Source organism: Nuphar pumila, chromosome 14 (genome assembly GCF_984573655.1).
Source record: "Nuphar pumila chromosome 14, dmNupPumi1.hap1.1, whole genome shotgun sequence".
Taxonomy (NCBI): domain Eukaryota; kingdom Viridiplantae; phylum Streptophyta; class Magnoliopsida; order Nymphaeales; family Nymphaeaceae; genus Nuphar; species Nuphar pumila.
Window position 1 is genome coordinate 20,090,423 of NC_143262.1, and position 72,089 is coordinate 20,162,511.

The 72,089-nt window shown below is 37.3% G+C and overlaps 2 protein-coding genes across 2 annotated transcripts; both read left to right on the forward strand.

Annotated features, from left to right (window-relative positions):
• The first annotated feature begins 4,850 nt into the window (after window positions 1-4,850).
• On the forward strand, window positions 4,851-23,330 carry LOC149816577 (uncharacterized). Its single transcript, XM_089987419.1, has 3 exons — window positions 4,851-5,919; window positions 6,023-6,102; window positions 22,988-23,330. Exons 1-3 carry the CDS (start codon window positions 5,059-5,061, stop codon window positions 23,079-23,081), a joined length of 1,035 nt encoding a protein of 344 aa, XP_089843545.1. The 5' UTR covers window positions 4,851-5,058; the 3' UTR covers window positions 23,082-23,330.
• Window positions 23,331-30,806: 7,476 nt separating this feature from the next.
• LOC149816578 (formate--tetrahydrofolate ligase-like) lies at window positions 30,807-38,664 on the forward strand. The gene is made up of 5 exons (XM_089987861.1): window positions 30,807-31,038; window positions 31,116-31,265; window positions 35,742-36,917; window positions 37,817-37,963; window positions 38,172-38,664. Exons 1-5 carry the CDS (start codon window positions 30,877-30,879, stop codon window positions 38,445-38,447), a joined length of 1,911 nt encoding a protein of 636 aa, XP_089843987.1. The 5' UTR covers window positions 30,807-30,876; the 3' UTR covers window positions 38,448-38,664.
• The last annotated feature ends 33,425 nt before the right edge of the window (window positions 38,665-72,089 follow it).

Consider the following 72,089-nt stretch of genomic DNA (forward strand, 5'->3'; position numbering starts at 1 on the left):
AATCTTGCAGGGACACCTAATCCGACCTGTGGGATCTACCGTACTGACACTCGCCGTTGCAAATTCAATAAAACTATCGACACCATCCATATATTCATGCGATAACTCATTGTCCACTATCCTACGGTACATCCATTCACGGTTTGCAGTCATTCTGTCGTATGATGTTACGAATAGTATCCTAACGAATTAAGAAAAAAACAATCAGAATGCTACGATGAAGAAAATATCAAATTTATCATGCAATATACTATGTCAAACAATAACAAGAATTTTGATGCATGCATTGATAACTTAATATTTTCATGTGCAAACTATTAATGACACGATACAATCATTTGAAGCATGCTTTTATTATAAAATTTCACATGAAAGTCAAAATCAAATTGAAAGTAACTACATGCAAGCATGGATACAATTACATCAAACATTGCAATACATCATAATCATTCATATCAAATAAATGACAAACATGTATCTGCAGCAAACACACTTCAATATCTCACTAACTACTACCATGCTTAGCATGGACTCCGTACTCCAAAAATAAGAACACTTCCATATTCCTACATTAAAATCATGCTCAGCATGATCTCCGAACTCCAACAAAGCAGTCCTAGATATCAACAACTAAGTGAGTGTGTGAACAATAAAGTGTTGCATTCAATAAATTAAATAACATGTGATACGTTTGCATCACTTACTCACCACGGGTATTTACCGGATTTGCATTGTTTTTGTCATTTACTTACCACAGGTGGCCGAGCACGAGTTGGTTCCGTTGAAAAATCTGCACAAAAACAAAACAAATTAAGTAACAAACTAACTAATCATGAAACAAGATGAAACACTAACTAAAAAAATTAAAACAAATTAAAACAACTCTAACTAATTGAAAGAAGAGAAAAGAAAAATAGTATATATGTTAAGCCAAATCTAACTAGAAGATGCTAATTTAACAAACCAGCTATAACATGTTGAACCAATCGACTAACATAAAGTCATAGACAATTTCTAATCTGAACTACTTAGCAAAGGAATAGTAAATCAATCAATTAGTTTACTAGAAAAGATGTGAACTCCATTTAACCACCACTATCATAAAGAATTCAAATAGCCCTAATCTAACTAACTGATTGTGAGAACATTAAATACCAATCTATCTAAGAAAAATATAATTATAAAAGACTAATAGATTGAAATACTCTAACTAACCAGATTTCAAGAAAACAAATTGAAGTAAAACTAACTACCAGTAGACATTAACAAACTAACAAATTGATAAAAATTTATGAACTACTCTAACTAGATGCCGGAACTGCCTTTCCGGCAGGGAAGGGGGTTAAACCCCCTGCCGGAAAGGCAGTTCCGGCATGGGGGGTCGACCCCCTGCGTTTCCGGCAGAGGGTCGACCCCCTGCCGGAAAGGCAGGGGGTCGACCCCCCCTGCCGGAAACGCAGGGGGTCGACCCCCCTGCCGGAAAGCACGGCAGGGGGTTAAACCCCCTGCCGGAAAGGCAGTTCCGGCATGGGGGGTTGACCCCCTGCCGTGCCTTTACGGCAGGGGGGGTCGACCCCCTGCGTTTCCGGCAGGGGATCGACCCCCCATGCCTTTCCGGCAGGGGGTCGACCCCCCCTGCCGGAAATGCAGGGGGTTAAACCCCCTGCGTTTCCGGCAGGGAAGGGGCGTACAACGTGAAGAAGAAGAAGAAGAAGAAGAAGAAGAAGAAGAAGATTACCTGCGCGTCGCCGGACGGTGGCGGGAGGTTGACGGGGAGCGGCAGCTGGCGAGCGCCGGCTGGCGAGCGGTGGACGGGGAGCGGCGGTGGCCGGACGGTGGCGAGAGCCGGCGGGCGGCGGGAGGGAGCAATACAGCGAAACAGGGAAAAGAGAAAGAGGGATGGGATTAGGGATTTACGCGACATTTAGCGACGACTTAGCGACGACTTAGCGACGGAATGTTTCCGTCGCTAAGCCGTCGCTAAACCAAAATACCAAAAAAGCGACGGAATATATTCTGTCGCTACGCCGTCGCTAATTAGCGACGGATTAACGACGACAGAGTTCCCTCTCTAAATCCATCGCTAAAATGGTGTTCTTGTAATAAAAAGCAGCGACAAAAACATGCAATCGCGAATCCGTCGCTAAGTAGCAACAGATTAGCGATAAAAGTCGTTTCCTCGCTAATCCGTCGCGAATTAGCGACAGATTCTATCTCTAGCTAATCTGTCGCTAAGTAGCGACGGAAAAAATCCGTCGCTAATTTCCGTCGCTAATTAACAATTTTCTTGTAGTGAGAGTTCAACCAGAAGTTGTTTGACCCAAGCCAACTCTGTAGTCATGTTGGTAAGGGCACGATACTCAGCTTCCATGCTAGAGCGAGCAACTGCCTGTTGCTTATGGGAGTTCCAGGAGATCACAGTTATGAGATTTGGTCGAGTGGAAATTGAGGTATTAAATGCAAAATATTCACTTGGCAGTTCTCTAAGTAAATACATAACTATCTCTTTGTTGGGAAGAGGCCACAGTTAGCTGATGAGCAATCAGTTTTGCTCACTAAAAAAAATCATCTACACTGTTATTTTCCTTCTTAAGATCTAGCAACTATCATTTGAGTTGCATAATTTTGGTTTGAGACTGAGCTACATGCGATTTTTTCAAGGATTGTCATACCTAGAATGAGGTCCTTAAACCAACCACTTGACAATGGACCGATTCAGTTAAGGAAGAAATCAACCAACTCAAAAGAAGTTGATATTGCTTGAGCCATTTAACATTTTCATGTTTCAAAATTGTATTTGACTTATATTTGAATCTAACGGGTATGAGTTTAGAACCATCCACATATCCCATGAGACCATACGTGTTGAGAAGGATAATAAATTGAGATTCCCACAAGTAGTTGTCATTTTGACAACTTAGTTGATAAAAAATATTGAAGATTAGACGCAGATGAAATCAAAGAGGACAACAAACACACCCCTTCACTTTTTATCATATCTCTGAGCTTCCTCCATTACAAATTGGACATGGCTCCAACTTGAGATGAACTAGCAAACGAATCACACACTCAACAAGATGACCACAGCCTAATACAACGACAACAAGGAAACCAACAACTGCAGGCAGCGAAGAACGCTGGCACGATGAGAGACCAAACTTGGAGTTGCACGAATATGCTGCAGAGCTGCAGGGTGGTAAAGAACACCACTACTCGATAGGCACGTCCTGATTGAGGGCTATCTGGACGTTGAACACACACAACGATGGTGAAGAACACCACATTGTGTGAAGATAAGCGATGCCTCATTGAAACTCATGCTCTCTAATGTTGGCTATGAAACCCCTCCGCCTATGCCAATTGTTTTACACAAATAGAATCCATTTCTCACAAGAGGATTTCTTGATGATCACAAAGTCTTCTCTTTTGAGAAACTTGTTAGTCTCTTTGTTTCCAAGTTGGTCACCTCTCTTCCTTTCTCTTATCTTTATCAGTTTCATTCTGAGAGGTGTCCTCTTCAAAGTGTGGACCCAATCCATCACGACGTGGATTGGATCTGATCCTCTAACATCCATTGTGGGAATTTTACTCAGCCCTCAACTCAGTGAGAAACCAAAACCTTGTAGAAGAAATATTCAGATCTAATATCTGAATTTAATCAGGATGAATGGGGTTTTGACTTAAACATGCTCAGATTTGGGCCTTTTGAGGATCTCAAATAAGAGGATTTTGGGTGAATTCTGCCTCAAGTCCATAGTCTAAATTTCACCTTCCCTTAGGGAATGGTTTCTATCAAAAAATGTACTTTTTAGAAAAACTCTTTCTCGAGAAAAATTTTCTCTCGTTTGGAAGTGTAGAAAAAAAACCTGTACAGATTTTATACTTGTATCACTTTTCCTACATCTTTCCTACTTTCAAAAGTAGGTCTCTTTGGATTCTCTATTGTTACTTTCCACGTAGGAAACATCTCAGTTTATATTGCCCTTTACTGACCCATCCGACCTAGATTCTCTTCCACGTCATTCACAACTTGCAACCCTGTTTGCTAATGATTCAGTGGACAACTTTACCCTGTATTTTAAATTCTCAAGTAGTTCACTTGAAGCGAAAACATTCCTTTCCGTTCTAGTTGTTCAACAACCCGGGAAAAATGTATCAAATATACTAACAGTTTGACTTCACTAGTTGACTTCAGGTTGGATCTTGTCAGATCCAAATTTGAATCTGAATTCAAATAACAGGTCTGTGCCTAGATCCATATATGAATCACATCTGACGAAGAAAGGTTGAATTCTATCCTGAAATACATGTGGTAATGCTAGATCCGAAAAATTTGGAACAAAAACAAGCTACTTACATGTAAAAGTTTCAACACTACAGGTTAGGATTTTGATTCGGATTGATTCTAGATCCGATTTAAAATACTGATCTCCAAAGTAAATTGAATGAACAGATCCGAATCCGATCTGAACCCACATTCTCATTTGACTTAAGGGACCCAAACCCTAAAAATAACGGGGAGGAGGGGCTTTAGGGCAAGTTGCTTTAATGGTTTTATATCTCTTTTGCGGGTTTCAGTACTTGGGTAGGCTTAGAGAAAATCCCTGGGTCTGGGTTGCTCTTCCAGTTCAAGCGAGAGATCAGAGTTGGCGTACTTCCGGTTCCTGGAGCTTGGTCTAATTCAGGTAGGTTCGTGAGGAAGAAGTTAAAACTGTTCTACGGTGCCATTCGGATCGGATATCCTACCACATCCGATCCGTTTTCGGCCTCAGTCTGTCATATGCCATTTTTCTCAGCGTCAGACAATATTTTCGTAAAACGCGGATCATCAGGCCTCACCTTCTGGAGTCTTCGTGGGCGGAAGGGAAGGGATCCAGAAGAAACGCTTTCCGTCGTATTTTATTCTCTCACCTGTTCGGCCGCTCTTCTTCGCGAACTTTCATTCTCAGCCCAGCCTTTTTCCTTTTCTTCGTAAGCCCTAAATCCCTGCAATCCATTCTCGTTTCTGCTCGTCTGTCTCTCTTTCTCACCCGAGACGCTTCCGTCGGACGACAAAAAATGGCCAAGTACGGTGAGGGGGACAAGAGGTGGATCGTGGAGGAGCGCGCCGACGGCCAGAACGTCCACAACTGGCACTGGGCGGAGAAGGACTGCATGGACTGGTCCAGGAGCCTCCTCTCGATGCTTCTCGAAGGCATCCCCATCCTCACCGGCGGGGGCAATCTCTGGATCCGGACCAAGAAGGTCGAGAAGGTGGAAGGCGAGGCCTACGTTAACATCCGCAAGGGAAAGATCATTCCGGGCTACGAGATCTCCGTCCAGCTCTCCTGGGAGGGCGAGGCCAAGGACTCCGATGGCAACACCCTGCTCAAGGTCGACGGCCTCGTCGATTTCCCCTACATCGCCGACGAGAACGCCGACGAGGATCCGGAGGTCAAGATCAGCATAAAGGACGAGGGCCAGATCGGTATGCGGATCAAGGAGGCGTTCGTCGCCGCCGGCAAGCCCATCTTGCTGGAAAAGGTGAGGCAGTATGTGAACGGGATGAGCGCTGGCGGGCCGGCGAAGGATGAGCTCGAGCTGAAGTCGATGGCGGTGAAGTCCAGGGTACCGACCGCAGCAGCGAAGCCGGCGGAGGAAACCGGAGAGAAGAAGCAGGCATCTAAGAAGGAAGGGTTCGGGACGATTAGCTTGAGCGAGAGCTTCAACTGCAGAGCGAAGGCTGTGTACGAGATACTGATGGACGAGAACAGATGGAAGGGGTTCACGCAGAGCAACGCGAGGATCAGTAGGGAGGTGGGAGGCGAATTCTCGTTGTTCGACGGCTCGATCACGGGAGTTAACGTGGAGTTGCAGGAGGGGAAAAGCATTGTTCAGAAATGGAGGTTTGGTAGTTGGGCCGATGGTCTGTACTCTACGGTACGAAGGCTTGGCGTTGCTCGACATTCATTCGTCGTTATGCTTTTCCATTGCTTTTTTTTTGAATTCTGATGGTTTTGTTTTCTTTCTTTGCGTGTTTTAGGTGAGATTGACATTTGAAGAGCCACAGCCTGGTTTAACGACCATTAAGCTTGTCCAGACTGACGTCCCCGAGGAAGACAGGTCACCCATTTTTTCTTTTATCGTTTCTGCTTCTTCCTCTTGATATTATTTTATTTGGCTTGAAAAGCGATCTCACGTCACACACACACACACACACACACACACACACACACACACACACACACTCACACACGATGGGCAAGGTTAACGTGGTTCTATCCAGGAAGGATCTACGTCCACGGTGAAATGTATTGTCTTTCTCTATCTTTCTACATGTCTACTTGAGATAAGATAGGTTCCTTTAATAGAGTGTCAAATGTTACAGAGTTTGGAGATTTTCAATGTCCTTAATCTTAGGATTTGCACATCTGCTCTTCTTATCATCATTCACATTAGATAAAGTTTGTTATCTATAAGAGTCTTCCTGCAGTTGGCGTCCCATCTCTCTGGAACATTCATTCCATTTGCCTTATCAACGAGAGTTATCTCCTTCGGTGTGTAATCAGTTGAAGGACTGTTCAGTTTGGCTTCTTCCTTAACTTCAAGAGACCTAGATAGCGTGGTCTCTATTTGCAGACTTGAGTATGGATCGGGATCCACAGAGTGGGTCTGGTCTGGATCCACATTTTTCTTAACAGCCCCTTTCAAGCTCAACTGCCTAGGGAGGGTGTTGAGCTTGTCTGGAAGTAGAGAAAATCTGGACGAGGAGAGTGGCTTAGTCATAACATTGGCTAGTTGATCAGCAGAGGAGATCTACTTCACAAGAAGATGGCGCTTGGCCACATGATGAACATTAATATCAATGTGTTTGGTACGATTGTGAAATACTGGATTGGCAGATAAATATGATGCACCGATGTTGTCACACCATAGTGTCAGAGGATTTAAGCTGGCTCTGTGAAGGTATTTTAGCCAAAGGACCTCAGCAGTATTGGAGAGGGACCGATATTCTACTTCTGTGCTAGACTGGGTGACGATGCACTGTTTCCTGGACGACCAAGATATGAGTGAACGTCCTAGAAAGACTGCTAAACCCCTTGTGGACTTATGATTATCAACACTACTTGCCCAGTTTGCATCGGAGAAAGCAGAAATCTGGAAATCGGGGCACTTAGGGAGGAGAATACCATAGTGTAGCGTATGCTTGATGTATCGCAGGATCCTCTTTACAGCAGCCCAATGTACAATAGTCGGCTGGTGAATGAACTGACAAACCTTGTTGACCACAAAGGCTCAGTTAGATCTGGTCAGGGTGAGGTACTGCAAGGCACCCACAACTTGACGATATTGGGTAGGATCAGCCTGTTGATCCTCATCATGAATAAATAGTTTGGTAGAGGCCATTAGGTGTTGTGACTGGTTTGGCGCCAGTCATGTTGGTGGAGATATAACAGTAGATTCAATACCCAAAAAATAATGTAGGGGACCCAAATCTTTGAGAGCAAACCCGTCCTCCAATCTCGCTATGATATGAGTTAAGTAACTTGTAGAGCTGCTAGTGATAATAATATAATCCACATAAATGAGAATATAAACAAAACAATCTTTGTGTAGAACAAACAAAGAGGTATCAACCCGAGAGGTCATAAAACCAATACTGAAAAGGAAAGAATTTAGCCCTTGGTACCAAGCTCGGGGAGCCTGTTTAAGGCCATAAAGAGCCTTATGTAATTGGCACACATGATGAGGATAACGAGTTTCAAAAAAGCCCTGTGGTTGGGTCATGTAGACTTCTTCTGAGAGAATTTCATGAAAAAGGCATTATGAACATCAAATTGCCGTATGGACCATCCAAGAGAAGAGGCAATAGCAAGGATAGACCTAACTGTTGGAGGTTTAACCACCGGATTGAAGGTCTCAAAATAGGCAATGCCTTATTCTTGATTATAGCCTTTGGCCACTAAACAGGCCTTATAGCGTTCCAGGGTGCCATCAACACAACATTTAATCTTAAAAATCCATTTGCACCCTATTGCATCTATGTCCCGTTTTGTAATAAAGCAGTGAACTCGTCTGCCATAACTTGATGCCGGTGACTAACTTCCTAGGCTTGGGAAAAACATGTGGGTTCACCTTCCTGGGTAAGCTCAGTGAGGAAAAGAGTGGATATAGGGTATTGGGTGGCCAAGTAAGTCTTAGGTTTCAAGGAGTCAGTCTGGGATCTAGTGACCATAGGGTGCGAGTGAAGAGCGGGCAAGGCTGGGGGTGGTGAAGGGGAAGGAGAGGAGGCCAGAGTGTTATCTTGGGGCAAGGAGGTGGCTGAGTTTATCATAGGACCGATTGAGAGTGGGGGATTGACCAAGGCGGGTCGGGTCGGGTGGGGTGGGTTCAACCAGAGGCAGGTCGGGTGGTGCAGATTCAACCATGGGCGGGGCAAGTGAGCAAGCTATGGTAGGGAGGTTGATAAGGTGATAAATATAGGTCGGGTGGGGCAGGTGAAGGAGAAGAGGACACAGGCAAACCCAAAAAAGTTTTATAGGAAAAACTTGTCCATCAAACTTCATATTCCTATTGATAATGATTTTCTCAGTCATGGGGTTAAGACAAACATATCCTTTGTGTTGGCTGCTATAGCCTAGAAAAACACATTTTGAAATTGCAATTTATGACGATTACAGGGATGAAGACTTGGATAATAGGCACATCCAAAATTTTGGAAAACTTATAATCAAGGATGATATGAAACAAAATATGAAAGGGAGACTTTTTGTGTACACTGGATGCGAGTCTATTGATAAGGTATATTGCAGTAAGCTTACTTGTCAAAGGCGGCACCTAGGCGGCCTAGGCACAACCTCAACCTTCTGGGTGATACAGTTTGGGCGGTGGGGCCCTATTTTTCTGCCTAGGCACTGCCTAGGTCTTTTGTTTAAGCCATTGACCGTCAACGACTATAAAAGGGGTCCCTTTTCTCTCTTTTATTTGCGCTCTCCTCTCTCTCGTTAGGGCACAAAGAAGAAGAAGAAGAAGAAGAAGAAGAAGAAGAAGAAGAAGAAGAAGAAGAAGAAGAAGAAGAAGAAGAAGAAGAAGGTACCCCTCTCTCTCTCGGACTCTGTGTCTCTCTCTCTCTTTCTCTTTCTTGTTCGGGCTCGGTCTCTCTCTCTCTCTCTCGGTCTCGGGCTCGAGCTCTCTCCACTCTCGGGCTTGGGCTCGGTCTCTCTCGTGAGCTCGAGCTCGGTATCAGTTCAAATTTGATAATTCGAACACATTGTTTGTTATAGTTGTCCTGATGTTTTAATAAATGAATTATCCAATAGTCGATTTGTTGGACGACATATTTTCACTGGTTTTCAATAATTCAGAATTTCTCATGAATGTTTTCATTTATATTTTATTTTATGATTATTTCACTTAAGATTGCATTGACAAAAACCCAAAAATAACAAGAACAACCAAAATCAATGACACATATTGCAATAGAACTTGATGATAAAAATTCAAATTTGTATTTAAATAAGTTCAATCCAAATCATGTTTTTTTAGTAACTAGGCTCTGATAAACACATCTACAAGTGTACATTAAGCAAAAAAAGCTGCAACTACTATCTTTTTGAAGTGGTGAGGGCTATTAGAAGGATAAACTAGTTGGGACCCACCAATTCCTCATCTTATTCTTTTGAACATAAAATGATATACACTAACCTCAAAGTTTAAGTTTCAAATCAACTATTGGATAGTTCATTTATTAAAACATCAGGACAAGAGCTATAACAAACAATTTGTTCGAATTATCGATATTTGTGACTATGGTTGTCATACTATGTAATTCTTGGCTTCTTTTGATTTCTCGTATTGTTGTTCAACTTTTAGTGCATGCATTTAGAACTAATAACGTATGTTGTTCTGAGTTCTTGATATAGTCTTGCAATTCTTCCATGTTTTTTATTATCTTTGCTTGAGTAAGTTAAAAAAAAACAATAATAAATTTATTGATTGACACATCTTCACATTCATCAAGTACTGACCATCTATCTTAAGGATTTTGAGTAAGCTTCTTGCTCTAATGTGTTCTCTTGAAATTTTATATTATCACCTTTAAAGTCATACTATGTTATTCTTAGGCTTTTTGATCTTGGGCTTGGGCTCGAGCTCGGGCTATGAAATTGATGCTTATTTATTTGTTTCTGTAATTTTTTTTATAAAAGCCCAACGACATGTTTAAACTGTTACTTATTATATAATCTATTATATATTTATATATATGTAATATGTGACAATGTCTTTATGTGAAAGGCTGAATTCATATTTTGCGTTTATGTTAATTGTTGCTTATGCTTCTTTTCATTTTGCAAATTTACATGTTCCTTTTTTTTATATTCTTATCATTTTTTAGAACAATGATGGAAGCGACTTCTTTTGCAAGTGCTAGCATGTCCCTTCTAAGTTCAACATTTTCAAATTTGGAAGATATACAGAACTTCAAGCGAGAATCAGGTGATTCAACATGGGAGTAAGCCTATATTAAGGATAAACAAAATCCGAATTCAGTAACGTGCCTTAAATGTAAAATAACTTATAAAGAAGGCATATACAGAATAAAACATCTACTTGGGAATTGAAGAAACATGAAAGTTTGTGAGAAAACAAGTGCATAAATCAAGCAAGTACTTTTTAAATACATGGAAGAATTAAAGAAGAGATATGAAAAAAATAAGAGAGCCAATTAATATATATGAAAGAAGTGAAAGTTTGTTCTCACCTTTCAATTCTGGCGAAGAACATGCTGCAGTTTCGCAGATAGAGGGGCAACCAAGTAGTACATTCAGCTTGAGACCATCACAAGCAAAATGACTTATGAATTTGTACGTCCGAAGTGATCTAGCAGAGAAAGAAAGACAATCAAACAAACCACGTTAGAGAATCACTTCAAAAAGGAAGAAAGGGAAACAATGTGTGAGTAGATTAATAGATGGTTTTATGATGGTAAAATGCCTTTTAATGCAATAAAATTGCCTTTATTTTACAGTATGATTGAAGTTATAGGTCAATTTGGACTAGGGATAACTCCTCCATCGTACCACTAGCTGCGAGAACTGCTTTTGAATAAAGAAATGAAGAAAACAAAGGAGTTCTTGGACCAATACGAAGTGCATTGGTCCAAATATGGATGCAACATAATGTCAGGTGACTGGACTGATACAAAAGGTCTTATTAATTTTTTGGTTAATTGTTCTTTGAGAACAATGTTTTTGAAATCGGTTGATGCATCAAATGAAGTAAAATATGCAAATTTGCTTTCTGCATTGTTGAATGATATTTTGAAGAAGTTGGTGAGGAGAATGTGGTTCAAGTTGTTACCGATAATGCCTCCAACTACGTCAAAGCGGGTAAGTTGTTGTTGGATAAGAGAAGATATTTATTTTTAACTCCTTTTGCTGCACATTGTATAGATTTGATGTCGGAAGATATAGGAAAACTGAAAGAGTTGAATAACATTTTTTAGAAAAGCAAGGAAATTAGTAGTATTCATGTATAAACGTATTCAATTATTGAGTATGACTATGATGAGAACACAAATGGACTTACGTAGGCCTGTAGTGACAAGATTTGCTATTAGATTTTTTACTCTAAAAAGCATATATAATTGCAAAAGGCCTAAGGTTCATATTTATTAGAAATGATTGAGCAAAAAGTAGTTTCTCAAAAATGTGAAGCCATGATTTTGAGTTCAAACTTTTAGAAGGGAGTGAGTCGTGCTCTGAAAACAATAACCCCTTTGATTGATGTGCTTCGATTGGTTGATAACCATGAAAAACTTGCTATGAGTTACATTTACGAGAAAATAGACCATGCAAAGAAACAAATCAAGGTATAAGTTATTTTTTTTAATTCTATTAATTGTAAATTTTGTTTTTAAATTTTAACTTAGCTTTTATAAAGATTATTTTTAATTATTTCACTTAATAGGTAAATTTGTGTAATGATTGAGAAGGATATGACCCTGTTTGGGAGATAATCGATAAAAGATAAATCAATCAATTGCACAAACCTTTGCATGTAACATTTAAATCTGAGTATGAAAATATCGAGTCCAATGAGGAGATAAAGAATGACTTATATGATTGCATCAATCGTCTTGTTCGAAGCGAAGTGGATCGAGATGTACTATTAGACCAACTTATAAGATATAGAACTGCTGGTGGGCCTTTCGGGATAGACTTAGCAAAGAAAAAAAAAAGTACAAAAACCAGGTAAGAAGATTAAATTTTATATACCTTGCTTTACATTATTTTTATAACTTATATATTTTATTTACATCTAATTTGATTTTTTTAGTGGATTGATAGATTTCTTTTGCCATTGGTTGTCCACAGCTCTAGACCTTTGCTGTTCGAGTCTTAGGCCTCACATGCAGTGCGTCTAGTTGCGAACGTAACTGAAGTACTTTTAAAGCGGTAAAATATTACTTACTACTAATTAATAATTACTAAATAATATTTGTCAGTTTGTATATATTTGAACTTTATCTATTTTTTTTTTGCAGATTCATACAAAGAAAATAAATCAAATTTTGCACAAGAAGTTGAATGATTTGGTTTTTGTCCAATATAATTGGAGATTGAAGCGAAGGTATGAGGAACAAATGAACAAATGAGATCTCAACCCCATCGTCTTAAGAGAAGTCGATGATAATGATTTGTGACCAAGTGAAGATGAAGCAATCTTCGAAGATAACATGTCACTTACATGAGATTTTGTTGATTAGGCATCCAGACTATGTCACATGGGTGTGACAGGGGCAAAAACGTAAAAAAAATTTATATATATATATATATATAATTTTGAAGTTTTAACAATTAACATTTAACAATTAACATTGTCATAATATCATTCATGCAATATATTAACCTAAATATCAATAAAATAAGTAAAGCAATTACATAAATCAACCTAAATATCAATCAAATAAGTAAAGTAGAAAAAAACTAAATTACATACCAAAGTATATCCTGATGAAGTAATTGATCTTAATAATTTTCTTCTTCATCATCAAATTCATCATTAAAAGGAATACTGGACTCAGCTAAATCCATGTTTGTTATGTTGAAATCATGCTCTCTCTCAAAGTCACACTCTTCTGGGTTTACATCCCAAAATTTGGATGTTCCTTGTCTGCGTTACAAACCCAATTTGAAAATGTTAAATACAATACAAGTATATTTAAATGAAAAACTAAGAAATAATCAAATAACTAAGAGAGCAAATTACTACCTGTATTCATCATTGGTTCGCGAAAGTAATCGAAGATTTGAATGAACATATACTAAATCCTCCGCACGCTTGCTGGTGAGTTTGTTTCTCTTCATGTTGTGGATTTGAGAATATGTGCTCCAATTTCTTCACAACAAGATGAACTAGCAAATTGCGATAGCAATCTTAATGCAAGACGTTGGAGAAGAGGTGTTTCTGATATAAATGTTGACCACCATGTGATAAGATCTATATTATTCTCTTCTCTCGCGAATAATGCCGGTCCATATAATCTCGAAGATGAAAATTTTCCAAACTTTTGTGTGACTTGATGTAGAAGATATGCTTTCGGAAAAAGTCTTGTGATACACATATTTCTATGTCAGGGGTCTAAATTTGGAGGGACACGACCAATACCACCAGCCCGCCACTTATTTGCATAATATTTTGGATTAAGAGAATGTGTCATGTAATGCAAATGAATGTTGCTCTTATCACTTCTTCTAACTAAAATTGAATGAATATGATTAAAAAATTCTGAATCATCCAATGCAGGATTTTTTCTTCATGCTTGAAAACTATAACTTGTATTTTTTCAATCATATTATCTCACATTTCATAAACTCTGTGAAGCATAGGCTCATCCTTATCAACTTCTCTTAACATTTCCCAAATAGGTTGCGTAAATTGAAGGAAGTATACCACTCTGTCCCAAAACTCACCATCAAGAATGAATTTTTTAATTTCTTGAGCCTTGATATCATCATCAACACGATAGAATGTCTAATTTTCATCAGTCACCATGTTAATCAAAGCATTCTTCACTCTTTTAATCATCTTCACCATCACAATGACGGACACAAAACTTGTTTCAGCGACCTTTAACAATTTCAGGTCAGAATGCCTATTAAATATAGCATTAGCACGATGGTGGTTAACAATAAAATTTCTAATGCTTTTGACATTTCTTTTTAAATCTTCAATCCATGAACATAAAGCATATGCTTGTGAATTTTCTTCTTCTTTGGGGTTGCAGATGCTTTTTAGGGCCAGATTTAAGCTGTGTGCTACACAGAGAGTCCAAAAAATACGAGGGTACTCATTCTTCAAACTCAACGCTGTATTTTTACAAACTGGTGCATTGTCTGTAATGATTTGTACCAGATCACCCACTTCTTTTATGACTTCTATAAACAATCCCTTCAAATACTCTGCATTTTTATATTTCCTAGATGCATCAACTGCTTTTAAGAATATTTGGCCACTAAGCGAACAAACAATGAAATTGATCAGTGGACGCCTTTGAATATCTGTCCATCCATCAGACACAATAGAAACTTCATTTTGCTCCCATGAATATTTTTTAACCTCCAGCAACCTCTCCACATTTGCTCTCCCTTCTGCAAGAAGTGAGGCACATAGCCACTCAAATTACAATTTTCCAGTGATGTTACTAAACCCTTCTAATAAGGATTTCTAGCAGCATTAAATGAGAGTAAACTAGAATAAAAATACCTCCCAACTTTTCTATCCAATTCTTCTCTCTCATATGTATTAAATGTTGTTGGTATCGTTCCTCTACTTCCTACATTGACTTTTTTTTTTCCAGCATCTTCTTTGTGGCTTGCAAATGACACACTAACTGCAGAAGAATCGACCATTGCCTTTCTCTTCTCATATTCTTCTTGTATTTTCTTGTATTGTCTTCGCATTGCCTCATCAACTTTTCTGTAAGCTGAAATGCCATGTCCTGGTATCTTCAACAAATGAGCCTTCACTCTTGTGTAAGACCCAACAAAATCTCTTTCGCAGAGCTTGCATCGAAATCTCTTGTTTCCACCACCTCCTTCTCTAGATTTTGCAAGTTTATCTACATGTACCCATAGTGACCCCACATCATCAATCCCACTACAACTATTAGCAAAACTAGCAGTAGAACTCACATGTTGGGATGGGGATGACGCAAGTCTTTTTCTTTTATTCGTCATTTTTATCCTAAAAACATAAAAAAAAATACATTCAAAATTTCAAATCAATTATACAGACATTATCTTGATATAAAATATATATATATAATCAAGAGCAAGGAGGGGGGATCTGCCCCTCCCCTGCCAAAACCAGGGAGGGACTCAACCCTTCCCCTGAAATAAGAGGGAGCAGGGACGGGGGCTCGACCCCCTCCCCTGCCGAAAACAGAGGGAGCAGGGGGGGCTCAACCCCTCCCCTGCCGACCCAACAAGAGAGCGAGAGGGGGGAGGGGCTCCCCTGTCGACCCAACAAGACAGCGATAGGGGGGGGGGCTCGACCCCTCCCCTGCCAAAAATAGTGAGGGGCTCAGCCCCTCTCCTGCCGAAAACAGAGGGAGCAGGGGAGGGGGGCTCGGCCCCTCCCCTGCCGAAAACAGGGAGGGGCGCGACTCTCCCCTGCCGAAAACAGAGGGAGCAGGGGGGGCTCAGCCCCTCCCCTGCCGACCCAACAAGAGAGCGAGAGGGGGGGGGGGGGGCTCGGCCCCTTCCCTGCCGACCCAACAAGAGAGTGACAAGGGAAGGGGGGGGGGGGGGGGGGGGGCTCGACCCCTCCCCTGCCGACACAAGAAGAGAGCGAGAGAGGGTACGTACCTGCGAAAGGAGAGGAGAAGCCTAGGAGGTGGCGTCAGTAGGAGAGAGCTCGAGCTGAACAGGAGAGGAGAGATTAGGGCAAAAAAAAAATCGCCCTAATCCTCCTTTTTATCGTGTATTTTTTTTAACGTTGAAAAGTGGATGAAAATGACCCTGGGTGCGTTGACCACACCCAGGGTCGTGTTGACCGCACCCGGTGCCGCACCCGCCTCGCGTCGACGCGTGTGCGGCACCGGTTTTGCTGAGTTCCTGTGACATAGCATCCAGAGCGTCAAAGCATAAGGCGGGGCAAGAACGCCTGCTACTAAAGACCTAATAAAGTAAATGTCTGACAAAGGAAAAAAGGTGGTGAGCGTGGAAGAATAAGATGAAGAAACTAACTCTGCAGATGAAACTAAAGTAGAAGAGCAATATATCATTGAAAATTATTCAGATGATGATGTTGGACTTTCAAGTTCATCATCTGAGGATTAAATTCAAGTTGTTATTGTAAAATTATTATAAACTTATTAGGGTTCTTTGACTATTTTAGACTTGAATATACTTAAAGTTAGTTATGTTATTTGTGTGTAGATTTGTTGAATATCTGAATGCCTATATTTTTGTTTAGTGATTAATTGGTTATGTTTTAATTTTTTGTGTAGATTATCTGTTGCATGGTTTGTTTGGTCAATTGTTCTTTGTTTCATTTTTTAACATGATTATCAGTTACATTATTTTACATCTTTATAGTAATTAGATTTATTAATTTGTGTTTTAGGAGGTCGATAGAGGGTGGAGGTCTTGGAGGATGCCTTTCAAGGGATCCTTTATTGAAGTATTGTACATTAGTTGACTTGGAGATGCCTCTCAAAGGAATAGTGAAGTGTAAACTTTTGTGATTTTATAATGCATGGAGGATTGTATAGATTTAAATGTCATGTGATGGGGCATATCAACTCAACTGTTAAATTATGTACACATAGCATTTATTCGGATATTCGTGTTGAACTTTTTACTAGTCTTAGAGAAGATGAGAGAAATACACAAGTACATACAACATTTGTGGGACAAAAGTTGCTAGAGGTGGTCTCTGATTCAAAAGATGAAGATGATCTGCCATGATTATTTCAAACTACTAAACGATGCAATAAACGAAAGAAATCGTTAAATTAAAGTTTGCAATTGAAGAATGAAAATGACTTTTATATATAGACATGTTTCTGAACTCTATGTATAATTAAATGTATTGTGTTGTTAATTGTATTATCTTCATTCTTCAGTAGCAAACTTTATTTCAACGGTTTTCTTCGTTTATGAGATAATGATGGCGGGTCATCTTTATCTAATAAATCAGGGACCAACTTGAGCAATTTTTGTCCCACAAATGTTATATGTACTTGTGCCTTTCTCTCATCATTCTCTAAGACTAGTAAGAAGCTGAACACGAATATTCAAATAAATGTTGTATACATAATTTCACAGTGGAATTGATATGCCCCACAACATGACATTTAAATATATACAATCCTCCATGCATTATAAAATCACTAAAGTTACACTTTACTATTCCTTTGAGAGACATCTCTAAGTCAACTGGTGTACAATATTTCAATAAAGGATCCCTTGTGAGGCATCCTTTAAGACTTCCACCCTCCATTGACGTCTTAGAAAATAAATTAATAAATCTAATCACTACAAAGATATAAAGCAATGTATCTGATAACTATGTTAAAAAATAAAACAAAAAACAATTGAATAAACAAACCCTGCAACTGATAACCTATACAAAAAATTAAAACATAACCAATTAATCACCAAATAAAAATATATGCATACAAATATTCAACAAATCTACACACGCAACATAACTAACTTTAAGTGTATTCAAGTCTAAAATAGTCAAAGAACCCCAATAAGTTTATAATAATAACTTGAATTTAATTCTTAGACGATGAATTTGAAAGTCCATCATCATCATCATCATCTGAATAATCTTCAACGATATATTGCTCTTCTTCTTCAGTTTTATCTGCAGAGTTAGTTTCTTCTTCTTTTTCCACGCTCACCACCTTCTTTCCTTTGTTAGACATTTTCTTTCTTAGGTCTTTAGTAGTAGGCGTTCTTGCCCCGACCCTATGCCTTGATGCTTCAAATGTCTTATCAATAAGATCGCATGTAAGTGACATGTTATCTTCGAAGATTGCCTCATCTTCACTTGGTCACAAATCGTTATCATCGATTTCTCTTAAGATGATGGGGTCGAGATCTCCTTTGTTCGTTCGCTCCTCATACCCTCGCTTCAATCTCTAATTATATTGCACAAAAACCAAATCATTCAACTTCTTGTGCAAAAGTTGGTTTATTTTCTTTGTATGAATCTGCAAAGAAAAAAACATATAAAGTTTAAATATATACAAACTCACAAATACTATTTAGTAATTACTAATTAGTAGTAAGTAATAATTTACCACTTTAAAAGTACTCCAGTTATGTTCACTACTAGATGCACTGCATGTGAGGCCTAAGACTCAAACAACAAAGGTCTGGAGCTGGGGACAACCAATGGCAAAAGAAATCTATTAATCTACTAAAAAAACCAAATTAGATGTAAATAAAATATATAAGTTATAAAAATAATGTAAAGCAAGGTATATGAAATTTAATCTTACCTGGTATTTGCACTTTTCTATTTTTCTTTGTCAAGTCCATCTCGAAAGGCCTATTAACAGTTTTATATCTTATGAGTTGGTTTGCTGTGCATCTCGATCCACTTCGCTTCGAACAAGACGGTTGATGCAATCATAAAAGTCGTTCTTTATCTTTTCATTGGACTCGATATTTTCATACTCATAATATATATGACTAGATTCAAATATAAGCCTGCCACATGCAAAAGTTTGTACCATTGATCACTTAATTTTTTATCGATTATCTCTCGAATATGGCCATATCTTTCTCCATCAATGCACAAATTTATCTATTAAGTAAAATAATTAAAAATAATCATTATAAAAGCTAAGTTAATTTAAAAATAAAATTTACAATTGGTAGAATACAAAAAAATTAACTTATACCTTGATTTATTCCTTTGCACGGTCCATTTTCTCGTAGATGTAACTCATAACAAGCTTTTCATCGCTATCAACCAATGAAAGCACATCAATCAAAGGGACCATTGTTTTCGGACATGAGTCACTCCCTTCTAAAATTTTGAACTCAAATTCATGCTTTCACATCTCTTACCGACTGACGTTTTTGAGAAACTACTTTTTGCCCAATCATCTTCAATAAACACGGACCTTAGGCCTTTTTTGTAATTATATCTGCTTTTTAAAGTAAAAAGTTTAGTAGCAAATCTCGTCACTAGAGGCATATGTAAGTCCCTTTGTGTGTGTGCTCTCATCATACTTAACAATTGAATATGTTTATATATATGAATACTACCAATTGCCTTGCTTTTTAAAAAATGTTCTTCAATTCTTTTAGTTCTCTTATATCTTCCAACATCAAATCTATACAATGTGCAACACACGGAGTTAAAAATAAATGCCTTCTCTTATCCATCAACAACTTACTCGCTTTGACTTAGTTGGTGGCATTATTGGTAACAACTTGAACCACATTCTCCTCCTCAACTTCTTTAACAATATCATTCAACAGTGCATATAGCAAATTTGCATCTTTTACTTCATTTGTTGCATCAACCTATTTCAAAAACATTGTTCCCAAAGGACAATTAACCAAAAAATTAATAAGTGTACGCCTTTTTGTATCAATCCAGCCATCTAACATTATGTTGCATCCATATTTGGACCAATGCACTTCATATTGGTCCAATAACTCCTTTGTTTTATTCATTTCTTTATTCAAAAGTGGTTCTCACAACTCGTGATATGATGGAGGCTTCATCCCTAGTTCAAATTGGCCTTTAGCTTCAATTATACTGTAAAATAAAAGCAATTTTGTTGTATTAAAATGTATTCCACCGTCATAAAACCACCTACTAATGTACTCACACATTGTTTTCATTTCTTTTTTTGGAAGCGATTCTCTAACGTGGTTTGTTTGTTTGCTTGCCTTCTTTTCTCTGCTGGGTCACTTCGGAAGTACAAATCTATAGGTCTTTTTGCCTGTAATGGTCTTAAGCCGAATGTACTATTCAGTTGCCCCTCTATCTGCGAAACTGCAACATGTCCTTCGCTTGAATCGAAAGCTGAAAACAAACATTCACTTCTTTCATATATATTTATTGTCTCTCTTATTTTTTTATCTCTCTTCTTTGATTCCTTCATGTACTTAGAAAGTATTTGCTTGATTTCTACAGTTGTTTCATCACAAGCCTTCATGTTTCTTCCAATCCCTAGTAGATGTTGCTTTATTCTGTATATGTCTTGTTTATAAGTTATTCCACATTTAAGGCACGTTACATAATTAAGATCTTGTTTATCCTTAATATAGTCCCACTTTCATGCTTGATCACTTGATTTTCTCTTGAAGTTTTGCATATCTTCCAAATGTGAAAATGTCAAGCTTGGAGTGGACCCGCTAAAGCCACTTTCATCGTTGTTTTAAAAAATGATAAGAATTAAAAAAAAACATGTGAATTCGCTAAATTAAAAGTAATAAGCATAAGCAACAATTAACATAAATGCAAAATATGAATTCAGCCTTTCACAGAAACACACATTGTCACATATTACATATATATATATAAATATATAATATATGCTTTTGGGCTTTTATAAAAAAAATTCAGAAACAAATAAATAAGCATCAATTTCATAGCCCGAGCCCGAGTTTGAAATCAAAAGAAGCCTAAGAATAACATAGTATGACCATAAAGGTGATAATATAAAATTTTAAGAGAGCACATTAGAGCAAGAAGATTACTCAAAATCCTTAAGACAAATGGTCAGTGCTTGATTAATGTGAAGATGCTTCAATAAATAAATTTATTATTATTTTTTTAACTTAAGCAAAGATAATAAAAAACATGAAAGAATTGCAAGACCATATCAGGAATTCAGAACAACATACGTTATTAGCTCTAAATGCATGCACTAAAAGTTAAACAACAAAAAGAGAAATCAAAAGAAGTCAAGAATTACATAGTAGGACACACATTACAACCATATGATTTAAGCCATAGTCACAAATGTCGATAATTCGAACACATTGTTTGTTATAGTTTTTGTCCTAATGTTTTAATAAATGAATTATCCAATAGTTGTTTTGAAACTTAAACTTTGAGGTTAGTGTATATCATTTTATGTTCAAAAGAATAAGATGAAGAGGAATTGGTGGGTCCCAACCAGTTTATCCTTCTAACAACCCTCACCACTTCAAAAAGATAATAGTTGCAAGTTTTTTTTGCTTAATGTAAACTTGTAGACGTGTTTATCAGAGCCTAGTTACTAAAAAACATGATTTGTATTGAATTTATTTAAATGCAAATTTTAATTTTTATCATCAAGTTCTATTGCAATATGTGTCATTGATTTTGGTTGTTTTTGTTATTTTTGGGTTTTTGTCAATGCTATCTTAAGTGAAATAATTATAAAATAAAATACAAATGAAAATGTTAATGAGAAATTATGAATTATTGACTACCAATTATCTGCTGTGAAAGTACACCATCCAACAAATCAACTATTGGATAATTCATTTATTAAAACATCAGGACAAGAACTATAACAAACAATGTGTTCGAATTATCAAATTTGAACTAAGCCAGAGAGAGAGAGAGAGAGAGAGAGAGAGAGTACCTGTACCTTCTTATTTTTCTTCGTGCCCTAACGAGAGAGAGGAGAGCGCAAATAAAATTTCCCCCTTTTATAATCGTTGACGGTCGTTCAAAAGACCTAGGCTATCGCCTAGGTGGAAAGGTAGGGCCCCACCACCCAAACTGTATTGCCCAGCCGGTAGGCCTAGGCACTGCCTTTGACAACTAAGCTGTTATGGATCTTATAACTTGTTAGCTTAGTGTTATTTATTATTTCACAATTTGCATTTCTTTTATGAGATATGCATGCCGTTCATAGCAGCTCATGGAGACTTAAATGCTTCATATGTGATTTTATGATTGTATTTTGTGCAATTCATCATTGTTTCATGTGATGATTTTTTAAGAAGTTTTTTCTGATTTTTCTTGATTTTTTTGGATTTTTAGATTTTTTTATTAAAAATTTACGATACAATACAATATAGCTTTACTTTGGGCCCGACCGATACAGGTAACAATACGATACTTACAACCTTGCTGATACCATAAATGCGATCTCACATCACACACTCACACGATGGGCAAGATTAACGTGGTTCGATCCAGGAAGGATCTGCGTCCACGGTGAAATGTATTTTCCCTCTGTATCTTTCTACACCTCTACTTGAGATAGAGAGGCTCCTTTAATAGAGTTTCAATTGTTACAGAGTTTGGAGATTTTCGATCTCCTTAATCTTAGGATTTGCACATCTGCTCTTCTTATCATCATTCACATTAGATAACAGTTTGTTATCTATAAGAATCTTCCTGCAGTTGGTGTCCCATCTCTCTGGAACATTCATTCCATTTGCCTTATCAACGAGAGTTATCACCTTCGGTGTGTAATCAGCTGAAGGACTCTTGTTCAGTTTGGCTTCTTCCTTAACTTGCAAGAGACCTAGACAGCGTGGTCTCTATTTGCCGACTTGGGTTTGGATCGGGGTCCACAGAGTGGGACTAGTCTGTATCCACATTTTCCTTAACAGGTGAGTTTTCTTGTGCTTCAATCATTAGGTAAATGCTTTTGTTTCTTTTAGTGGCCCATTCGTTTTAGTTCGATTGCGGTGGTTCTAATTTATGTTTTGGTCTTTTATTTTATTTTATTTCTTGTTTGCGTTTCTTATTTTAAGTTGGACAATGGATTTTTCCTTGTATCTCAATCGATACTAATGCTTCACCGTTTATTTTACATCAATCTTTTATGATGGCATTTCAATGGGACTGAGATGAGATGAATCGATAGTAGCTGCAATGGTTTGTACTTTAATCTGGGTTTTTTAAGTTGTCTTTTGCTGATGTGCGGAGTGGAAAAGATTTGGATGGAATTCATGTTTAATTTCATTTGTTTGTCTCAAAGTTCTGATTACTTAATTGTTGCATGCTCATTATGCAGATATGGAAATGCTACAGTTGTTGAGAATACTGAGAGAGGGTGGAGGGATCTTATCTTTCACAAGATACGTGCTCTTTTTGGCTTCGGAATCTGAAAATCAAATTTGTGCGGATTAATGTTATCATATTCAGTATTTTAAAGACTTTGTTCCCCACAATGACCAGAAACACGTAGTGATATGATAATTTTTGCATGAGGTATTGTTTGAATGCTGTTGAACATGAATTGGGTTGGATCATAGTGAGGCTGCTAATTACGCAAATTATCTTCACTGCCCATGTACTTGAATCTTGTGATGCAAAATTTTATAGATCACTTGATCAAGAAAGATTATGGTAGTGTATGCCTTTGTTTTCATGTTAGCTATGCTTTGTTTTACTATGCAGCACAAATGCAATTTCTGACTGTAAGCATCAGTGTCTGCTTAAGATGGAAAAAAAAGCACATGGGCATGTTTTGCCGATTGATGTTGCTGGGGGAAGTTTGTTGGTTTTCATTACCTTGACATTTAACTTTTTGTCATGGCTTATGAAAAGCTTCTCTCTCTCTTTGGTGGTTCATTTTTCAAACACCTGTTTTGCAAGCTGGAAGCTGGGCACAATTTAGTTCCCTCATCATGGAAGACACTACCAAGGATATTAGATTTTCAACGTGAGTTTCTTTTCTAAAAAAACATATGAACTGGCATAGGTGCTAATGCAAGTGCAGGCGATGCTGCACTTCACTTCGAAAAAACTTAGGGTGCGGGGTGTGGGGAGGGTATATATAAAGTTTTAAATGAGTTATCATTACTAATGAAATAAAACTAATTATCATATCATAAAACAATTATTGTATCATAAATTCATTATGCATAAATTTGTGCAATAAATCAATTTAACTACCAAGTACAAGTCAAGCATATTGCGTACCAATAAAAAAAGCAAGGTAGAAAATAAACAAATTATACTAATAAAACAAAACAAACAATGCATAATTATATACTAAAAGTATATCATATATAATGTATATAATGATGAGGTAATGATTTCTTTGTCAATTTCATTGTAAGAAGGAAGAATTGACTCTGCTAAGCCTATGTTTGCATTGTTGAAATCTTGCTTTTCCTCCAAGTCACACTTATTTGGGTTTACATTTCAAAATTTGGATGATTCTTGTTTGCATTACAATTAAAATTTAAAAATGTCAAATATATTTTTATTTAAATGAAAGAACTATTAAATAGTCAAATAACTAAGGGAGATTAAAAAATAATACTTGTATTCCTCATTTGTTCATGAAAGTAATCGAAGATTTGAATGAACAAAGACTAAATCCTTTGCATGATTGTTCACGAGTTTGTTTTTCTTGATGTTGTGGATTTAGGCACCTGTTATAATTTCTTCCACAATATGATAATGTAGCAGACTGAGATATCAATCTCAATCCAAGATGCTAGAGAAGAGGTGTTTATGATCCATATATTGACCACCATGTGATAACATTTATATCCTCTCTCTATTTTGCTAGTATGCTTTGTGCATATAACCTTTTAAAGCAAAAAATTTCAAACTCTTGCTTGACTTGCTTTAAATCCTAAATTGAAATTCAACTCCAAATTAAAATTAAAATTAAAATAAAAACTGAAATTCAAATAAAATTTGAGACATAAATTTCATCTTTATTTATCAAAAAACTATAAAAAATTCTTAAGTGTTATACATACTAGTTAACCTAAAAACCTGCTTCATATGTATATGACAAATTAATCGATAAATTACTTATTCAAAATAGTGATCTTTCATACTTACTTTACACATATATAACATTTTAAAGATTGAATTACAAGAATCAACACACACACACACACATATATATATATATATATATATATATATATATATATATATATATAAACAATTTAGTGAATGATTGAATGTAATAATAAATTGATTGCAAACATATTGCACACAATGACTAATAAAGAAAATACATGTCCACAAGCACCAGTAGAGATGTACAACGAACTGAGCCGGGTCGGGCTTTGCTCGGAGCTCGGCTCGAGCTCTAAATGAGCCAAGCTTGTACACTACGTTGAGGCTTGAACGGGCTAATGAGTCTAGCATGATCAGTCGACCGAGCTCGATAAGGTTCGATAGGCTCGACTCATTTTTATATAATATAAAATATAATATATATTAATTAAAAAAAATATCACGCCCCTCGCCTCAGCCCCCCCGCACTACCTCTGGCCTCTTGCACTGCCTCAGGCCTCCTGCATTGCCTCAAGCCCCACTTACTTCCTCGACCCCCTGCCTCGAGCTCCTTGCTTGTCTCTCTCTCTATATATATATATCTCGTCTCTCCCCTCTTGTTTCTCTCAGCTTCCTTCTCTCTCTCTTGTCTCTCTGAGCTTCCCTCTCTCTACCATCTCTCCCATCTCTCTCTGTGAGTTGTCTCTCTTTGATTCTGGGGAGCATGAAAGTTGAGCGTGGTGGCGATGAAGAGGCTCTTTTTTTTTATTGGCCTGGCTCAATTGGGCATCTGACCATCGCTTGATGGTGAGACATACTGATCTTCCCGTCGGAATCCATGGTTAGGGAGAGGGAGGTGGGGGTTTGAGGGGATTTGTTTATATGGGTAGTCGCCATTCACGTCGAGGACAATGGTTTGTAGTTCGAGGATACACGTTCTCATGAGTATGCTCTATTCCTCTTCTTCCATCGACCCCTCAGGTTTTGCTATCAAACTCTCTCTCTCTCTCTCTCTCTCTCTCTCTCTCTTCGAGTTTGGACAAAGCCTGAATCGATCCCGAGCCTTGGGATGCACTCTCCTTGTAGTGCCTGAATCACTGAACGAGCAGAGCTCGGTCCAATATGAGCTTAATGGATCGAGCCGAGCTCAGCCCAGGCTCGACATGAGCCGAGCCTGAACACCAGTGGTTGAGGCTCTGGCTGAGCTCGAGCAGAGACTGAACGCCATTTTACGTGGGCAAGCCGAGCTTGAACATGCCAAGCTCGACTCATGTGCATCCCTAAGCATTAGACTTTATTCACTGTTGCGACCTATTCCTCAGAGCATGTACTTGCTCCTTCAAGGGTTGATCTTCTACCTTCTCAGACTCATGAGATTCTCCACCACAACCTTCTCCTTTTGTTGAGGTACCTCATCTGCAAAATGACCCTCACTCTTCTCCTTCGGACGACGACTATCAACACTATTCTACACCTTAGCATCTTCACATTTTTGTTCTCCAAAATCTTCTCCACCTCAGCCATCCCCTTCCCACCCTCATAGTGTCTACACTATCCCTTTGCATCTCATCAATGCCACTGCAGGTGGCTATGTCTCCTGCTTCTTGTAGCCGAACATTAATGTTAGCTACAACCTCATACTTAGTCAATGACTTTTTCACCACTGCACACATGAATCTCCCACCTTAGATACTTCTAGGATAACCTTTTCTTTTGTAATACTTTTGGCTATTAAAGGTGTTGCTTGCTTCTTATTTGAGCACAACTTTTTGGGCCTCCTTTTACTCATGTTGTATTTTATCGTGGCATATGTCGATCACCCATACTTATAGTCACGAAGCAGGTTTCTTTTCTATCCACATGTCAAACCCCTTTCATATTGTATAGTAGGATAGATCAACCAGTGGGTAAGCTATCAATTGCTCTCTTCGCCTTTGTTCTATCAGTAGGTATTGGTGTAGGTGGTGTTGCCTCCATGTAGTCTATTTAATTGTTATTTTATTATCAATAAATATTTTTTTTATAAAAATAAAACATACAAAATGATGATTGAAAAATCATTTTCATAACTAGCAAAAGTTGGCATCGTCTCTTTACATTAAAAATAACATCAAATATTGCATATGCCTAATCATATGCATTGCAAGAAGATAAATCAGGCAATAAATATTCATAAAAATAGAGACAAAAGGTTCAATATTATACTTGTCTTTTCAGTTATACTTTTTAAATATAATACATTTATCTAAACATGCTATCAATCTTAATAGCAATATGCATCATCTCATAATCATGAAATGATGGGTATAAAAAACAATTTATACTAAATAAAAAAAATATTAAAAACAATAAAAAACAAAAAAATCATGGCATTTAATTTGTTTGTCTCAACAAATACTAAAAAATTAAATTAACTAAAAATAATAAAAGACAAAAATATCATGACATCTAAAGAAGAGATCAATTTATACTAAGAACTTAACCTTGACTACTAATCTACATCTTACACATCTATCAATATGTTAGATGTGTGAATGATTAACTAACAATTTTGCATATTGACATAGACAATCAAAGATATAAAAACAAAAAATAAAAAAGCCAAAAGGAATAATCTCATAATTAATACAAAAAACATTATTCCAAAATGACATCTTTTGCCTTTGGATATCCTAGTTGACATTGTCAACATCTATAGCATTGAATGTCATCCTCATTCTCACAGAGAAAATAGAAAAAAAGTTTTACAAAATTAAACAAAAATAAAATTTACCCTTAATTTTAAATGCAATGTAACAAAAGAATAATATATTTATTTTGCATAAGATAAATTTGAGGCATAGGATAAAAAGTCATGCCTAAAAATCAAAAAATATATAGAATAAGAACAATGAAGCAATTTTTGGAGTTATACATTTATCTATTTATTTAACAGAAGAAGAGAATGCCAAAATACCTGACAAGTTGCAAGCTTGTTCTTGCAATTTTGAAGGTTGAGACAAACAAATTCATTAAAATAAGTTATCATATTCAACAAATTTAATGATAATAAATCAAATCAATAGACTTATAAAAAACAATAAATTTAATGATCAATGCACTAAATACAAATTTTCTGTGGTGTAAAGCTCATGACCACATCAGATAAACAACAACATGAAAATGAAGATTTACCAAATTATAGAAACACAACGAGAAATGGAGATTCACGGGAAAATGAATTAGACAAATAAAAAACAGAATTGACTATTGAACATGCAAAGATAACTGAAGAATCATGTAATTCTTTAATAAAATAACTGAATGTTTATTTAAAATAATTGATTTATGCCAAAAAATAATTGTTTTAACCATTAAAGATACACTTATCAAAATATATTGCTGCCGATGAAGTATCATAAAAAATAGCTGCCAAAAATAATCACCAAAAAATTTTGTCAAGAAAAAAACACGATGGGGCAAAAGGGGTTGGGGACTACGAACAAGGCCCTAAAATGCAAACCATCATTTTTAAATAAATAAATATCACATTTAATGCTATTACAGACATTTTGCAAAAATATAAAAAGATTTACATTTAAATTTTGAGAAAATTTGCAAATCTCATATCCAGATTTTCAATATTCCAAAAGTCAAAAAATGAGACATAAGATTAGCATATACAAATATTTATGAATGCCACATATTTAGGGAGCTCCTGGAAGATTATTTACTTAAGTGATGCTCACAAGTTATATTCACGAAAGTTGTACTATGTTTGAGAATATCGTACTATATTTATGGAGGTCTCATCAAAATGTGAAAGTTGGAGACATTCACAATAGTTATTTGCGAATGTTACACACATTTGCGATGCTCCTTACAGAATATTTACTTGAGGTTCACAGGTTATATTCAGGAAGGTTGTATTGTATTTTTGAATGCCATACTGTATTTGCAAATACGCATACAAAGTTTGATTGGTCCGTCAGTGGGAGTGGGCGTCCTACAACACATGTCAATCATCCATGGCAAAGCTGCAAGCAAACGAAAAAGGTGGGCCCTACACCAACCCCCCACCTTGAGTGCTGGCGGCAATCTATTCATCATGACATTTTTCAAGAGATTGTTAAAATTTTCATTTTTTATTTTTTTAGTTGAAATTTCAACGATAATAAAACAAACCTAAGGAATAAAAAAATACAAAGAAAAATGAAATAAAAATAGAAAATTTGCAAAGGAAAAAAAAATTTTTTTTCTAAGATATTGCTGGTAAAAATGTATATATCGTAATAAAATCAAGCTTATTTTCATTTTGCCAACAAATAAGCGTATGTCCAAAGTGTCACAATTTTGCTGATTTTATACAAGACATCACCTTTTTTTTTTTTCAAAAGATCCAAATAAGTCGCTCGATAGTTGTCATTATGCCTCACACATATCCAGGCTGAGGCTCAAGTAGAGCTGCTAAAAGAGTTGAACAAACTGAACATAGTGTGTTCAAGCTTGACTCGTTTCTTGTATTCTTGAGCTCATAAAAACCTAAGCTAAATGAGCATAGCACAAGCAAGCTCTTTTATAAAAACATATATTTTTTAAAAATAAAAAACAATAGAATTTGAACCCTAAACCTATTAAGTCTACCTCAAACTAGCACATTTACAAAATAAATTATTGTTTCAAACTTGTAAGCAATAGAATTGAAAGTTTAAACTTATTGCTTGCAAGCCAAACACTTCAACAATCTTCATTCTATAATATAAAATATATTTATTATTAATAAGCGAGCCTGAACAAGACAAACATTGGCAGTTCATGCTCGAGCGGGTCAAGCCTATTTCATGAGTTCAAACAAGCTCTTTACAAGCCGAACATGAGCCAAGCCCTTAGCAGCTCATCTAGTTTCTCAGCCCTAGGCTCAAGTCTAAGAGGGTGATTTACACGATCTGACTCTGTGCACTGACCACCATCCAGAGAAATGCTTGACCAACCCAAATGTTGTTTGTTTGGTACACCGTCATGGCATCATTTCCGTCAGGCTTGAGACAAAAGCTGGGTTGACTAAGCTGCAACGGATGAAGCTGTGTGGTTTAACACGAGTCGGTTTGAGTGAGCCAACTAACTAAGTCAATAAGACTCTTGTTTGTTGATGTAGCATTGAACCTAAATGAATTAATCAAGCAGCTATGCCTCGCCAATCAATAGTCGTTTAGAACTCGATGCCCGAAGACGAATGGGATTCGAGTTGGGGTCTTACATTTTTTTCTTTTCCTTTTCCTTTTGGGCTAGGTCAAGCAAAAACTCTCCATCAATAGTCGCACATTGGCAGGCCTTCGGTTGATGAAGCCATTGAGATTCTCCCATCTATCTGTAGGGATGCAAATGTATCGGATTTGCAATTTTTGGCTGTTTCGGATCCAATTTCGATCGGAACTCCCATGTATTCAGCTGTTCCGAATCTGATTTCAATCGTAATGGCCATGTTTTTAGCTGTTCCAGATCTGAACTATTTGCGTCCTGGACACTCGGCTTTAAGTATGTAGAAAGGGACACCCTCATAAAGCTGTGGTTGTCTCATGTCAGGTGACAATCCACGGCCATGCTTAACCACCCTAACCAGGAAAGCAGAACCCCGACTTGTACCAAACCCTATAGGGTCAGAGTTTGGTGATAAACAAGAAGGTCCAATTAGAATCCAGGTCAGACTCAAAAGGTCTGATTAATATATAGAGCTGAGTATGGTTTGTCAAATTTTATACTAGACCTAAGATCCACAAAATTTCAATGTAATAAAGAAAAAACATATTATTTTACCAGTATGGTCTATGTAATCCTTATAGGATCCAGGTATGGTTTCTTTTATAGTAGGTCTGATTAGACTCGTGTCCGGACCGGGTATCAGCATCTCAAATCAGATCTGGGTTTGGCCCCATCTAAGTCCGAACCAAATCCGATCCGTTGTCACAACCGTTACTTTGTCCAACAGAGCCATGTGCAGTAGTACTGTGCGGTGCAGGGCTTCTCTTTCTTTTCCAAGAGAATCCAAAAGGCCCAGTGGACAATTTTGTTTCAGGATAAGAGTAAACAATTAAACATTAATAACAAACGCAGGGGACTTCCTGTACATAACATACCCCAATTGGCATTTCCCATCAGCCAAAAGTGTAAGAAGAGGAAATGAGTCAATCCAAGACAGTCAGGATGCTGGAGGTTGCATCTCCAGTGCCTGCAGATATCGACATTGCCAATTCTGTGCAGCCTCTCCACATCTCTGAGATTGCAAGCGAGCTCAATCTGAATCCCCGTCACTATGATCTCTATGGCAAGTACAAGGCCAAGGTTGGCTCCCCATTCATTACCCATCTCAGATTTTCTATCACTGTGCACACCAGTGTTGACAGTGGTTCTTTTTATAGGTGCTTTTATCTGTAATTGATGAGCTTGAAGGATCAGGAGATGGGTACTATGTGGTGGTTGGTGGGATCACTCCTACTCCTCTTGGTGAGGGGAAGTCCACCACCACAGTGGGTCTGTGTCAGGCTCTGGGCGCTTTTTTGGATAAAAAGGTGTCTTCATTCTTCTTCTTGTATTTTTTTACAATATCAAATGAAAGATTAATCTGTTACATCAGGAAAACTAAAATTTTCATTTTCTTCTCTCTTGCATCAGATATTGAAGATTTGATTGTTATGCAAATTTGGTTCCTTTCAGCTTTTCTCTTTGTTATTTTTAATTTTGAAGGACATCCTGGTACCTTTTGTATTTTTTGATTGTGTGTTCTCTTGGATTTCTTTCACTATGATGGTTCTAAGGATAAATCTATTCTCGAGCATAAAGATATCGTCGGTTTAGATGAAACTCTTGCATTGTCGGTATAGAATGAGGGCTGGCTTTAGTAGTCTCTTGTTAGAATCTGATGTAGATCAATGGGTGTTAAATTCAATATTTGGAATTTTAGAGCAGACAAGCTATAGAAGAGATGATGAAGCACAGTTCTTAGTAGATTTTCTTAACCATGGAATTTATGTAAGCACATGTAAAATTTTCCTTCTTGTATGCTAAAGGGGACGAAAATGGTTCTAGAATCAACCAAGAAATGAAGGATATGGATGAAGGAAAAAAAAATGTGTGTTGCAATTTTCATTCCCAGACATAATTGGCAGGGAAATACCACAGGGAATATGTTGGGAAGTGTAACTCAGGAAAGACATGGCAGTTTTGGAGAAAAATAACAAACATAAAGAAAAACAAAAGCTTTCGTTCACAGTTCTACTATTCTAAGTTTTGGGACAAGATTTGGATAATTTCATGATTATGTCCTTGTTACTGCTTAAACATATCAAATAAAAAATTCCTGGACCTTTTTAGGGCAACTTATATAATTTGAGGATCTTTTTATGTTGTAAGTGTAGGACCAGACTAGATGCTCAACAGGGCATAGATTAAGGAGTAATAAATGTTTCGGGCTTTATGGCTTCATGCTTGTTGACGTGTAAAATAGAGCCAACGTTTTGCATTTACGGAGAGATTATAAATTAGGATTGTCCTATCCTAAGATGACAATCAGGAAGGGTATCCAACATCGCTGGTCTCTATCGGAGAATGCCTATCCAAAGAAAGGGTAGTGGAAGATGCAAGTATAAGCCTGTAGGCTTGCATAGCAGTTGTAGGCATCATAATAGCTTTTGTGTGGAAAAGGTGCTAACTTAGATGCTGGTTGAATTTGGAAAAGATTTTACTGGATGGCGGGCAAGACAATTTAGATGAATAGTACACGAATGCTTCTTCAAGTGCTTTGATGCTAGTCAAGATGAAACATTACTACTGTAGTTGCACTGGCATGTACTGTTGCATGAGAATTGAGAACTGGGTGATTTTTGAAGAACTCATTGCAGAAAGGATTTGTTATTGAGTATAAAATTACAAAAGCTGGAGCCAGAAAGTGGGAACTTATGGTGGTTTTTAGTGAAAGAGTTCACTGTGGTAAAGGAATATAATCAAGTGAGGAAATTATTGGAAATGGAAACTTCTAGAAGATCCTTAAATTATTGATGCTGCAACATGAGCTGCCTAACCTTGAAATGCCTGGCACTATGGAAAGGAGTCAGGAAGCAATCCTTTAGTTGGATTTAGATAGCTTCTAAGTCACACGGACTCGGCTAAAAGGTCGACACACCCGCGTTGCCCGTACCCGACACGGGTGCGGCTTCGGACACGGGGCGGACACGGTCAACGCACCGGGGCCGAGTCCGTCCACATTTTGGACTCGGACAACTTTGACCGAGTCTATTTTTGTCCATTTATTAAAATTAATTTTGAACCCGGTCAACTTTGACCGAGTCTATTTTTGTCTATTTATGATTGTTATATATATATATATATTTTATTGTTATTATTGTTATATATATATTTTGTCAACTTTGATGGGTCAACTTATTGCTTTAAAATTTACAATCTTATTATTGTTATATATATATATATATATATATATATATATATATATATATATATATATATATATATATATATATATATATATATAGCCGTATCCCCGTGTCCAAAATTTTTGAAATTGCTCCGCACCCGTACCCGTACCCGCACCCATGTGACATAGGATAGCTTACTGAGGAGTTGTATTGCCAGAATTTCTTAAATTGTTCAAAACTTCAAATCCACTGACTTTGCAAAATCTCAAAGTTTGCTGTGTGCGTGCACGCACATGCATGCATGTGTAGACCTGTAAATGCCCACTACTTGAGTGATAAATTGCAACAGTCATTGCTTTTTAGGTTCCCTCCATAATGTTGGCTGCATCCTACAGCTAAGACTCCAGTTGCAAAATGTATCTAGTAATATCTTCATATTTAGTGTGCAGAAGTTCACACTTTTACCAAATCTGCTAACTAAATGGCAGTTCTGTGGTTCATTGGCTTGAGCCTGTAGTGGAGAAATATCAGATTTTCTGGAAATTTTACTGACCAAAAGACACTGGAGAATAAAACATTAACAACTATATTTGCAAGGGATTCATATAACTTTAGGTAGAGAATAGACTTGATTCACTTATTTGTGCTACTTGTCTTTGCCTTATAGAATGTGGATAAGCATGATAGTGCATGTTAATATGAGACTGAAGAGAATTAAGGGCCTGTCATTTGCTAAATCAAGAAAATGAAAATGGACATTGTAAGGAAAACACAATGAAGAAAAACTTTATTTTCTATGACTTGGATTCACCACTATGAAACTTCAGTTAGCACAATCAATGACTTGGATTCACCACAAAGAAACTTCAGTTAGCACCAGAAATTTATAATTCTCTTAATATGGTTTCTTGTCAAATTGATAGTAACCTTCATGTGGTAATTTGGTCTCCAGTCATATAATTCTTTGCAATTCATTAAAGGAATAAATCATTAAAATTCATATGCAAAATCAAATCAGCGCTGACTACATAAGATTCAAGGCCTACTCATTGATAAATCATTTGATTCACTTCAGTCAATTGAAAAGCTTTTTGTTCACATACTTTGTGGTTTAAATCCATTAAAAATATAGAAGCTATCCTGGGTTTTTTTCCTATTGAAGAAAAATCAGAGAAACATTCAGAAAGCTACAAATGTGTTTGCTTCCCCTCTACACTGCACAGTATTAGTGTGGTCATTTCTACTAGAAACCTGATCCATAGCTTGCATCAATACAAATGGAGACATGAATTCATTGTGATTTGGTTGTCGAGTGGCAAGTTTGTCAGCTTCCATGTCAGTTTCTCCTGGAAAGGAATATGTAACTCATTTATTTTTTATTTTCTTTTAAACCATTTTGAGAACCCTTTGCTAAACATTGAAGAGTCACTGCCCTTGAAACTAACCACCTAGTCTAGGGACAGTTGGTTCTTTGTTTAGTTTAACTTTTTAAGTTATGGAGTTAGTGGCTGCTTCTGGAAGATATTTTAACAATATTCCTATCCCTTTTTCATGCTGCCATTTTCTATTAATAGCTAGTATACTATAAGATATAATCTTGACATAATTTACAAGCTGAGTGCCATACATTGATTTGAAAGTACATGAATTTTGTAATAAATTTGGAGAACTTGAATGGTGATTGTTTGGCGTAATGGCAAATTTATGGATTGATGATAGTGCATTGACTTTTAATCAACATTTCTTTGTAACATGCCAATGATTATATAGCTTGTAAGTCAACCAATCTGATTTAGTGAATCTCAAACATACATGGGCATGGTATGATGATGGCTTTTAGGGAATAGGACCTGGAAATAGGGCTGGTAAACAAGCTGAATGAACCGAACTTGAAGTGTTCAAGCTTGGCTCATTATTGTTGTAAGCCAAGCTGAGTTTGAGCTCATAATGAGCCCGAGTTAAACAAGCTGAGTTTGAGCTGTCTTGTTTATAGAAAAATTACATTGGTTTAGAGCTGGAAGAAATAGGATTACAGAAAAATACATGTAAAATATATATTTTAATTCCTAACGAGCTCATACGAGTAGAGCCGAGCCGAGTACCTATCATTCATATTCAGCTTTCCCAACCTATTTTATGACTTTGAACGAGCTCTTTATTATTCTAGCCATGAGTGACTTGGCTTGTTTCCCAGCCCTACCTGGAAGTATATCTATTTCGTTAATTGTAAGTGAATTAATAATGTGGCATGATAATCACTAATGAATGGATGCAGTGCATTACTTTGGAGCCTGCTTAGCACATGATATGAACGTTATGTGACGTACTTCAGAAGATCAAATCCTACTCTTCTTCAGAAACCTACCTTTCTGTTCATCTTTTTCTTATAAGATTGAAGTGTTGCGTAAGATGTGCCCTGTCTCTTTCCTGAACAACAATATGAGCAGATATTATAATTTTATGTCGAATGGACCTTCTCCATAGACATTTACTAAAGCATTGTACTTGCTAGCATGTATGACCAACTCTGACTGTACTCTTGATTTAATACTAGATGTGAAGATACAAAATTTTTTTTAATCTGCATTTTTTTGTTCAATTCAATTTGATGGTTAGGTTGTAACCTGTCTCCGTCAACCAAGCCAAGGGCCTACATTTGGGATCAAAGGAGGTGCTGCAGGGGGAGGCTACAGCCAAGTGATCCCCATGGATGAGTTCAATTTGCACTTAACAGGAGATATTCATGCAATTACTGCTGCAAACAACCTTCTTGCTGCTGCAATTGACACTCGAATTTTCCATGAGGCATCCCAGTCAGACAAGGCTCTATTCAACAGGTTGTGCCCACCAAATAAACAAGGCAAGCGGAGTTTCTCTGATGTGATGTTTAGGCGTTTGAATAAGCTTGGAATAACAAAGACCAACCCTGATGAACTTGCTCCCGAAGAAGTGAGGAAGTTTGCAAGGCTTGACATTGACCCAGATTCTATAACATGGAGGAGAGTCATGGATGTCAATGACCGTTTTCTGAGGAAGATTACAGTGGGCCAAGGTCCTGAAGAGAAAGGGATGGTGAGAGAAACAGGGTTTGACATATCTGTTGCTAGTGAAATAATGGCAGTTCTAGCCCTTACAACGTCCCTTGCAGATATGAGAGAGAGGCTGGGTAAAATGGTTATTGGTAATAGTCGGTCAGGCAAACCCATCACAGCTGATGATCTTGGAGTAGGAGGCGCTCTAACTGTGCTAATGAAAGATGCTATCAATCCAACACTAATGCAGACGCTTGAGGGAACTGCAGTACTTGTCCATGCAGGGCTTTTTGCCAATATTGCTCATGGAAACTCTTCTGTGGTTGCTGATAAGATTGCTTTGAAAATGGTTGGTCCTGGTGGGTTTGTAGTAACAGAGGCAGGCTTTGGGGCTGATATTGGTACGGAGAAATTCATGAACATAAAATGTAGATACAGTGGTTTAGCACCTCAGTGTGCTGTTATTGTTGCGACTATAAGGGCTCTGAAAATGCATGGTGGGGGCCCGGAGGTGGTTGCTGGAAAGCCTCTGGACCATGCCTACTTGGCTGAAAATGTGGCTCTTGTTGAGGCTGGCTGTGCTAACCTTGCAAGGCATATTGCAAATACAATGGCTTATGGTGTGAATGTTGTGGTTGCAATAAATAAGTTCTCCACTGATACTGAGGCTGAGCTGAAAGCAGTACAAAATGCTGCACTTGCTGCAGGTGCTTTTGATGCAGTTGTGTGCACCCATCATGCACATGGAGGAAAGGGCGCGGTTGGTTACTCTCTCTCTCTCTCTCTATATCTATCTATCTATCTATCTATCTATCTATCTATCTATATAATCAATTGTACCTCGTTCTCATAAAAATAAAATCGATTGTACCTGCAATCGAATTAGCAAACACTTTTTTCTTGTTATTTTTTTGTTAAATCAAACCTTATAAATGTGATCTATATGATCTTTTTAGTGGGAACCAGATTTTGGATCACTGGAATCCTACCTGTGTACAGATTTTTCCAACGATGCAAAAGTCGATGCTCGTAAATATACTAATATTTTTTACTAAAAAAACCTTTTTTTGGGTCGAAAAACATTAAGAGTTGGTTTCCACTAAATCAGACTATGATGAACACATCTATGGGGTTAGATCAAGTCAAACAACTTGCATCATGTGATCTCAACTAGATTGTAGGTACAATCAACCTTCACACACACACACACATGTATATTGGCTACCCTCGAGTGCACTGTACCCTCTAGTAGAAACCACCCGTTCTTCAGATTTTCTTGGTTCAGATATGATCTATATGGTTTACTTAGTCAAAAACATGTTTTAAATCGTCCAATCGTGTTGTATAATAAGATTTTCTAAGGCTACAAAATTTAACAATCTACTATGCCTCAAAAGTTTTAATATTAAGAAAATCATATTTTTACTTCGAAACTGCAATCCAAAATGCATTTCCTAGTAAATGGACCATGCTTATTGCATTCCTAGGGTCAAATTGGCCAAATAAAGCTCATACCTATGAGTTTCAGCTAGAGAGTAACGGACTCTAAAGTGTAGCCAATATATATATATATATATAACCCATCTATTTATAATATAGTAAAATTTACAGACACTATTGTGATGCTTAATTGTCATCATATTGCTGAAAAGTACACAGGTGGACCTTGGCATTGCAGTGCAAAGGGCATGTGAGGGTCACAAGCTGCCTCTGAAATTCCTATACCCTTTGGATGCTAGCATCAAAGAGAAAATAGAGGCAATAGCAAGGTCTTATGGAGCTGCAGGCGTTGAATATTTGGAACAGGTAATTCTTGTCTTGTTGTTTGAGTATTAGCCACATGGTCATTCTTTATTCAGATAGATCCGATTCTTCAATCTATGCTTATTTAACGTGCAGTTTATTCCTTGCACTATATTAGTAACATTCTTTCTTTTCTGGATTGTTTTTCTGAGTTCACATCTTGTGAATTAGGGTTGGTTGGTTAACATTGAATTCGTTGTTATTCCTATAGGCTGAGAAACAGATTGAGATGTACAGTAGGCAAGGATTTTCTGGGTTACCCATCTGTATGGCCAAAACCCAGTATTCATTTTCGCACAATGCATCGCTCAAGGGGGCACCTGATGGATTTGTACTGCCAATAAGAGATGTCAGAGCAAGCATAGGCGCTGGGTTTATTTATCCTCTAGTTGGAACGATGAGCACCATGCCTGGTCTTCCAACTCGACCTTGCTTCTTCGACATTGATATCGATACTGCATCCGGTAAGATTCGTGGTCTTTCTTGAAATTTCTTAACAGTTGTGTGGTTGAGGAAGAGATTCATTCAGAATAAAAGATCCTGCTTTTTACAGTGTGGTGCAACTGCATTGCATGCACCAATCATGTTCTGAACAGTTTGAATGGTACAAATAACAGTTTTATTTTGATCAAGATATATGTAGCAGCATGGTCCATATTCAACGATTATCTATTGCATAGTCACCAATCTCATTCTCGGTAAAATTTCGGCTGGTTATTTTTCAATTTTTTATTTTCATCAAGTAGTTTATCTCAGGAAAATCTCTGTTCTTTTAAAAGTAAAAAGAAAGTATAGAAAATTAGAAAAGATAAAGAAGAATAGGTTTTAGCTGTGTTTTTATTTTAAAATATAAAAAACATTTAGAAAAGTTATAAAAAATGAAAGGAAAAATCAGAAAAAATATATGCTTAAAGCAGACAGATAAAACAAGAAAAAATATCACGATATTTTCATAGTATTGGTAACTATGTTCTATTGCTTATGGGCCAATGACCAAGTTACTGTAATTTGCCACCATTTTGATAGACACTAGCCGGCAGTTCAATGCAATTCACATCCTGAAAGATGGAGTTGCTTTAATTTATTTTGATAATCAAGATGGGGATTAAAGCCCTTCCTTTTTGTTAACTTAAAAAGCAGTATTTGTGGCCAAAATTCTCCGTTTGGTAAAATATGACGAGATAGTGGCATGCAAACCCAAACATACCCCAAGGGAAATCCACTTCATGAGTGCAGACTGCAGAGTCAAGGTGGGAATTTGAAAATCATCCAAAATTATATACAAAAAAGACACTTTTCATCAAAAAATCAAATATGGATCCCAGGTTTCAACCACTTTGGATCCTGGATTTGGATATTCTAAATTTTTATACCTTATATTGTTTTTCAATTAAGGAGAAGTCTTATGAATGAAATTAAAACCAAATTAAACCGATATACATAGTTTGCCAATTTTCCAATCTGGATATGAAAAATGTATCACCAGATTGTAGTTCTGGCTCGCTTACATGCCTTCATAACATCGAACATGATAAGGTTGATTACATGGTAGGATTAAACTGAAATAACTTTTCATTTAGTGGAAGTGTGGCCAATCCAAACCACTATTCATCGAGACATTCCTTCGGTCCAACTTAAATATGGAAGTGGGTCATTTTTTAATCTACATTCAGTGATACGATTTCAACTTGGGGTGGATCCGTGAGACACTTGCATGATGAAATTCATTTTGAAAATTTCAAGATTGGCGACTAACATTTCAAGAAATTAATTGGATAATCACTTTTGTTAATTTTCATCCAATTAACTTTAGTAAAGTCTTAACTCTTGCTAGTGAATTGCAAAATGTGATAGGTTTTCCTTTTTCTTTCTTTAGATTATTGAATGCCCAAAACAAGCGTGTCAATCTTTCAACAATGCGAATGAACATCTTGTGTGGATTATGGCAAATTTGGCCACTGAGAATAAAAGCAACTACCTTGCTATGGTACTTAGCTCAATAACTGGATGCCATGTGATAACTTTGGTATCTAGTAATTGGGGTTGAGTACCTTGTAAGGAACTTGACTCAAGCATTGGATCTTCCTAGCCGCACACCTCATGCCACTGCTACTAGTGCTTCTTGCCCTCTAAAGAGGTTGTCATGCATCAATGATTTAGATTTACTTGGGACTCCATAGAAACCAATCTAGGCTTGCTTAACATATGTTTTGCATGGTTAAGAAAACTAAAAAGGAGGTATTTTGAAATACCTCTATCGTGTTTATTTACAACTAATGAGGTTAAGATACATTATTGTTAGTTACATACCGGACTTCGAACCCTCGTCGAGTGCGCGGAAGCATTGCTGCTTTGCCACTCAACCAAGGGAATGCCGGTGAACTAACAATTGCATTCAAAACATTTATGGAGTGTTTTGAACGTGTTGGGCAAAAATAGAAATAGTTTAGGCCATTAAGAATGACACCCATAAACTCAATCCCTAGTTGCTGGTGCAGTCGCGGTCATATATCATGCCTTTAGTAGTAACTTGACTCGAGCATTAGATCTTTCCTCCTGGACTCATGCCACTGCTACGTGCTTCTTTCTCTCCAGTGAGATTGTCATGCATCAATGAATAAGATTTACTTAGGACTCCATAAAAACCAATCTAGGTATGCTTAACATAAGTGTTTCTATGGTTAAGAAAAATAAAAAAGGAGGTATTTTGAAATACCTCTATCGTGAGTGGTTTGTTCCTTTTCATGTTTCTCAATGATCCAGCCACAAAAATATGTATTTTTTGACTCATTGGAAAGCTAAGAAGTAGATCTAACTGTGTTTAGTTTTGGGGCAGAGCCCAATTTTTCTCTTTAGTGTTCTTTTTTCTGACTCAAAATCAGGTACAGTTTCTTTGACAATATGGTGAAACAGTCAGCCAGTTTGCCTTTCCAAAAGCATATCTTTCCAACCGCTCAAGGGATCGCTGTGATTCTAGCGGCATTAGAAATATAGCAAAATTTTCTATTTCTGTCATTTAAACTATTTTTTTCGATTTCTGATACAAGTGCCCAAAAAATATATATTTTTAACCAGAACAGGGCAACTTATGAGGTTAGGATACAATAGTGATAGTTACATACCGGACCTCAAATTCTCGTTGAGTGCATGGAAGCATTGTTGCTCTGCCACTCGACCAAGGGAATACCGTTGAACATAACATTGCATTCAAAGCATTGATGAAGTATTTTGAATGAGTTTGATAAAAATAGAAATAATTCACACCCTTAACCCATAATTAAGCTCAATCTCTAGTTCAGTTGTTGTCATATATCATCTCTTCAATAGTAATATTAAGTAAGGTAAGGGTCTCAAAGAGAGCCTTGAGAGGGATGTCCAGTTTTGGAGTTGGTAATTATAATTTCTACGAGATGGGAGAGATTGACATTGACAAAAATCACATCTTATCTCTTAGGATTTACCATATCTAGCTTCCAGACGGTGGTGGTTATTGGAGATTTTGCGAATCTCCTCCAATGCTTACTAACTACAGGCTCCCAAACAGAGCCTTAATGAAGTTATAGTACATGTGTTATTTGTAAGATACTGAAATTTCAACTATATCAGGTGTGGAACCATTGTTGCTTTGTAAAAGATAAAGGAATCGCTGTCCATTATGTAGGGATTATCTAAGTTACCCTCATTTCATGTTCCTTTTATGTTTTCTTTTTCTTTTTTATGTTACGCAAAAATCAAGGTTGTTAAATGCGATGAGGCGAAGCGAGGCATTGAGCATGTTATGAAGCGAGGCGTAAGCCTCGAGGCGTAAGCCTCGAGGCGTTGAAGCGTAAGCTTCATGATCAGAATAATAAAATATATAATATTAATAAAATAATGGAAATTTTAAATAAGAACTACTAATTTTCTTTTAGTTATTTTAGTACAAAATCATAAGAAAATAAAATAAAGATTCATCACTGATCTCTGTGTCCGCCATTAACTGAACACACCATATCCATATCCAAATTTGACTTTTGTGTACAAGATCCCAACCCAATCCATATCCAAAATTTGATAAAGGTAGAGTTTAATATGGATCCAGCAAGAGGATTTTGCATTGATAACCAAACTAAGTGCACACCATAGTCACAAATACCGGCCATTTTTTTAAATATCATGATTTTATTGTGAGATTTTAAAAAACTGACACAATCTCAAGAAAAATGTGATATTTCAAAATATCGGCAATTTTGAAAATATCACATCTTTTATCACAATATTTTCTTGTTATAATGTGATCTTGGCATTTTTATATTTTTTGCCTATATTTTTCTACATAGTTTATCTGATATATATTAAAATTTTAAATATACCAATATTTTTTAAGATTTTCCTAAGGAAAATAAATTTTACAGATTATCATGACATTTTCCTTTGTCAAGAAAATCGCTAATTAGATTTATGACTATGGAATACACAACATCCAGACGGGTGCATGCTAGCATATCGGTAATCATGTACACTTTGTTCTTTTTATTATATATCAGGTGACGTCACATGGATACTTATACGAACATGGATGTGATATATGGATTCGAGACATGAGTACATTATATGATTTTTATGCAAGGTCAAACACAGTGATGATATATAATTATATATTTCTTAAATTTAATATATAACTTTTGATCTTTTTTATTATGAAAATCTACTAAAATACTATACATAGTGTCTCAGTAGTCCTTGTCATGTCTTCGTCCTTGTGACATAGAATTTTCAAAGTATTAGGAGGTCATAAAAGTATCTTATGAACAAATGAAATATAAAAAGGCTAAAAGAAATATCAACGCTTCAGGTACTGAGTGTGCGCCTCAGTACCTTGAGCGTGCGCCTCGCCTGAGAGGCGTATGCTTCAAGTACTGAGGCTTACGCCTCTCACAACACTGGCAAAAATAGTGTCCCATGTCCTATAGCCATGTTCACCTAACATAATTGTTCAGGTTTATTGCATGTTAGAGTCTTAGACATGAAGTTATTATTATAGGTTAAAATTGAAAATGGGCCATTTTTATTTTGACCAATTACCAATTGGCACATAATCAATCCACACAGCTTGGGCCTCAGTATGATCCTTATTACCAATTTCAAAAGATTTACTTAATCTAAGGTATTGATTGATTGATTGTACATATAGCTTTTAATAGTAATAAAGAATCATATGCTCAAAATCTTAGAAAAGGATATAGGGTGTGTTTGATGCACATGGTAGGTTTCTCCATGTGGAGAAACTTATCACACAGAAAAAGTTGCTGGGTCCCTCCAACAACTTTTTCTCTCTATTTTGTAAGGAAGTTAATCGTCCAAACAGTGAAAAAAGGAAGGATATTGTCATGTGTTTGATGGTGCACATGGGACCCACAAAAACCGAAAGGTTTTTCTTGAGTGAAAAGAAGTCATCACCATCAAACACGCGCAGGTGCTTTTAGTATGGCTACTAGCTGGCAATATAACAAATGTTAAAAAATTGTTAAAGCACAATATGATGTTAGTCTTATAAAATAAAAAGACAATAAGAAGGTATAAATGTACAAGTTGATAAAAAGCAAATACTACATAAGATTAATTTGATTTTGTTTTACAAAATGGGAGGAAATGTCTATTTGTATCCATTAAAAGCTAAAAGAATCACGAAAAATATAGCATTTCCAACTAGATAGCACATACAGTTAATTGTACAAAATGAATGTCTTGTATGTGTATATTTTGTATAGTCAGCTGTACATATTAGAGTTAGATAACCATAGGTGTAAGCTGTATTGTTTCATTTCCACCCATAAGAAAAGATCCCCATGAGAAAGGCATCCCATGCGTGAAAAAAATCATATGTAAATCCATTTGCAAGGGGGTGGTGGGAATGAATTTTCGTGTAAAATGCATGGTCAATGTAAAAAGAAACCTTTGTTGTTGACTGAGGCAAATGAAGTTGGCATGTTTGTTTCACCTGCATACGAAAATGGGGGGTTTCATAAGTAAACCCTTATTTTCATGTGTAAAATGGGTGAAATAATGAGGCCTAAACCTCAACCTATAGATGTGTTTTACTATATTTTTTTGCTAGGAATCTTATCTTGAATCATGTTTCTTTTATATTAAAATATAATTTTTTAATTCATAAAATTTTGAAACATTTTAGGATGTTCATGCAATATATTTTTTAGACATATCGGATTAGCTTGTTGTGAGAGGCATATTAGATTAGCTTGTTGTTGGAGTAAATTAGATAATCCTTACGTAGTGGACAATTATTCCTCCATCTTTAGTGGCAAAACAATAATGCTTCTAGACACTTAATATGGTTGAAGTTTTAGTATCTTGCAAGTGACACGCATGTATCCTAATTTAGTTAAGGCACTATTTGGGAACCTCTAGTTGGTGGGTATTGGAGAGTATTCATAGAATTCCCAATGACCATCACCTTTTGGAAGCTCAGCTATGGTAAAACCTAAGAGCTAAGATGTGGCCATGGTTTGGCAATGCCATTCCCTCCCATTATGTGAATCCAACTACAATCTCACAGAAATATTATAATTCACAACTCCAGCATTATACACCTCTCAATGCTCTTATTAACATTTTCATTGAGAAATATGCTCTACATGGTTGACCTTCTAATTGGTTAGAAAATCAAGTGTAGAAAAATGGTTCGAAAATTTGGATTGTGGCCATCCAAGACTTTTATCTAGGTTTTTTTTATTGAGATTGGAAATGGTACCTCTACACTCTTTTAGCAAGAAACTTGTGTTAGGTGTAAGAAGGGAGGGGGGAGAGAATTCAAATATGAAACGTGGGCTGTTTGGAAAAAGTGGTTTTGATGACGTGGAATAGTCCCATATTGATTGTGTTTGAGCTTGTTGTGGGTTTTATAAGCCACATGTAAACTCTTACATTTGTTCTTGAAAACAAAAGGTTGGGATGACTACCACACACTCGCGTGCCCGCCCGCCCGCCCGCCGTGCCGTGCCGAGCCGGGCCAGTTTGAGTTCGGGTCCTTTAGGGCCATATCCAATCAAGACCAAAGTACCTTTTTGCCCAAAGTTTCTGTGGATATTTGGATTCGTTAACGGGTTATGAGAAATGATAATGGGTCACGACTCCTCGTAGTCTGTGCCCATTATGACTCTTCGGATTTCTTTAACGGATCTCGACTCTTCGATTTTCGTTAATGGAACCTTTCGTGGGTTATAAAAGCGTGGTTAGGGCTGGGGTTACAAAAAATCAGAGATGCTCTAATTTCTGAAGAAAGAAGAGTCTGCGGTTTTCTATTTCCCGGTTGCTTTCTCTCTCTTTTCTGTGTTATCCCGAAAGGGGTTTTTTGCAACTTCAGTTTGTGTAGGTTGTTTTCGAAGAACCATCCGTCGGAGTGCACCAGTCTGATCGTCGAGGCTATTGTATTATGGGGGAAGGACGCCAGACCCTGTTTTGCACTGTATGTGGGGGCGAATCTTCTCTAAGGGGAGTACTTTCGTACGCCTTAGCCGTTTATACAATATTAACATGCTTCTGTTGTTTATATTATGTTTTATGCATATGTTTGTTCATTTGCATATGTCTGGATTTTGGTATATGGTGGGACCCGACATGCCTGATCCCTGTTTATGTTTCGATCTGCTGAAAATCATGATTTGTATTCTGCTGCATATTATGATTTATATCATGATTATGATTGTGAAACTGTGTGATCCAAAAATCGATCCATCAACTTGGTGGTAGCACCGGTGGCTTAGAGGTGTATTTTCATGTCTATATGCAGCCTCTCGAAGAAAGTTTGCTCGGGTAGTGGGCACTTGGTCCCGTCTCAAGCTACTTGAGACTTGACTTCACATAAAAAACCCATTGAAATTGGTTTTTTCTCAATGAAATGCCCTTATCACTCAAATTAATCTGTTGGCTTTTGATAAGGAGGATGCAATCTCATGGGCAATCTCTAATGACAGTACTTTCAACAAAGCTCCTTTTACGTGCTCTTGTTTGGATCGGTTGCGCCTTGGCTTCCTAGGAAGGCTCCATGGAAGAGTGGCCTACCTTTACGGGCCTCTCTTATGACATGGCAGATCCTTCTTGGTACAGTCAGCACCGACTCAAGACTTCAGCTCCACAGGGTTCATCTTGCTAGCATGTGTACTCTCTGCAGTAAGGAAGTGGAATCTATCTCTCACTTATTTTGGAATTGAACATTCTTTAGACATCTACTTTTTCTTGCATGAGAGGACTTAGGTTTATTATACTGGAGCCACTTCGATTTCCCTAGTGATGATGTTGTTGCCTCTCAACTCAATGGTGCATGATATTTCATTTGGAATGAAAGAAATCATAGAATGTTCTGCCAGGTTAATTATCACGGATCCTAGTATCATTCACGATCGGTTGAGATGGGAAGTCTCCTCTAGAGCAAGGTGGAAATGGCCATGGATATCGCTAGAATGGATTGGAAGGAGAAGAGCTATACACTAAGCTTCATGGTTTGTTGTTGCGACTGTTCATCATAAAACTTTTCATTTTTCTTTTTCACAACCTTTGGCATTATTTGCTAACACTATGGGCTTCTCTGCCCATTGCTCTTATGCTACAGCACGTGATTCGTCAGCACTTGTTGTGTTGTACTATTTTCTGCTTTGAATGGTATCATTTCTTTCAAAAAAAAAAAACTTTGCTTTACTAAGTCCTGCTTTAATATGATATATGATAACGACTGCCCTAGGGATTGAGCTTATGGATGTTCATTCATAATGGCATGAATTATTTATATATTAGACGTACGGATTCAAAATACCACAAATGTTTTAAATGCAGTTTAGTTCACTGGCGTTCCCTCGATGGAATGACAAAGCGTCAATGCTTCCATGCAAATCAACGAGGTTTCGAAGTTTGGTATGTAGTTAACATTGATGTATCCTAACCCTGTTAGTTATAAATAAGCACGGTGGAAGTATTTCAAAATTCCACTTTTTTTATTTTTAACCATATAAAATCCATGTCAAGCAAACCTACATTGGTTTTTTATGGAGACCAAAATAAATCTACATACTGCGAAAACAACTTTTGATTTTTCTGTTGGCTTTAGATATGGTGGTGGCAGCAATAATTTTGGTGGTCTAGTAGTCTGCCATTGGGGAGGCTATGATTCAGGCCGAGTTATAGCTGTGGTTATGACAGTAGTGGCGACGGTGGCCATGGTGGAGGATGATGAAACTATGAAGGTATTCAATCATGCATGGCGCTAACACAAGGAAGAAGAAATGTTTTTAACATAGTTCAACCACTTGGGTCTACGTTCATGATAACTTCTCTCTCTATTATCAATCTATTTGAGAGAGGGGTGTTCTTATATAAAGTCAGCAGAGAAAGGAGTTTCCTTTCCTCTCAACATAACAGATTCCATCCCACAGAAACTTTTCTTTTGATTAGGACTCATAGGACTCGACTCTTTAGAATCTTTCTCCTTTGATGGACTCCTTTCTATAATCGTTGGTAGAGTCCTGAGTTGCCTTCTAGCCGACTCTCTAGCGAATTCTTGACTGGGCCAGTCCCACCATTCACGCCTTCTTGATCCTTAACAGGAATAGAACTGGTGGTAGATGGGATCAAGGGAGGATAAGGGAGCCAAAATCATGATGCAGCCTAAGAAGTGTTAAGCAAATAGGAGAATATTGGGGTTAACTTTGACACATATGAGAACATACTAGGTTCTTTTCTCTTGTTGGATAATGGGGAGAAACCACTACTTCAGTATGGATGTCCCATTATGAGATGAGAGGTAGCAGTGGCTCTATTTGGTGTCTGTGGTGTAAAACTCCATGAGTAATTCCCACTGCCCACCTGGAATAGTTTTTTTGTTGGCTTCAGCCTTGTGACAAGGGAAACAAACCCCACGATTAAACGTCTAAACTGACCTACCTAACCAGTTGTAAGGAGCCTTGTAGGCTATATGAACATACCACTTGAAAGCAATGGTGTAAACATAATGAATGTATTTTCTCCTTTGAATGCATTTGCAATATTGAGGTCGGGGATGCAATCAACAAAACTATTAGGAGGTGCATGATGCCAAAACTGGTGCAACATCATGCCCTAAGTTGAAAGGGTTCAACACGATATTTTTGGGATGAAAATAAGAATACAGGAGAAAACTATATATGGCAAATAGGCAGTTGCAAGTCATAAGGTAAATGCCTAATTTTACATTGAACTTAAAGTTTTTTTTTTCTCGGGTTGAGTAACCCAAGCAGTTATACGAGCAATTTCGTAAAACATTAGGTGTAGGGATGTAAACAGTTAGGATTTGGGTAGGATCTAGGCGAGAGGGTGGTGTATGTTCGCCCCCGATGATTCACTGAATCCCACGTCTGTGTTCGGGGGTCTGAATGAGCACCACGTATACAAGCACATGGGGCTCGTATTCCTGTGTATGTTGACATCACTTAGCATTGGAGTCTGGTGTGGTTGCAAAGACTTAAGTACCCTTTCTTGCTATTCTTCTCATAAAGCGATGGTTTGAAAAAATGACAAAAATGCCCTTTATTCAAAAAAGAAAAAACAAACAGTTCAAAAAAAGGACAAACATGTCTTCCATCCAGAAAGTCAAGGATGATGTTGACTCTTCAAAGTCTACCCAGCGAAACGAACCTTAATCGTTTCGTCGATGGTAATCCGGCGAAACGAAGGTGAGCCGACGATCCGATGGTCATTCGACAAAACAAACCTGAGCCATCAAAAATATCCGTTTGAACTTTTCATCGTCATCTTCTTCTTCTTCCTTATCCGTAAAACACTGTAAAACCCTCTCTCTCTAGAGAAGAAATCAAGGGAGGTAAAGAGTTCCCCTTGGAGAAGGCCATGAACATCAACCCTCTCACTCTCTCTCCCTTCTCTCTCTACTTTTGTGCACATCCAACAGACGATCCTACATTGCTCCATCAAACATCGACTGACCTGCACACTGACTGTAGCATCGTTCAACTTGATGAGTTGTGGAGCCTGATTCATAGTTTTTGCCCTTACAGGAGGGGGTTTAGGGGCTCCTCCCAGCGTGGGTAACATCATTCAACTTGATATGTTGTGGAGCCTGATTTAGAGTTTTTGCCCTTACAGAAGGGAGGTTCGGGGGCTCCCCCCGGTGCGGATCCCGCTGTGCGGTCAGCGAGCGGGGGTCCAGGGGGGGGTCGCCCCTGGCGGGGGCTCGGGGGGCAGCGCCCTCCGGACCAAATTTTTTTTGGGCCTTCCAACAATGATTTGTAGTATTATCAGGCTTTCCTACAGCGATTTGTAGTATTTTCGGGTCTCCAACAAAACGCTATAGCGATTTGCGGAAGACACTACAAAACGCTATAGCGATTTGCGGAAGACACTACAAATCGCTATAGCGATTTGCGAAAGAGACTACAAATCGCTATAGCGATTTGTAGTGTTATTCAATAAACAAATCGTTGTAAATCGCTACCCGAATTAGGATCAACTTGTCAGGGCTATATCTCTCTAACCGGAGGTCATATTCCAAATCCGTAAAAAGTGGTGTCTTCGTTATTGAGTCTAGTTTATTTCTGTAAATTTTTAGTGATTTATATTGTCATTTCATTCCCCATTTTAACTAAAAACCAGACACCTATTATTCTGTGTTATTTGAGTTGCACAACACCATTCTCGCTTGATATCCACATCTTGATTCTGGCATGCTCCTTGTTGGATTTTCCATTGATTTTTTCTAACCTTGCTTGGAACAAAAATATGTCTCTCTCACCACGATACCCTATGCATTTTTTGACCATGACACCCGGGACCCGTGCCGGGGGGAGCTCCCGAACCCCCCTCCTGTAAGGGCAAAAACTCTAAATCAGGCTCCACAACGAATCAAGTTGAACGATGCTACCCACGCTGGGAGGAGCCCCCAAACCGAGCACCTATAAGGGCAAAAACTCTAAATTAAGCTCCACAACGAATCAAGTTGAACGATGCTATCCACGCTGGGAGGAGCCCTCAAACCCTCCTCCTATAAGGGCAAAAACTCTGAATCAGACTCCACAACTTATCAAGTTGAATGATGCTACCCACGCTGGGAGGAGCCCTCAGACCCCCCTTTCTGCAAGGATAAAAACTCTAAATCAGACTCCACAACTCATCAAGTTGAATGATGCTACCCACGCTGGGAGGAGCCCTCAGACCCCCTTTTCTGTAAAGGTAAAAACTCTGAATCAGACTCCACAACTCTTCAAGTTGAATGATGCTACCCACGTTGGGAGGAGCCCCCAGACCCCTCTCATGTAAGGGTAAAAACTCTGAATCAGGATCTACAACTCATTTAATTGAATGATGCTACCCACACTGGGAGGAGCCCCCAAACCCTCCTTCTGTAAGGGTAAAAACTCTGAATCAGGCTCCACAACAGTCAATGTGCAGGTCAGTCGGTGCTTGATGGAGCAATGTAGGATCTTCTGCTGGATGTGCACAAAAGCAGAAAGAGAAGGGAGAGAGTGAGAGTGAGAGGGTTGATGTTCATGATCTCCTCCAAGGGAGATTTCTTTCTCGGATAATCCTGCAGTGCAGAGACTGAGTCTCAAATAATCATCTTCGGGGCACTTAAGTCTTTACAACCACTCTTTTTCAAGAATCATCATTTTTTTTGCACCAATGGAAGAGAGGGTACTTAAGTCTTTGCAATCGCATCAAACTCCAATGCTAATTAATGCTGACAAACATGGGGATACGAGACGCACATGCTTACATACGTGGTGCTCTTTGGGACCCCCAAACATGAGATGTAGCTAACTCCCCTGTTCGGGGGGGGGACATATAACCTGCTTCCGATCTAGACATTACCAAGTCCGACTTAATCGGGTTTGGCCTATTTGTGTTTGGAGAAGGATTGGGATGAAAAAACATAAAACCAAACCCAGATCTGACTAGCTTAAAACCTGGTATTTACGCTTAATCGATCATGTTTTTAGTCGGATTTTGGTTCGGGTTTGAATTCCAAACTCAACACCAAGCCCGGATCCGATTATTAATTGGATCCAGATTTTGCTACCAAACCCACTTAATGGACTTGGATTCGGGTTGCACCTGAACCGTTTACATCCTTAATTAGGAGCTATCTCAAAATTTTGAAAAATCAAGCAATTAGAGGTAATTTTGTCATCTTAATTAGGTGCTTATACCAAAAGTAAAACAGAGGAGCTGTACCTTTACAATTTAATGTAGCTACAACCAAATCTTTAAGTTCAAACTAATCCTCTGTAAATTGACTGGGGAAAGAGAAGCTTTGCTGCTTCTTTGGCCTTCAATAATTGTCCTCTGGACGAGCTTGATCTTTTACTTTGGAAGCTTATAAAGAGACTGGGAAGGAAAAGTTTTGCTGCTTCTTTGGCATTTATTAATTGGCCTCTGAACCAGCTTGATCTTTCTTCCAATTAGTAGCTTTTCTTGTTGCTGTAGTCCAACTTCCATCTAATGTTAGGCAACCGAGATACACAATTGGTCACCAGTCTGGATGTGGAATCCTTATGAAAGGACCAAACTAAATCATGGGAAAATAGGTTCCTGAAGAGATTTCGATACATACCTTTTTATCGTTATTGCGGAAGTGGAAATAAGGATCTTTGATGCTTGCTTTGCTCAACGAGTTCGTGCTCTCACTTGAAGAGAACGATGATCCACAGACCAAATGCCCACCGATTCACTAATATCACTGTTTTCTTCTTCTTTCATCCACTGTGCACATTCAATCACTGTGTACATTCATAGTCAATGTGCACAGCCATTCTCTTTCTGCCTGTTTCCCTCTTTTCCTCTTGTGTATTCAAATGAGAGAGACCCAAAAAAGAAGGGAGGTATCGGTTTCCAAAACCGTCCCCTCCTTAAATGGTGGGCCGGGTTCGGATCTCGCCCATCATGGGCAGACCCGGTACCCAACCCAACATTCTCCCACTCGTACATGATGGGAAGAGATATAAGAAGAAAGAACACCAAAGGTGTTCATATGGTGAATAACATCAGGTATTCATACTGGCAAATGGACCGTGCGACCCGTGAGCTTAGGGAGTGGAGACATATTATGTACCAGTTAGTGTAACATAATAGTCTAAACCTGCAAACAATAAGATAACACAAGGTATACCTGCACAAGCCAAGTAAGAAGCTCACTGTGTCCTAGATCAAATACATTTTTCATATTCTAGCATACTGAATCCCTCTGCACATATTATAGTGCTAAGCTATGCTAGACAAGGCCTTTCATTATGCCACATGTTTCATTATAAACTCAAAACATCCCCAGGATGCGGAAAAATAAGCTAGCTTTTAACATGTGCATAATCTGAAAATGTCAAATGATCTTCCTTTCCAACTCTTATTCTTTGAATCAAGATAAGTTGCTTTCTTAGACATGTTCTTTTAGACCGAATCATACATGGCCTTAAGCAACATGCTAAAGTAGCAACACTCATCTTTCTCCTTAAAATAAGGTTAAAAGTCAATAAGGACATCAAAATATATATATATATCTATATCTATATATATATTAAGGACTCACACAATGAAGAAGCAGAGACCATTCTTCATTTCCTTTTGTGGTTGACGTATAGTCATGGTGTGACATACGTGGTATGACTCACGTATTACAGCAAGACTTTCTCACTCCAGTGAGTGTATGCATACACCATAAATTCTTTGCCGTACAGATTTTTATTAGTTCAGTTCCTCCCCGAGAAACTAACTTGAGTTCTTCAGGATGCACATTTCCATGCAATGTCTATCCAAGTCCTCAGATCTGGTCAACCAGGTTACCCTTGATATTTAGATATCAAGGTCGGTCTCTCCATATAGTTAAATATACACAAAAGCTCATCCTAACCCGGTTAGGGCGATGCATCCCATATACGTATATATGGCGGATATCATAACTCATTGTACTCCCACTCTTTTGAGTTATAATCACATGATATCCCCAAAATCTGACATGCTTCTTAATTCAGCAATCCTGAATTTTGTTACATCTCATCTCAGCCCGCCTACAAGCAGCGTCTGAGGCGATAAATCCGTGTGAGAAGATTTATCTCAAACCTGGTAGCATACTCATATAGATGTGCAACATGCTATACAATGATCATAGAAAGAAAATATGAATAACATTAGCATATCAAATCTTACAAATACCCATAGATTTTACATGTTTAACATAAGAATCCCTATTGATTGGCTTAGTAAAGGGATCTGCCACCATATCTTGGGTATTAACATATGCCAAGGCAACCTTGCCTTTAGATACAATATCGCGCATATACTTGCATCTCGTATCAATATGTTTGGTTCTATTGTGAAACTTGGGATCCTTAGCAAACGCAATTGCCGCTTGATTATCACAAAATAAAGTCACTGGCAGTTTTGCTTCAGAAGAGAGTCCCAAATGTTTGATGAATCTCCTTAACCAAACACATTCCTGCACTGCGAACGATCCTGCAACAAATTCAACTTCCATTGTGGACAAGGCTACACACGTCTGTTTCTTGCTACACCAAGATATAGCACCATTGTTCATCAAGAACACATAGCCAGATGTAGACTTACGCTCATCAAGGTCCCCACCCCAATCTGCGTCAGTATAGCCTACCACACGCATGTTACCACCATGGTAACAAAGAACTGAATCCGATGTGCCTTTAAGATATCTCATAATCCTCTTGACAGCTTTCCAATGGGCTTGTCCTGGATTAACTTGATATCTACTCACCAACCCTACTGCATAACATATGTCAGGTCGGGTGCACATCATAAGGTACATAAGGCTGCCTACTGCACTGGAGTAAGGGACTTTGGACATAGCTTCTATTTCTTTAGATTCCTTTGGACACATCTTAAGACTTAAATCATTCCCTTTTGCAACAGGAGTATCTATGGGTTTACTATCTTGCATATGAAATCGTTCTAAGACCTTCTTTATATATGACTCTTGTGAAAGAGAAAGAAGTCTTTTTGAACAGTCTCTTTTTATCTCTATGCCCAGCATAAAGCATGCTTCACCCATGTCTTTCATTTCAAAATGAATGGACAACCATTCTTTAATGGTTTTTAGAAACTCCAAATGATTACTAGCCAATAAAATATCATCCACATATAGAGTTAGAATCACAAATTTTGGACCTTGACGCTTAAGATAAACACAGTGGTTCTCATCAATCATAGCAAAGTTATTGCTCATGATAGTTTCATGAAACCTTAAATACCACTGTCTGGATGACTGCTTTAATCCATAAATGGATCGTTTGAGCTTGCACACTTTGCGCTCAAAACCAGCAGTAACAAACCCCTCGGGTTGTTCCATATATATTTCTTCATCCAGTTTTCCATTAAGGAATGCAGTTTTAACGTCCATTTAATGTAATTCTAAATTCATATGTGACACTATGGCTAACAAAAAGCGAATAGAGGTCAATTTGACCACAGGTGAGAATGTTTCATCATAGTCTATCCCTGCCATCTGTGTGTATTCTTTAGCAACCAAACGAGCTTTATATCGCTCGATAGATCCATCAACATTTCTTTTAATATTGAGAACCCATTTGCTCCCAATAGGTTTTCTTCCTTTTGGAAGATTAACAAGATCCCAGACCTCGTTGGATGCCATGGATTTCATTTCCTCTTCCATTGCCTTGTGCCATTCATTTCTTTTAGGACAAGATAGATCATCTCTAACACTCTTAGGTATATTATCATCTTGGGGCAAAACCACAAAGGCTTCCCCTTCGATTTAGAATCTCCGACGAGGAATTCTCTTCCTCAGACTCTTTCGAGTTGTCAGATCTTCATCAAAATCAATATCTACTTGAGTGTTACTCCCACTATCCAATAGTGGTATAGACACATCCTCTTGTGTCTCTAAAACATGATGATCAATCTCTTTAGATTGATCTTCATTATCCAATTCATAGAACTGGAAGTGACGCTCTATCTCTCCCCTTTTAGGAAATTCACTTTCAATAAATGTGGCATCTCTAGAATCTATTTCAGAAATACTCCCATCAGTATTCTCTCCTAAGAATACATATCCTTTTGAATGTTCACAGTATCTTATAAAGATACACTTCTTTCCCCTAGGACCCAATTTTCCATATTGATGAGAAAGATTATGGACATATGCAGCAGACCCCCAGGGTCTGAGATAAGCCAATTCTGGCTTTCTGCCTTTCCACAATTCATAGGGAGTTGAAGAAATAGATTTAGATGGTACACGATTTAATACATGAGCGGCAGTTAATAAGCAATCACCCCAAAAGGAAATAGGTAAATTTGCCTGCGCCATCATGGACCTGACCATCTCTAAGAAGGTCCTATTCCTCCTTTCTGCAACACCATTTTATTGCGGAGTTCGAGGAGTAGTTAATTGTCTATCTATCCCTTTATCATCACACAATCCCTTGAATTATTCGGATAGATATTCACGTCCACGATCTGTTCTCAAAGCCTTGATCCTACGATCAAGTTGATTCTCCACCATGTTCATAAAAGATCTAAAACAATCCAATGTTTCAGATTTATGCGTAATTAAATACACATGGCTAAATCGTGTATAATCATCAATAAAAGTGATGAAATATGAAGCTCCATGCCTCGTTGCCACATTCATTGGCCCACATATATCTGAATGAATTAATTGAAGAGGATAGGTTGCTCTAATTGCCTTTCCAAAAGGTAATCGAGTTGCTTTTCTAGCAAGACAATGCTCACATATATGCATTTCAATCTTCGCATGGGATCCCAAAAGACCCTCTCGTGCGAGTCTATCCATTCTCTTTTGCCTTATATGTCCAAGTCGAGCATGCCATACAGATACATCCACATCCATATTATTAGCAGTTGAAACAAGTGAGAAACATTCATCATTAACATTCAAATTAATAAGTTCTGTGTCCAACACATAGAAACCATTCATCAAGAAACCAGAAGCAACTGAAGTTTGTCCACAAATGATGTCAACATTGACATCCCCAAACACAAGTTTATAGTTTAACATAGACAAAGCAGAAACTGAAATTAAATTTCGTCGAATCTCTGGAACATGTAGAACATCATATAATAATAGAGATCGTCTTCCTCGCAAATCCAATTTGCAAGTCTCGATTCCTTTGACTTCTGCTCTAGTGTTATTCCCCAGGAACAACCACTTCGAACCAGATGACATCTTCCTATATTCGACAAAGTTTGTGCGGTCTTTGGTCATATGGTCAGTGGCTCCTGAGTCTACAATCCACATAGGATTAGATTCAATAATTAGTGCACAACTACAAACATTTGTACAAAAAACAGGAGTCATAAGAGAATGTACCTTCTCCTGCTCATGACATTCACGAGCATAGTGACCCAAATTGCCACACTTAAAGCATTTTGCATTTGCCTTATTTTTCTTGCTTCCACGCTTCCTAGAGCGCTGATAAGGCTTCTTTTCTTGCTCTTTGTCTTGTCCCTTCTTATTACCCTTCTTGGTCCATAGAATTTCTTCTTAAAAGATTTTTGCTTTTTCGAACTTTCTGCCACATATGCCCTCATGCCAGATTGTTAAGTCGCTTCAAGGCGATCATTTTCCAGTTCTACATGACGGGCGATATCATCGAAAGTCTTAATACTTTCGTTATGAGTCATATTAATTTTCATATGTTCCCAACTGTGTGGCAGAGAACGAATCACAGCCTGGACCTGTTGTTCATCTGTAAGGGTATGCCCTGCACTATTGAGCTCTCTAATCATGTTTGCCATCTCCCTGAGATGCTGGCTCATGGTGTGCTGAGGGGACTTTCTGTATGAATCGAACCTGATGGTCAACCTCCTTAGTTTTGTGGCTGATGTTCCCCCAAACTTATCTTTAAGGGCCATCCACATCTGTTGAGCAGTCTTATAATGCTTAAATTGGCACATGATGTCATCCTGCATAGAACATAGCATGGTGACATGCGCAACAGTATTCATGCGCTTCCATTTCTCATAGGTTTCCATATCCTTACGAGATTGTGCCCCAGTACCAATTTCAGGTCGTTCCACAGTATGGTTAAGAGCCTCCAAGGCCTCAGCCTCCTCCAGTGTAAACTGAATCTTTCTATGCCATATATCATAATTATCACCATTCAGTTTTTCAATTCGTGCCAAGTCCATTATTGATTTACTTGGTGCAACCATGTCCTTTTAGATAAGAATAAAGCAATGTGCAAAAAAAATGTTATTCAAGCATGTTATGATCTAATCATTAGCACATCTATATGCAGTCATAATCACACGATTAGATAACATATAATTTTCACAGGGCGTGGAATCGAAAGCTCACTACGTTCACAATCATCTCCCACTTTCCCTAAGATAATTATATTTACCTAAACTGTATTATGACTGTTTAAAAAATAACACATAGAGTAAGTACTTCCAAAGTACTTAAAAATTTATCGTATAATCAATATGATTATATCATATTCATTCACATACATGAATAAAATATATATAATATATAATAAAAAAAATTCATGAATGCCCGACTCATTCGTGGCTCCAACCATTAGCTAAAATGCCTCGACTCACAAGGACCCTGGCCCTTCTAGGGTTCAAATTTTTTTTTTCAGCCCGCATTGCAGTTCCAAGAACTCGGCCTGCGGCCTTTGCCGCAAGGCCGGTCAGGTCGGGCTAAGCCGGCGGCCTATGCCGCAGGGCCAGGAGTAAACAAGCCTGCGGCTCGAGCCGCAAAACCGGGTCAGGCCGGCCGGACTGAGCCTACGGCATATGTCGCAGGTTGAAAAAAAATCGGCCATTGCTGCCACAGGTCCTGGGCAGGCCTGTGGCCTGTGCTGCAGGGCCAAGGCATGACCTGTGGTGTGTGCCACAACATTTGGTCCAAAACCGGGCCTGAGTATTAGCAACCCTTCTGGCTGTAGGTCAGACCCAACATGTCGGGCTGGTTCATGCCCAGCCCATGCCCTCCCTAACCTGTCCCATGGCAAGTCGAGTAGGCTTGGCCCATCGGGTTGCCCTCGACACTAGGGATATAAACAAGCCCCCATAGCATGCCTCCACCATGAACCTCTTTTGTTCCGGCCATGAATCAACAATGGGATATAACCGCAAGCAAAAACAGCATCTAAAACCCGTAGCTCTGATACCAATGAAGAGATTTTGATACATACCTTCTTATCGTTATTGCGGAAGTGGAAATAAGGATCTTTGATGCTTGCTTTGCTCAACGAGTTCGTGCTCTCACTTGGAGAGAACGATGATCCACAGACCAAATGCCCATCGATTCACTAATATCACTGTTTTCTTCTTCTTTCATCCACTGTGCACATTCAATCACTGTGTACATTCACAGTCAATGTGCACAGCCATTCTCTTTCTGCCTGTTTCCCTCTTTTTCTCTTGTGTATTCAAATGAGAGAGACCCAAAAAAGAAGGGAGGCATCAGTTTCCAAAACCGTCCCCTCCTTAAATGGTGGGCCGGGTTCGGATCTCGCCCATCATGGGGGGACCCGGTACCCAACCCAACAGTTCCCATATTCAGCTATCCCTATTCCATCATGCCTGTGATATGACTCAGAACTCCAGTACTCCCAGAGATGATCTCTCACTATAACCTTTGGTTCCACCATATAGCAAATTAAGAGATATGTTTGCCAAACCAGTTATCCATCTGCTGCACCTTAATATAAAATTAAACAACAATTTTGTCAAAAAGCCAAAATTGATATGATTGATGCGGTTAAACATATCTTGTTCTGATAGGGTTGCGTTGGTTTTTCTTGATAACGAGGAGAAACAACCATTATGGTTTGGACATCCTGTTACAAGCCGACCCACCTAGCTAGCCAGGGGTGGTAAGCTCTTGCGGGCAACAGGGTCGCCGTGGTTAAACACAAGATGATAGGTTTATATTAGCATGCCACGTTTTGTGAACAGCAAGGAATAAGTTATTCCCAACCATTAATAAACTTCCATGGTGCTTCACATCATTGCTCTTATGAGTGCAGATGATCAGGCAAAGCTTTTGGTGTGTGACCTTATATATATATTTGGAGCAGATGACAATTTACTTCACTAGTTTATGTTGCATTTCTCAGACTTTATGATCTGATAGCTAACGTTTGGTGCTTAATCTCACTCGTGCAATCGAACTTTTAGTGTGACAATCACTACAAAAAAGTCCACCGACTTAGCGCCAGTAAGTGCACCAGTCTAGCAGTTTCCGGCAAAGCTTTTACTGGCACAGAAAATTCTCGTGCCAGTAACAATTTATCTTTTTTAAAATTAAAATGCAAAAAATATATTTCCTGGCATGAAATTTTCGCCAATACAGAACTCTTTATTGGCACAAATTTTGTGCCAGTAAAGATATTTTAAAAAAAATGTGAGAAAATATCTTTATGGGCGCAAATTTTGCACCAGTAAAAAGATTTCAAACATTTTTTTTAAATCATCTTTATTGGTGCGAAATTTGTGCCAGTAAAGATCTCTTTACTAGCGCAAAAAAAAAATTGTGCCAATAGATCTCTTTTTTTTTCTCTTTATCAATCAATTTATTCATTCATGTAAAACCCCCTTATACAATCAACACTATATACATGTTCATTCACTCATTCATTAACCTGCTTATACAGTCAATATTATATACCACTACAAGAAATTTGTGGATTAGCGATGACCTCAATCTGACACTAATCTGTCACCAATCTGTCGCTAAACAATTTAGCGATGGATTAGCGTCGGCTTAGTGACAGATAGCTTTCATCGCAAAATTATAGTCGCTAATTAGTGATGAAAACTATCTTTCGCACATTCCGTCGCTAATTTGTGATGAATTAGCAAATGTCATGATTCATCGCAAGGCTGTCGTTAATATACGAAGATTTTGGTTTTGCGATGGATTAAAATCCGTCGCTAATTTCGTCACTATTGTAGCGACAAACTTAACAGCGAATTAAAATCTGTCGCAAAAATATTTGCCGATTCATATTTGTGACAACTTAATATTCGTCCTTAATCCGTCGCTAAATTGGACGTTGGTAGTAAATAGCGATGGAAAATATCCATCGTAAACAAGAAAAAAAATTTAAAAAAAATTTAAAACATAAATATCAAGAAAAAATTCTCGTGATACAGTTTATATTTCCTGTGTATAAAAAATAAAGTACATATACAAAATACATATAAAAAGCAACTAAAACAATTTATCGATCCACTATAATTTTTGCCAAGTTCTAATTATTTACAAGTGAATATTTACATTTTTGAAACAACAAGAAGGGACAACAAATTCAACACATGAATCTAATCATCGCCAAGATTTAGTGCGTCATCTTGTTCATTGTCTCAATCTGCCCCTTCAGCTCCTCTACACTGATTATCTCCAACAACCTACAAGAGAAAAGAAAGGTTAGTATTGATAAACAAAATTTAATGAAATAAATTATATGTGATGCACCTAAGTTAAGGCAATCAAAGTAACATGAAATCTAATGACATGCAATACATCACATGAAACTTTCATACCTGAGAGGCACCTATAGACGAAGTTTCCCTATCCCGAAAAAAATGCATAACTCATTACGGACAATGTCAAAAATTGCCTCATGTAAATGGTCACACATTATATCCTTAACGAGCTGGTGTACACCATCCTAAGAATTAGGCGGGTCAGTCGGATGCTTGAAGCTGATGCTGACGGGAGAACTCTATGAGCCGTGACTAGAGGAAGCAACGACTGGTGAGGTGTTCATATTACTCCCGAACACACGACCCTTTTTGGGTTCACCTATTGCAATCACCCATGCTGCATGATCAAAATGTGGATGCTGAGTGGAGTCATCGTCATATCGCTCTACCATTTATTCTCATATGACTCCTACAAAGTAATGATTACAGTATGAATTAATAATTAAAAATTACAATATTTATGATAACTTATATATTATAATAATTATTAATACAATAAATACATATCATTGTCGTTCTCGCCTTCTCTGATGCGAACTCTCTCATGGTCTTACGTTTATGTGTTTCAACAAACACATCCTTGTATGGCACAATGCCTCCTTTTTCTGCTTCCTGCGAAGTTAAATGATAAAAAAATTATTTAACAGGTTTGCAACAATACTTATAAAATTGACAATATATAGATTGATGAGTTACCATTTTCTTCAGGTGGCTCCCAAAAGTCTTAGATTCACCAGTGTGTAGATGGGCATCAGGCATTTTTACTTGATTTTGTGCAGCCTTCGCTGAGCGGTTTCGAAATTCATGCCCCACCTACTTGTCGCACATTGCATCTCAAACATCTGACCTGATAGTAGGAGGTTCATGGCCCTTCCATTGCAGTTGATCATCTATCCCGCCAGATGCTTTTCTTGCTGCAGTCTTCATATTGTGCAACATGTCTGCAAATCGATTGGCAACCACCTTCTGTCACACCTTTCTCGGATTCTGCTCCTCCATCATAGTCACGAAGTGATTTAAAACCTACAAATATTTTTAGAAAGTTAGTAGACATGACTATAACAAAAAATTAAATATGAAACACATTAACTATGAGAAACAATTGTATACCATGAATGAAGACCACAATCTGTCCAACACCTCTTTCAGGTACTTTTCCATTGAGTGACCGTTCCTTGTAGATATTGAACTAGTGAATTCCTAATCTCTTGTATTACTTCTTGTGGTTGTAACCTTGCACTGCACATGAATTGGTACACATTAACTATCAATATACAATATTTATAAGATAAGTATAAGATAAGTGAAAATGAAATACTTATTATCGATTATCGATATACACTATTTGAATGAGTCTTTTTGTATCAGACTGAAAAGACCCTGCATCCAACGTTGTCTCGTGACTTGTATGAACAACTGGTGTAGTTGGGTCATGTGCAGGCGAAACATCATCTGTAAAAAAATGAGTTAAAAATTCACATAACGCGCATTTAAACTAATCAAATATATAATTAGTTAAATGATGTACCTATCGAAGTAGCCCGTGAAGATGAAGGTTAAGACTGATTATCACTGGGTGATCGACTACTGTAACCTCCATGAACCATATTCTAATAAATAAAAAATGCATGCAATACATTCAAACATTGCAATACCATCAAATCATTCAAGTCATTGTAATACATTTCAATATATTCAAATCATTCAGATCAAATATTGCAATACATTCAAATATTTAAAACATGTTACAATACATTTAAATTATAACTCTATACGTATCGAAGATACATAATCAAAGAATAAAAAATGTCATGCAATACATTCAAACATTGCAATGCCTTTAAATCATTCAAATCATAGCAATATATTCAAATAATTCAAATTATTCACATTAAATATTGCAATACATTCCAATCATTCAAACACATTACAATACATTCAAGTCATAACTCTATACGTATCAAAGATATATAATCAAAGAAAAAAAAATGACATGCAATATATTCAAACATTGCAAATCATTCAAATCATTGTAATACATTTCAATACATTCAAATCATTCACATCAAATATTGCAATACATTCAAATCATTCAAGCATGTTACATTACATTTAAATCATAACTCTATACGTATCGAAGATACATTCTAACAAATAAAAAATGTTATGCAATACATTCAAACATTGCAATACCTTCAAATCATTGTAATACATTTTAATACATTCAAATAATTCAAATCATTCACATCAAATATTGCAGTACATTCAAATCATTCAAACACGTTATAATACATTCAAATCATAACTCTATATGTATCGAAGATACATTCTAACAAATAAAAAATGTCATGCAATACATTCAAACATTGCAATACCTTCAAATCATTCAAATCATTGCAATACATTCAAATCATTCACATCAAATATTGCAATACATTCAAATCATTCAAACACGTTACAATACATTCAAATCATAACTCTATACGTATCAAAGATACATAATCAAAGAATAAAAAATGTCGTGCAATATATTCAAACATTGCAATATCTTCAAATCATTCAAATTATTGTAATATATTTCAATACATACAAAAAATTTAAATCATTCACATCAAATAGAGGTTTGTATTACAAGATTTATTTTACTAGCTCAAGAATTCTTCTTCATCACTTCTTTGACTTTCATATTCTTCTTCTTCCTCCTCCTCTTCTTCATCTTCTTCTTCTTCTTCTTTGTTCGCCCATCCACTTGGTATATCATTTGGATCACATTCTTTCATGAATGTTCCATCGACCAATAGAGATATGACATGCATACCTTGCGCGATATCGTGACCATAAGAGAAGTCATACATATCTTCTGATTGATAGTAATCACTATCTTTAGTTAACTTGTTTTCCTGTAACTGATCATACTGGGGGTATAGTTTGAACTTCACCTTGCAAACTGCCTACCATTCATTTCTATCTGACTTCTTTGTACTCGGATATGAAGTATAGTAAACTTGTTGAGCTTGTGAGGCTAATATGAATGGTTCATATGTTTCAAACCTTGATTTATGATTCACCTTCACAATGCCTGAGGCATTGTCGTCTTTTGTTGCAGTGCGATCAAACCAATGACACTTGAATAAAGTTATCCTATTATTTATGCCTAAGTCAATTTCATTATTTCTTCTATAACACCGTAGTAATCATGTTCATTTTCATTGTAGCTGCTACCCTTGACACACACACACCACTATTCATCATTGATTTGTTTAAACCTTACCCGAATTCATTTGAGTTGACCCAAATCCTTTAGAAATTCAAATCTGGATAACTTAAGATTCAGAGGATCTAGTGTATTTATTCAAACAATTTGAACTTAAGTTCGGGTGGGTTGATTGTCTTGGATCTCTACTGAGATTCAAATTCCAAATACCTCATCTTGAACCTTGTAGATCTCTAATTAAATTTGTTAATTAACAATAAATCACTGTAAATAAGAATAACTCGTTAAGTATTTGAAATTTACTAGTGTGGACCAAAGTTCAAATAGGAAAATTTCTTCATATTCATTAAAATATTCTATAATTTTTTGTAATATTATATATACACTATTACATTTGAATATATAAGATTTCATACGATATTAACATGTCATGAAAAGTGCAAACCTTCAATTGATGCATACCAAAATAATGCATCATGCATAGCCTCCCACTAAATGCTTGTATCGTCCTAAGCTCGAACCTCAAGTTTCTTTAGGCTCTAGCATATTCCTTCATCACCAATCTCTTCGTTAGCTTAGGAACCTTAAGTTTTTTCCTGCAGTAATAACATGTGTATCTTAAATGTTATTGAATAAATAAATGTTAAAAATCAAATTAATTATAAAATATAGTTATAATGAATATACATATATGAACATAAGTCCAAGCGTCATACTTGCGAGTAAATGGCAATAAGCGTTAGTTAAAAAAAATCAATGGTGTCTGGTCAGGATCATGTGTGATAATTCCTATGTGTGTACTAAGGTACTATGTCTCTTGACTTGTGGATTATTCATACTTATTAATTTGCACAATGTGCTTTTGTTTCATTATTTATTAAGTCATATATGAAAAAAATACATCTAGCATGCATACAATAGATAAATCACAAAATGAGCAATTAATATATAAAACCCCTAAAATCTATGTCATATGTGAAAAAATAATACATTTAACATACATTCAATAAATAAATCATAAAATAAGCAATTAACATGTAAAACCTTTAAAATCTAAGTTATATATGAAAAAAAAATATTTAGCATACATTCAATAAATAAATCACAAAAATAAACAATTAATATATAAAACTGTTAAAATCTAAGTCATATATAAAAAAAACATTTAACATGTATTTAATAAATAAATCATAAAATAGATAATTAATATGTAAAACCTATAAAATCGAAGTCATATATGAAAATATATATTTAACATGTATTTAATAAATAAATCATAAAATAGGTAATTAATATGCAAAACCCATAAAATCTAAGTCATATATGAACAAAACACATTTAACATGCATTCAATAAACAAATCACAAACTAGTCGATTAATATGTAAAACTCTTAAAATCTAAGTCATATATGAAAAACAAAATATTTAACATGCATTCAATAAATAAATTATAAAATAGATAATTAATATGTAAAACCCTTAAAATCTAAGTCATATATAAAAAAATATATTTAATATATATTCAATAAATAAATCACAAAATAGGTATTTGATATATAAAATTCTAAAAATCTAAGTCATATGTAAAAAAAATATATTTTAATGTACATTCAATAAATAAATCAAAAAATAGGCAATTAATATGTAAACTCCTAAAATGTAAGTCATATATAAAAAATATATATATTTATCATGCATTCAATAAATAAATCATAAAATAGATAATTAATATATAAAACTTGTAAAATCTAAGTTATATACGAAAACATATATATTTAGCATGCATTCAATAAATAAATCATAAAATAGACAATTAATATATAAAACTTCTAAAATCTAAATCATATATGAAAAAAATATATTTAACATGCATTCAATAAATAAATCATAAAATAGACAATTAATATATAAAACCCATAAAATATAAATCATATATGAAAAACTCACAAGTTACCTTGTCGGTGAATGGGGTAGGAGAGAGAGATAGGGCGAGAGAGAGAGTCAAACCCTATTTTTTTATTTGATGAACTCTTTACTAGTAAAGGTTGCTACTTTACTGGCGCAAGTGTTTTTTCACCAATAAAGGTCGGTACAGCGTGGACATATTTAGGTTCAGTAAATGTCCCTAATCACTGTGGGGTGCATACGAGTCACTTGGGTAAAGAGGTAATTTCCTTTATTGAATTAGTGCCAAAACCACCTTTGTGTTATGGTCCCCTAAAAATTGTAGCTTCGTAAGTGAGCATTCAATTTTGGCCTTTGAAATCCAATGAATGAGAGGACTAGACGTCACAGGGTTCAGAATATTATGAGAAAATGAACAATGTTCTCGTAATTAGTGCCGCCATATTTTTAAGCTCTGATCAGGTGATACGCCAAAATCAGTGACGATCGTTTATTTGGCATTGTTGCCCTTCATCATACTGGCAAATCAGTTTCACTCATCTCCTATGTCATCTCTATCTTCATACATACCCCCTCTTGGAAGTTAATTTGTGCAAGTTGTTTTGATCAGATTGGACAATTGAATTGCCCAAATCCAACTCGTGTTTCAGATTTTTTTTTTGGTGACTAACACAAAATTTTGTGATTTAGAAATTATTTTTGTTTTTGTTGAAAAAATATTATTCAGAGTAAATTCTTACTAAATCAACCGTGACGAATCCAGGGTCAGATATGCATCGGCAGAATTTCGATAAGCTGCAGGCCTGAATTGGCTATTTTTTAATAAAATTTAAAAATACCAAAAAATAAAATTTAAAATTATTTTAATGGTATAATCCAATAAAACGGAGGACCCTTTGCTTGGGATAAATAGTATAATGCAATGATGTCGAACATGTTGATTACACTGTTGTTTCCTTGGAACCATGCGCCATCTGAGAGACACACAGACAGGGATGCCCATTTTACATCTGCAACAATTTTAATATAAACATTGACTGCACCTACGGCTGGTAAGCGAACAGAGCAGCTCGTGACCAGTGGCGTAGCTAGGATTCATGTGTGTGTGTGCGCGCCTGCGTGCGTGGGGGCAAACATGGGTGTAGCAAAAAAAAAATTGGGTGGGATAGTCGGGGGTTGGGGGGCAGCACCTCCATTTTTTTTAAGATAAAATAAAAAATGGTTACAATTATTAATAAAAATCTATTTCATATGGACAAATCAAACTATCTTCCGCAGTCTTTCTCAACTTCAACAAAAAGTTCTTAAACATTATCTAATGGCAATATATAACACTGGTGCGATAATTTGAAGTTCATAACAATGCATAAATTTTATTTATAACAAAATAAATCAAAATATAAAAGTACCAACTAAAATAGACCCCGACGGTTACCCGCAACATAAAATGAGTAAATTATTTTTTTATTTTAAATAAAATTTAATAAAAAATAAATGCAGTGAATTGTTTCAGGTCAGGATCAACTCTACTTCAGAGTTGATTTAATTAAATTCACTCTAATCCACCTATAATTTGATTAAATCAAACTAGCACATATTTGATTAGTCAAATTACCTAAAAGATCGATGTCTCATCATCGTGCTCGGTCGGTGTCTCGTCATCTCGCTCACTCAAGAGCACGAGAGCAACACCGAAGGCTTGGAGGATCATGGGTGGTCAACGTCGAAGGAGAAGCTCGACCGGCGTCAGAGAAGAAGCTGGGTGGTTGGGCGATGTTGGATCGATCGTCAGAAGTTAGAGGATTTGGGGAAGATGAGGGCAAGGGCTAGGTCACTCAAAATCAAGACCGAATAAGAAGAATGTCTGAGGGGTAATAAGTTAAATAGGTTGGATCCAGCACGGGTGGGTGTAACGACCCCAATCCAGACCCTTTTAAAAATGCAGATTTTTTTTTTCTAAAGAGTTGCGGAAACCTTCCCAGAGATCTGGGGTCCTCACAGTTCCACTTTTCATTGGATAGCCCATCCACCACAAACGAAGTTGCAATTATCATCCATATCAACCAACTAAAACTCTTTTATTAATGAGTAATAAAATTTCAAAGACAAGGTTTTCTTCAACTGAAAGTAAAGTAACAATTGCAGAATTTAAAAGAACTGAAAGACAAAAGAAAGAGCCACAATATCCTCTACTGAAGCTGACAAGTCCAAGTATAACTCATCCATCCCCAGATGCATGTCCAACTTCACTGTTCACCATTTCCTGTGAAAAACCAACAAAGTAGGGTGTCAGAACCGAAATTCTGAGCACAGCTACTTCTAAAGAAACCAGATGAGAGAAAGAACATGGATAAGATTTCATGCAGTGATTTGAGTGAGTGCAGATATAAAATTTGCAACATTTAAATTTCCATAACTACCAATGATTGCATTTACTCACCAGTCAATAACAATAAACAGTGTCATATATCAATAACTAAATGATCAAACCTTTCAGCATGATTTCACAAAGTAAGTCGTATGCTACCACCAAATGATGTCACGATATCAAGAATGATTCAAACATGCGTGATCTAATGCATAACAGAAAAATGCATGATTATGTGCAATGCATGATTTCTTCTGTTATCTTTCATTTAAGTTTCATCTTTCCATATGCATACCCTATTAGATGCACACATCTTTAAGTTTTTCTTTTTAAATTATCGTGGCCCGCGGATACACCAAACGGGTACAAATCCCGAGGTCAAGTAGGTTCCCAAGGTAGCTTAACACACAATTTGTATTTTATTACTGGGTTCCAACTTAGCCCTCGACCGATATCAGAAAACAGTACCATCCATCGGAACATTAGACCTCCACATCTAATGTCGGGGACACAAGGGACACCCCACGCCCACAAGTGCCACTTCCTTGGTACCATAAACTCACAGCTGTGACTAACACACCACTCCCGGGTAAAGTGGCGGATTCTCCCTAAAACCGTGGCCAGAAGAAGAACCTCAATATCGGGTTAAGGGGCAACAACGCACACGGAGTTTTTGTATCCTCACAGTCTCCCCAAGACCGGATATCCAAGATTCTCATACTCCAGATGAGATATCCCAGAATGTACATTACACTGTTCTTATTCTTTATTTTTATTTAAAGTTCATTCTTTAAGTTTGCAACACTATATGCAAAAGTAAAGTGAAAACCCTGCATCCTCCCTTGCAGGGACCCATTCGGGACTTCAGCCCGTGTAAACACATAGAACAGTGTAGTAAAGTGTCAAACCATCTTATGTGGTTTAAGTGATGCTGTTAAAAACATAAGAAAACCAACCCACGGCACTCCAGGCCGATGATGGTCCAATTTGGCCATCGGTGCATCACATAATAAAACCATAACAGTGTTTCCTTTATAACACTAAGCCAAAATGCCAAACAACATACATATTCATGCAAATATAAACCCAAACATATGCATGTCATAATTCATTCATATGCATTTTCAATATGTGTGTGTTACCTACATCACATATGGGTCTTAACCAATCCATGGTTTCTTTAAGTGTGTGAGTGTACATGTACCATTTCACACATAAATCAAGTGTACATGTTCAAGAAGACTTACTAATAATTGAATCATGCTCACGCTCATGCGTACCATAATCATAACAGTTAGTGAAAGCATAACCTCCACGGCAAGTGTTTTCTCTCAATCCAATACACAAACTTTTAATTAACACATGGATTCTAGCCAAAATAAAATGTTCAGCTCGGGACATCCAAGCAAGATACATTACATATATAAATTTTCAGTTTTATGTATCCATCCTCCCTAAACAGTGTAACATGAGCACTATTATACATAACTGAAAATTTTTCAGGTAATGTTGCAATGATCCCACGCTACATCTTACAAACTTTGAGCGTAACCCCACTCAAGAACCATTGTAAATTCATATGCACTAATGGGAAAAAGCAAATTTAAGTCCATCAGTCATCTTAATAGGCTGGACCCACCCATCCATATATAAAGACACATTGCATAACAAACAATATCCCTTAACAGATCATCATCATATCACTGAGCTAAATCTTTGCTCATGATAAGACAACTTTCTGAAAACCTGCAACTAGATCCAAGTAAGACTTGTACACAACCTGTCCAGAACATGTTGGTAAATGCAAGTAGACATTAAACTTATAAGGAACCATGTGCCCTAACATGTATATTCCAAAGCATCACTTCCATATAATGGATGGAAGCTTCTTTCTTCAACAAAACTAATTGCACAGATGTAAACTCTAGCAACTTTGCTTGAATCCTTTTGGTACAATCCCAAGATGAAAAAGCTCAGGTCTTGCCAAAAGGCTTCCAAAACTGGACAGACTGATGACCAGCAACAAAACTTTCAAAATTTTGGATGTGACGGTGACAAGACCCAGAATCTTTGCGCTGGTGAGGTGGAAAAGGGAAAACTAACAAAGTCAACTTCCCTACTTTCAAATACAAGGCGACAACAAAAACTTTTAAAAGGGATATTCATCACTACTGAAATGACAATTGCAAGAATTCTACTCATTGGGCCCGCTAATCATGTGGATTCCTATGTTTTCTATTTCTAGGAATGCTGACTAAACCTATTCCTACCTAGTAGTTACCAATTAATTTCTCCAGTTAACTCCACTATCTATACACAACACTAGCTTCACCTAAACCACATCACAGTCATTGTCTTCCGAAGTCTGTAAGCAATATCTCCTATTGCGTGAAGGCAACCTAGTTGAAAGAGGCAGGTCCTCATAATGACTTGAAGACTGAGTCCTAGACCCTTCATCCATCGATGTGCCCCCATGCTGATAGGTGAGTCCACAAAAGAGTAATATACTCAGATGCCTTATTTATATGCCAGATTCTGATCAAGTCAAGGAACTTGGAGAATCAGAATTAGGTGATCTCGAGGTAAATCTCTATGAGTTTGATGATCAAATCAAATTCTATCACATATATCAAAATTAAAAATCTTGATTGATCACTAGTTCTAACCACCTCACAACAAATTAAAGACACAATCAATAAAACAAATCTAGACAACGTGAAAAGGTAAACAGAAGCCAAAAACAACTGCCTTCAGAAAGGGGAGTGGGTGAAGAAAAAGGAAATTTAATACATACTTATCAACATATGAAGAAAAACAAGTAAAGCAAACAGATCCAAAGACTATATAGCTCCAAAAACGATACCCACATCCAAAAACATCATCTACCGAAACACCCATTAAAAATCTCTAAGATTTTCATCAAAGGGGATCAATTGCACACACAGGAAACCCTTTTTTTTTTTCATACGAGTCACAGGCCAGCACCCAGCCGACTGGGTCGGCTGGGCCTGCTATGGCCCGGCCCACAAGATGTAAAGCATCCAGCCGACTGGGTCGGCTGGGGCCCTGCTAACACAGCACCCAGCCGACTGGGTCAGCTGGGCCTGTCGCCTCCTACCAATGCACTAGTGGTCTGCAACATGAAACAACACACATTTTTTTTTCCCAGCCTTATGTATACTTAGGCTTCCATAATAACCCCCAAAGTTTCTTCAGAACAAAAGGACCAGCCTAGACAGTCCTCAATATTGTTGCCCCTGACCATAATCACTTGGAATTGTATTCTTTTGCACAAAGAGGAGATATTATTATATTTTTTTTTTCTGAATTTAAAAGAAAAACCAAACACAATCCACATATCATCAATTTCTGCAACCTAAATTTATAATACATCGAAATTAAGTGCATTGATCAAAACTTCTAAACATAAAATCCATAAGCACATCCTGAAGAATTCAGGAACTCAAAAGTCTGAAATCATTAATTAAAAAAAAAACTGAAAACCCCCAAATCCACTGATTTGGGGTTTCGGATAACCCGCACCCATCATTAGGAAAGATCCCCAAATCACAGATTTGGGGTTTTAGGTTTAGGGTTAATATAAACCCCAAGTCCTACCCTCAAATCCCCACGTGGAATCGAACCCATGTTCGATTCCTCACCCGATTCCAAGGAGCACCGTACCTGATTGGAGTTTTTCCGACGATTCTTCCGACGATCGGAGGCTGCCGTGGCCTTCGGTGGTGGCTGGTGGCCAAGGTTCCACTCACGGCTGCTGTCGTGGTTGTTGGTGGCCGAATCTCGCCGGCGACCTCCTCTCCTCCGGTGCGCGCACGCAGACAGAGACGGGAGAGACGAGGGAGAGAGATGAGGGACTGAGTGGAGAGAGAGAGGCGAGGGAAGAGAGTCCCCTCTCCACTCCCTCTTATCGGCAAGACCCCTCCCCCCTTCACGCCGAGATGGGGGGGGGGGAGGTCGGTTACGCTCTGCGTAACCCCCCCTCTTTGCCCCTTTCCTTTTTTTTTTTCCCTGTTAGGGTTTATCGGGCTTCTTGTTTCACGCCCTCCCTTAAAAAGCGATATCGGGTCCGGGTCCGAGCCCGTGACCCGCGACGCTGGGTCCATTTTCATTATGGACCCGGTTTCGCCCATGAGTG

Coding starts and splice junctions, on each gene's coding strand:
- LOC149816577 (XM_089987419.1), top strand. CDS start 5,059: ATGGCCAAGTACGGTGAGGGGGACAAGAGGTGGATCGTGGAGGAGCGC. Junction 5,920..6,022: donor CCGATGGTCTGTACTCTACG/GTACGAAGGCTT, acceptor TGCGTGTTTTAG/GTGAGATTGACATTTGAAGA. Junction 6,103..22,987: donor GACGTCCCCGAGGAAGACAG/GTCACCCATTTT, acceptor CTCATTATGCAG/ATATGGAAATGCTACAGTTG.
- LOC149816578 (XM_089987861.1), top strand. CDS start 30,877: ATGAGTCAATCCAAGACAGTCAGGATGCTGGAGGTTGCATCTCCAGTG. Junction 36,918..37,816: donor CACATGGAGGAAAGGGCGCG/GTTGGTTACTCT, acceptor AAAAGTACACAG/GTGGACCTTGGCATTGCAGT. Junction 37,964..38,171: donor GCGTTGAATATTTGGAACAG/GTAATTCTTGTC, acceptor TTATTCCTATAG/GCTGAGAAACAGATTGAGAT.